The 71,903-nt window shown below is 42.2% G+C and overlaps 2 protein-coding genes across 12 annotated transcripts in view; one reads left to right on the plus strand and one right to left on the minus strand.

Annotated features, from left to right (window-relative positions):
- Window positions 1–417: 417 nt before the first annotated feature.
- LOC114061097 (short transient receptor potential channel 3-like) lies at window positions 418–18,353 on the minus strand (the record flags this gene model as incomplete). Its single annotated transcript, XM_027891134.1, has 3 exons — window positions 17,693–18,353; window positions 9,007–9,778; window positions 418–603 (listed from the first exon to the last, which is right to left on the minus strand). Coding segments are annotated over exons 1-3 (1,182 nt in total), but the record flags the coding sequence as incomplete, so codon positions are not given.
- A 28,441-nt stretch (window positions 18,354–46,794) lies between these two features.
- KIAA1109 (KIAA1109 ortholog) overlaps window positions 46,795–71,903 on the plus strand; it is an 89,943-nt gene continuing 64,834 nt past the window's right edge. For all 11 annotated transcript variants that reach the window (XM_027891137.1, XM_027891138.1, XM_027891142.1 and 8 more), the window contains exons 1-14: window positions 46,795–46,871; window positions 54,183–54,312; window positions 57,136–57,252; window positions 58,647–58,725; window positions 59,388–59,452; window positions 62,792–62,978; window positions 64,004–64,085; window positions 64,619–64,812; window positions 67,196–67,275; window positions 67,784–67,934; window positions 69,207–69,363; window positions 70,126–70,204; window positions 70,506–70,597; window positions 71,433–71,550. In XM_027891137.1, coding sequence (XP_027746938.1) covers window positions 54,216–54,312; window positions 57,136–57,252; window positions 58,647–58,725; window positions 59,388–59,452; window positions 62,792–62,978; window positions 64,004–64,085; window positions 64,619–64,812; window positions 67,196–67,275; window positions 67,784–67,934; window positions 69,207–69,363; window positions 70,126–70,204; window positions 70,506–70,597; window positions 71,433–71,550 — 1,498 coding nt within the window. In that variant the 5' untranslated portion in view covers window positions 46,795–46,871; window positions 54,183–54,215. The remainder of the gene's footprint in view (window positions 46,872–54,182; window positions 54,313–57,135; window positions 57,253–58,646; window positions 58,726–59,387; window positions 59,453–62,791; window positions 62,979–64,003; window positions 64,086–64,618; window positions 64,813–67,195; window positions 67,276–67,783; window positions 67,935–69,206; window positions 69,364–70,125; window positions 70,205–70,505; window positions 70,598–71,432; window positions 71,551–71,903) is intronic.

Genomic DNA, 71,903 nt, shown 5'->3' on the forward strand with positions numbered 1-71,903 from the left:
ATTTTCTTGCTGAATGGAGTTACTTAATGTAGGAAGTAAAAGTAATAAAACTGAATAATGAACAGAACAGGTGAACCAACAGTTTCACCTACGCAGCCTTCTCTCTGGATTAGATATCATCACAGAAACTGGCATAAAGACACGTCCTTACTTTTTCCTGAGTGAAAAATCTGGCCCCACCGAAATGCCTGCTCCCGGATTAATCGGCAGAAGGATCTGACCAACTGGCACAGCCTTGCCTGTGTCACTGAAACCTCCTGCCGCTTCTCAGCTGTGGGAAGTAGATTAAACCCAACTCCTTCATTACGGCCCCCCTTGCGAGAGCCTCGATCGCACCCGCCCTGTGCCGGCAGCAAGCCAACCAGGGGGTTGGCGGCACCCGCAGAGCGGCGAGGTGGCACCTCGCCCTCAATTTACCTTTTTGACCTCATACTTGATGGCCAGCTTGACACGGCTCAGGGAGGCTCTGTGCCGCTGCGCTTCCACCGGCTCCGAGTTGAGGTCGCCGTTCAGGATGGCCTCCACTTCCTCCGAGTCGCGGCACAGGTCGAGGACGCCGACCACGAAGTCCTTGCACTGCATGGACAGCTTGCGGTAGTCGTTCTGAAATGATAGGGGGACAGAGGATGACACGCACTTAGGAGCCAGCGGGGAGGAAAGAAGAACCCCTGCGAGTCACTAAAAACTGACAGGGTTTGACGTTGGGAGCGCCTCACAGAATTTTTATGCGGCAGAATCGATCGTCCTGTGACACGAGGCGGATGCTCGAACAGCAGATGGTGGCAGCTGTTTAACAGAGCACGGGAATGGGACACAACAGAGTAATAAAATGAGCTGGATGGGCAGCAAGGGGAAGCTGAATGGGCAAATAAGTATTACAGACAAAACCAGGACTTACTTGAAAAAGTAACCTCGAAAGTAACCTTGCAAAAATTTTGCAGACAACGAATGAAATCATTCTTGAAATGTTGCCTCCCAGGTTATGAACATGTTTCAGATCTTTCTACACTGCTGAAATGGCTGCTTACTCTTTACTCTTGTTCTGGATTCATTTCCCCTTTCCCCCTCCCCTCTCTGCTTCCCACTTACCCTTGGAATGGCTCACACCCAACAGTGTGTGCTATGGGTTACAAAGTAACTGCATGGAACAGGTTGTGGCACAAATTTGGACGCCAATATTGTGGGCAAAACACCCCAAAGTTCCTCTTTAGGCAGTACAGAAAGCAACCTTTAAACTCCTCAGTTGCTCCTGCACGTCAACATGGCAAAAATTTGCTTTTTTCTCATCCCCTCCCTCTTCTGACACAACATCTGTGGCTCCATTTCAAAATTTTGAGGTAGCTCTGTAAGGCATGTATCAATCTTTGCTTTACACTTTGGTTTGTATTTGTACATATCTCCCACCATCTCTGTGACATCACCTATAAGCTCTCATCTGATCTCTGCTTCAGCAGAAACCTTGGTCCTCGTTTTTGTGTCCAGGTCCTCTCAGGTGGATTTCCAGAGCTTCCAGATCTGAGATGCAGCCTCTGAATTCCTCACGTGAGCTGGTGAAGGAAACTTGACTGCACCTGCCAATTTTACCTTGTTGTATCAAGTGCTTCAGTGCCCAGCTGGAAACAGCACAGCCTTCTTTCTCAATGACTCCACAGCTTTTCTTCTTTCTTTTTCTTTCCCCATTAGGCCATCAAAACACCAGTTTGAGTCCTCTGTTTCTTCATTTATGTGTGTTTACTGTTCATTTCCAGACACTGCCTTTTTAAAATCACATTTTGGGGGTATAGATTTTCCCTTCGAGGTACCTGTCTTCTAAAAAATGCTTCCTTATTGCTTCCACGCTCATAATTTTCTCATTTAATCTCAATTTTTTTCCTGAAAGGCTCACTTTTTCCTCCTTTCCTAAGTAATTTTACTTCTTCCTACTGCTAGTTTTGCTAAATTCTCAACTTAGGATCTATATAATGGGACAGAGAAACTGATGTGCTCTCAGTGGTTTCAAATTATTTTGGGAAATGATGGGAAAAGAGGCTGCGTAGGATAACTGCAGGAATCAGCCATCGATCCCATAGGTCAGATTCAGGTACGAATCAAAAGGAAACACTACTGGAGACAAACAAATACTCCTAGGAGTTGTGTTATTGCATAAGACAAACATCCCAGCTACAGATTTGCAAACAACCAGTCCTAATCACAGACCTAAACAGGAGCCAGTTATTTCCTTTGGTCACAGAGGACAAATAAATTCAGTTGTCAGTGAACCAACAGGATGTAAGGTTATTTTAGATTTGTTTTTGGTAACCAAGGAGAACAGTACAGAAAAGGCAATTAGAAAAATAATACTGGGATGCATGATTAAACTCAGGGAAGGGATCCTACAAAGACAACACACGTGCAAAGGGATGGTGGCTAGAACAGCAGCAGTCATAAAAAAATGAAAGATAAAAGAGGAAGAGTCTTTCTTGACAGTCTAGTCAAGGAAGAGTTTCATCACAGAGGTCAAAAATTGTAAGTATGAACTGCTAGAATTCAGGTTAGAGAGGATATTAAGCCAAGCACAAAGAGGTAAGACAAGGTCAAAAGAAGATGGGGATTTTCTTCAGTGAAGACAAAAAAGGGACTAAAGACAATCTAGTAAATCCAAAACCAATACCAAGTCTTCAGTTTAGTGAAGTCCTGTGTTTTAAAACTCTTTATATTGTTTTTACAACAGAATTATTACGGATCTGTGAGAGCTTGAACATGCTCTTCCTTAAAACATCCAGTCTCAAGCAAGAGTTGCTCACACATTTCACTACAGCTGAAGGCATAGCATAGGAAGGTGCACTAATTTCACTGATTCCAGCAGTAGCACAATATGGCTAAAAGAGAAACTAAATTCTTTCTGCCTGACTTTGCAGGCACATGGAACTGGAAAAGAAAAAAAAGTAACTGTTTTTAGTGTTATTTCTATCTACTCTACCCTTCAAGGGGGCATCTCATTAAGGTTTAATACAGTTTAGTTTAGATGATTTTGTATTATTCAAGTGCTCTATAACCAAATTTTGTTCCTGTATGAATGAAAGTGGGCTGTCCAGTTGCAGAGAGAGGCTTCATTTACAAAGGTTTTCCTCAATCCTTTGCTAAATGGGAAGAAATAGAAATAGTGGGTTTCTGATAGTTAGGAAATTACAATAGTTGCTCTTGCTAAAGGTTCACTCCCTTTTCTTTACTATTCAACTCTTTTTCCTTAAAAAAACACAAATGTAATGCCAAAAGGTACACGATTGAGAAGTTACTTTTATCAGCACAGACCAAGCAAGAACACATTTTCACTTGCAATTACAATTGGGAAACCTTGCCTGCAAATGGCAAAAGGGGGGCAAACTGCAATTGCAGTAGTATCTCATGAAGACTGTTAATTCAATAGACTACAGATGGTTTCATTTTGCTGTTCCCTCCTGAATGGAGACTCATCCCCTCAAGTGTGTCAGAGCTCCTGACTGATCCTGGCAGAGGGTGCGAAGCGATCCCGCTCTCCCAGCTCACACTGTGTTCAACTGGCATCCTGAAAAATAGACCCATCCACTCTGGAATAGCCCTGCTGGTTCCAAAAGGACAGACTGCTTTGCATGGACTATTTGCCCACAAGTTACCCACATTTCTACTGACTAGCAGTCCTACGTGTTTCTTTGATAGGTGGATAGGCCACTTGCTTATAAAAGTTATGCTTATTGCCAGATAAGATTAAAGATATGATGGGTTAAGTTTTATTGTGTCAAATTTAAGGATTAAATACAGGCTAGGTTACTTAAAAATGCTGCTGTTATGAGAACTGAGAACCAGTTTGTGCATTCCCAATATCCAACTCCAGCTCTGAATCTTAGGCTAGGAAAACTTGTCAGGTTTCCCTCTCCAGGTCTTGACGTTTTTATGTATTAGCAAATCAAATTTATCCCAGTCTATTTGATTGCTTTCCAGAATTAAACAGACACTCCCCACACTGTGACCGTGGGATCCCGTTCTTAAACCATCTTCTACCTGCAGGGTGTTGTGGGAAGATCAGAAACCTGAATCTGTGGTCTCAGTCATTACACATCCACCTCAGTTTACTCTTGAGGACATACAAATGCAGCCACCAGATCACCCACCTCTTCCATGTCCTAAACAAGGCTACAAGAACTCCCTGTGTGGAGGTGAGGGGACCTGTGCAAGTCGACAGCTTGGTGACGTGAAGCTGATCTTCAGGAGAACACCAAACAGAGTAGGCAGTGATATTGTACAGCAGGGCTCTTGGCCTGTTTTCCATCATAATACTCTGATTCCTTAATCAATAAAGAGCTTCTCCAGTTAATTCACAGCCTAACTCAGCTGGTTTGACTAGTTATAGCACCTTAAATGTTATCTCTCAAAAAAAAATAAAAAATTATCAGTTACACAAAGGTCTTTGTCACCTCAGAAATATCAGCCTACATTCACAGACACCATGGGTGATATTGGTACATGTAAGGGACAAGTGATGATTGCAGAGCTGTGTCTCACGAGAAATTTTGGAGGACTCTGGCCCACATCAACGTCTGGATCTCAGCCTGCCCAACTCTGCCTGCTCTGTTCTCACTCCTAAAACCACCTCCCGAATTCATCCACAATTTTTGCAAAGAACACATCAATGTGTGCGAAGAACGAAGCAGACCAACAGAAAGCCTGCAGCTTTCTTAAGCTATTCCAGAGAAATTGCACAACTATATGCAATCATAAATTCATGTCATTAAATGTATTATGGCTTAAATGGCCACTCTGAGATCATGAATATACTCAGGTTGCACACACAACTGTATATGCAAATCAAGCACATAATTGCACTCCTGATGATGGAGCTGGGCCCTGGCCTTCCAAAAGCTGGACCTAAACGTAGATCAGGCTTGAACATTCTTTGTTAGTCCAGCTGAGATAACACTATGTAAATTCACTTGGAACAAGGACAGATTCCGCATTTGGACGCACGTCCACATCTTCCCTTGGTTCTAGTAGGAGCTTTTAGCAAATCTGGGAACAGGGATTTATCCTATATAGAGCAGGATTATGATCTTTTTGATCCTTGCTAGAGCAGTTCCAGCTGGGAGAATCGAGCTTGCTTACACAGGATGGTATTTAGTTGAAAGCTGGTAAAAAGAGATTATCTTGTAGCTTTTTAGCTATCTTGTCCTTTTTCTCCTATGGTGACTCCAAAGGAAAGTTCCATCAGCTGTTCTGACTGTTAGGAATTCTCCCATCCCTGTGCAGTAACAGCTCTGAAGTTCTCAGGGAGGAGGGTAAATATCAATTAACTTGAGTAACCCCCGGCAACCACAGTGGCCAGGGGCTGCTAAAAACAGAGGAACAAGAAAACATAAAAATTGGGAATACTTTGTATTGCAAAGTGCTCCTGGGACCAGCAGAAACAATCCTCCAGCTATGGTAACGAACACTTATTTACATCAAGACAAGATCCAGTTGCAGACTGAGCTTCCCTGAACAGCCTGTCAGGTACAAAGCAAGGCACCTCAGAGATCTCCAAGCACTCCTAAAGACAGATGCCATTAGAACAGCATTCTGCAACTTCCTCTGACTTCCACAGGCATTGTCCTTTGCAACAAAAGAAAGGAACTGGACCAGCAAATTTGATATCCTTGGAAAATGCTCTCTGATCAGGCACGTTGGTAATAAAAGTCCTTAAAATATCGGAATTGGTGAATGAGCGAAGCAGAAGTCTGGTTGTGCATCTCAGACAGAGAATTTCATCAACAACTTCGCTTGCTTTCTAATTATGTAGCAGAAAATCAGGTGAGCACTTAGAAGGGAGGTAAGAAAAATGAAAATGCAGAGAGGGAACAGAATAAAAGAAAGTGAGGGAAGAAGACAAATGGATGCAAAGAATGAAAGGGAGTAAAAGGCTCAAGAAGAAACTAAACAAATAAAATAGCTGGAGAGGAGCAAAAGGACCAACAGCAGCTTGGAACAAGGATTCTACAAAGGAGTAGGAAGTAGGGAAGCTTGAAGATGGAAGAAGTAGAGTGCAATGGTCTTTAGGGCTTTAGTTTCCTCATCTATTGTTACTCATTTTCAGTCCTTATTTTTGTCGTGCATCTCCCAAGAAAAATGAGAGGTCACTGGTTTCTTTGAATCCTTTCTCCTTTCTTCTGAAGGGAAAATGAAAAAAAAAATCCAAACAAAATCAGCGTAATTAATCAGGTTTTCTTCAACATTCATAGGGAGTTGACTATCATGAATGGATGTTCTAAGCCACCTTCCCACATTTCTAATACTCCTGTGCAAACCCCCAGTTTGTGCATTAGAATTTGTTAATATAAATCATAAGCGACAGAGGCAGGCTGGACCTTGCATGTGCAAAAGACACAAGGTTCAATTTAATAAGCATTTACCAGGAAACTTTGCCCTCAGGTGTTTTTAAGCAGGTTCAAACCCATATTCTTTCTCTGTGGGAAAACCACCTAGAACAGTATTTTTTGTAGGAATGCCCCGAGTCCTGGGAGTGGAGCATGCACAGAAAACTTTGTGGGCCTTAATGGCCCATAGATATTAAGAATAAATCATGAATGTTATCAAAAGTCCCTTGAAATGGGACCCCAGGAAAACAGTCAGCTCTCCTCCCAGGCTAGGTAGAAACAGAAAAAAAACGCCCTGAAATGCGTAAGAGTCAGAAGGGAAAAAAGGAGAGAGACGTGACGTCAATGAGGAGAGTAATTAATTCACTGGAATGTTTGGATGTTGATGAGAAGCTGGAATTTCCACGCTAGCAAAGAGCCAGGAACAATCTCTACTGTAGGTGCCTAAACTGAATTGCCTTATACACCTGGCAAGGTTAGCAGCCATCTAAGGGCTATCCAAAATCACTGAAAACTGTCAGAACTGTGAATTTCTTGGGGTTTTAGGCATCCCAAAATATCAGGGAATTAACATTTTAAAAAGTGAAGTAATTTTTTTAAGTTCTGATTTGAAATGAGAAGCCCAATCAAAAAATGTTGCTTTTTCTCCTCCAAAAGCTCAAGCTAATTGATTTTCTTTGACGTAACTTTTATTCACGGTATTAGTACTGATAATATGGGAGCCTCCCATCAATTTCTGTTTTTACAGAAATTTTTCTATGCAGTTCTAAACATCTGCATCCCCACCTAACAAAAGCATGAATGCAGCCTGGCTTAAATTTAGGTTTTGGTGAGCGAGATGGTATTTTGGGTTTTTGAGAAGTTGTATGACTCTTATGTTGAATCCCTAAGGGAGCACAGGTATAATAACCAAATTTGTATGCAGCAGCACAAAGATGAAGATGGATGGTTGAGTTTCTGAGGAGCCAACCCAGAAGAAAAGTTCTCTCTTACGAAAATACAGGAGAAAAAGAGGAAAAACAAACAAACAAACAAAAGGTTTGTATCCACAACCACCCAGTTTTTCAATGTTTATCCACAACCCTAATTTTTCAGAAAACCCTGTGGCTCTCAGGTTTGTTGGCCCAGTTGAAAAGGAATCAGTGATAAACAGGCTAAATTAAACACATCAGAGATTTAACCCTCTAGAACGCTCTCTAAATGAGGCACATAACTAATTCATGGTGTGCAGCACACAAGCTGACAGGCTCTGTGCACATGAGAAAATCCTCTAATTCTTCAGGTTTTTCTTCACAAAGAGCTTGCCTAGAAAAAAAAAAAAAAACCAAACCAGCATTTTTCCTATATCCCTGAATAAATACATAGAGGAAGTAATTCATGTGCCAGATTGCACAATACACAGCATGGTATGAGTGGGTTCCTTCAGCAAAGGAAGGAAAGGTTTAAGCTGCATTTTACACTTTATTAGTGCATGGTATGATAGATCAATTCTTCTCACCCCTAAAAACTTTATTTTTAAATTATATTTTAACTCACTTAGCTGTATCTGGAGCTATTCTTTCTGAGGAGTCTAAAATGGTTTCTCCCTCTTCTGGCAGAGTTCACTTGATTCATCTCTGCCTGTTTTTCTCCAGGTTGTTGTACATTCCTTCTGAGCACTCCTCAGCGATAACAGTGTTTGCTGTTGTTTGGAAAGGTTTATTGGTATTTTTGTCTCCCTCAGATTGTTCTTGAAGGTACTAAACAAACAAGTGATGCCCAACACCAGCCTTGCAGAACCCAAATAAACTCGTTATTAAAAGTAGAGGCAATGCTGTTGATATCAACAATCTGTCATCCCCTAAGCTGTGCTTTTCTTACAGAACAGTCTGCCAGGGTTGGATGTTTTGGTGGGATTTTGTTGGGGCAAGAGGAGGGCAGGTGGGTGTTACTGTGCTTTTCAGGGTACCTCAACAGAACTGCAAAAATCATTAAGAAAAGCACTGGGCAACAGTTAACTAAGGGCATTAATTGTCTGATGGAGAAGCTGAAACACATGGAAAGGTCAGGGCACTGAGAGACAAAAGCAGATACAGCTCAAAATGAGGCAACAGGACCTACCTCTGTGATCAGTCTAGCAGCTGGTTTTGAACAAGTGACATTTCTGAGAGGTGCGTCACAAAAAAATATCCACTTTCGGTATTTTAACAATTTGGAGACATGAGTCACAAATAGTACAAATTAAAAAGAAGGAATAAGGTGAATGCTGCAGATGCTCAAGAAAAGCATAATATCCCTGCTTTTTGCACTTACTTTACTCAGAATTTGTAACTAAAACCAATCCTTGTCTGCTACTGCAACCAAAATTGCTTTCCATCTGCTGCAAGGTTATCAGAACACGCACTTTTTCCAGTTCCCAATTTTCTTTGTACACAGGAGGTGCAAAAGCAATTTCGTTTCGTTAAGGATTCTTATAAAAGGCTTACATATTGAAAACTCAAAATCAAGAAAAAAAAAAGAGACAATAAATAACATGTAAGAAATCTGTAATTGAACAAGTAAAGACACGGGAAATAATATCAGCATCCAAGGACAGCATGAAGTAGCAGCAATAATAATAAACAATAATAACAACAAAGACAGAGAAACACAAGACCACCGTTACCTTGAATTCTTTTTCAATGTTGGCCAACTTGGCAAGTTCATTGCTGAGTTCTAGAGCAGTGAGTACTGGATCTTCACTGGAGAGGGACAGATAAGCCGGGCTCGCCAGTCCCTTGTATGCATTTATTCTCGACCTAGAGTGGCTGAAAGAATCGTGTTTTTGCTTCTCCGTGCAGTCATTGCACTTGCAGAAATAATCGTGAGGTCTTTCTATCCTCGCTCCTTTCATCAGCAGCATGTGCACGACTTCGTATTTTTGGCAGTGGGCAGCTAAAATGATGGGAGTGATGTCCGGAGAGAAGCGGGTCCCGTCTTCGTCGTAGGAATAAAAATCATCATCCTGGAGCTCCTGCTCGCAAGGGCTCAGAGTCAGTCGCTTGTTTACCGAAAAGCCAGGATGATTCAGGATGGCTTCCACTATCCTGATGTAGCCCTTGCTGATGGCGAGCAGCAGGGCGTCTCCAATCCGTGCCAAGTTCTCTTTTTTTAACAGCAGCTCCGTCACCTCCAAATGTTCGTTCCCCACAGCGAGCTGCAAGGCGTTTTGGCCCATGTAGTCCACGCAGTTGACGTTGAGGGTTTTGGACTCCTCCAGCATTTTGCGCACCACGGGGATGTTGCCGTACTCGGCCGCGTCCAGGAAACGCTCCTCCTCGGCCGTCAGGCTGGTGCCCCTGTTGTTGAACATGAAGGCCGGGCCTCGGATGGCCTGGCGCCTTCCCTTCTCCCTCATCATGGTCATGCGTCTCAGGGATGGGCTTTCCTCGATGTACCTAATGGAAAAAAAAAAACCAAACCAAACCAAAAAGTAGCAGAAATTCATTGTGTTGGTTTTTTGCAGCTTCCACTTCGCCTGTGGCTAAAACAGCGACAAGTTATTTTGGCCCTTGTCATTTTCCCATCTATTGACAACCGGTGTCCTGTCCTGTGATCGCTCTGCCTTCATTCTTGCTTGTCTGCAACCTGCAGGTTCAGTGCCACGGGCTATTTGTGTTTTCCCAGCATGGTCAAAATTTATTAATGTTTTTTATTTTATATAAGACATCACCTGTCTTCAGAAACCCCTCTCAGCTCACTTAGTGCTTGTATAAAATGAAAGCACATCTACTACACTACTTTCAGTAGTCATTAAAAACTATCCATCACAGGCATTCAAGCTGATGGTAAAAGGAAGGCAACATTTGTGCTTACTATATGGTAGATCACACAAAAGGGAGGTGAAAACCCATTTTCTTCACGATGTCTTGCCAAGCAACACATAATGAAGCTGATTCTCACACCTACTGTTACTCCTAGAAACATTAAACCTGGAAGCTTCTACTCACAAGTCCATTTGATCAAATCACAAGCCTTTGAAAAACAACAGTACATAAACATTCAGCAGACTTTCTAACTAGCTGCTCACAGATTCCTGACACCAGGAGTCACCCAGTATAGACTGGGAGCAGCTCTCACTCCACTTGGGACTCCTGCAAGGCCGTGCATTTTGTTCATCCTGGTTCTACATCTACCATTCCAGGAGCTGAGAGAAAGGAGATAGTCAAAATCATGTAATGAGTGTGTATTTATATTTATATTATTTACATGTATATATGTATATATAATATATATATATTTATATATGTATATATTTATGTATATATGTATTTATCTGTTAGTTATCAAAGCTCCCATGCCTTCTTGCAATATAACCAAGAAAAATGGGAAAGTCAGAGAGCTAATGAATGAAAATAAAAATTGGGACAACAGGTTGCACTGAAAAGAGAAAACCTGAGTGCAGGTAAGTCAGTTGTTTAGGAAATGACACTGAGAACCAGGGAGCCTGTGAACTCTCTGCAAAAAATGGATGCAAAGAAAAGAGAAGGGGAACAGGAGAAACTAAAGGGTGAGCAAGCTAATTTGGAAAACACAGACACTGGAACTATGAAGCAGTGAAGGTACTGGCTGAGAGCAGTGGGGAGCAAACAGGGCTGAGAGAACAGGCAGATGGGGATGCTGAGCTGGATCTGGGTAGGTAAGGAAGCTAGAGGCAGGACTGGAGGTTCAGAGCACAGGAATTCCAATAGGAATTACAAAGAAAACGGGCTTAAGGATGAGAGGTTGAGGAGCAGACGCTGCCCAACTGGAGAAAACAACAACAGGAAACAACTGCCTGGCAAGGTCTGAAACAACAGAATAGATGGGACCAGGCTGAAGAGGTCACAGCTGGGGGAAGAACAGAAGCATTTACACCTGCCAGAGCAGAGGCCAAAGGCCTGGAAAGGCGCTCAGGATACTGTAACCTCGCTTCACCACCACCTGCAAACAAATGTGAAACCCATCAGCAACTTCCCTCTGCTTTCCAGTGCAGCTCAGTACTGAGAAAGACAGTCCCCATCTGCTATCAGCTAATCCACTGACACACATCCCTATCCAGGGAGAGGGATCACCTGAGATGATTTGATGGGCACAGGGACACCAAGTGCAGCTGATAAACAATGTAAGAGTCAAAGGAGGGTGTGCTTTGAATATACATAACTATATAAATATATATATATGCTACATAGGGACAAACAGGCCTTATCATTCCAAATTTGGCCCTGAAGTCCCACGTGCCTCTGTTTTTCTAAAGATGAGAAAGAACAGTTGGCTTCTATTTTGCAGGAGCATTGTGTAAATTAATTTATTCACTTTGGTGAAAAACTCAGATACAGGAGTAAAAGGCCAGACAGCAAAACCGAAGAGGAAATTAATCCTTCTACCCTCAGTGCATGAGAAGAGATATGGGTCCGTGTAGTGAATGCTGAGGGCAAACCAAAATATTGAAGTTGCCCTTTGCAAGCAAACCCCGTCAGAACCAAGGGAAAAATGCCACGTGCCCCTCTGGGCACACAAAGATTACCCACTGAAGTGGGCAGAGCGGAACCTGCGTGGGCAGCTGCAAAAGCTAAATATCCTGATGACTTCATACCCACAGCCAGAGGAACAGCCTCCTAAATGCTGCTGGGGGTTGCCTTTTTGTGGGTGTGATCTTTCAGCAGGGAGCTTCACCCAAAATACAACCTCTCGACATCACTGCGTGCAGCAACGTCAGCCCTAAGAGTTTTCATTGGGCATAACTAATTCCATTCAGGTTGGGAGAATATCTCTGGCCTTCCAGCTATCTGCATCAGCTGCAATAAATTCAGCAAAATGTAAAACCTTAATCACTTTATCACAGCTACAAATATCCCTAAAACCTAGTTAAACAAAGGGGCAGCTCCGCTGCACACCAAGTGAAGAGACTGTGATGCTCATTATCAAGGGCAGGTCTCTCCTGAGATGAAGCATTTGATTTTTTACATTTTCAGCTGCGGTTGGTATTTCTGGACTGCCTGAAATGGCCTGAGTGGCACTGCAGTACAAGCAATGCTAACTGCTATTTTACTTTTTGAAATACGTGGCAAAACTGCTTTGGCAGATGTGACAAGATCCTTTTTTTTTTTTTTTCTCTCCCTCCTGTACCACTTTCTTTAAATCTGTCAAAAAGGCAGCATGACAGAGAGGATTTGTGACTCTTGAACACAGAACTGATTTAATGTCTTAAAGCTCAGGCGTATTTCCAGTTTAGGAGGACTCAGAGAAAGATTTGAGTGTACATGGTGAACAGCCACACTGTGCTATTACCTTATTCCACAACAAAATCTGAAGTAAAATCTCTTTTTTTTATTTTCCTCATAGTTTTCTTTTTAACAAGATCTTATTGCCTGCTATGCTGTTACATTTCTATTCTTCCTCCACATCCAAAACCATACAGGAATAGAAATGTAGTTGTTTACTGCGATGTTACGAAGAAAAAAATTAAAAATGTAAAAAAAGACAAATTGACTCATGCTCACTTCTTGATTTAAAACTCTAAACTGCCACTCTCAATCTCATTTATCTTTCATGAAATACATAACAATAGATTTCCCCCTATATATTGTGTTTAATTTTTCAGCATGTTTGGAAATAAGACATTTATTTTCATTCTATCTACCTTTCTTTCAAAACCCACTGTCAGACTGAGATGATTCATCTGCCTTCCATACAGAGAGATATATCCTTTCCAAAGTGTTCTATTAGAGTATCTTCCCAGTAAGGAAGATATCCTTAACTATCAATCTTGTGGCAGAAATGATATATTTGAAGTGACTGCAACAGCTTCTCAAAGTCAAGATGAACGTCACTTGGTATTTCAATGACTAAATATTGTCAAGACATCCCCCCCCCCCAAAAAAAAAAAAAAGGCAAAAAATCTTGTACAGCACCACACAGCCAGAAGGCTTTTGGGCTCATCCACACCTCTCTGCTCTCTTCTTCCACTTTTCCCTCAGCAAATGTATTTCATTTTAAGTGTTTAACCCTTTTCAGCGAATTTTATACGTAATATTTGCCAACTGAAATAATCAACCCGACCAAATCTCAAGTTGGGTCTCTAAATATCATTAGACCGGCTTAAAAATAAGATTAAAATAAAACTAAGTGTGCATTAATTACTTGTGTTCTATTTCCAAAGCCTTTAAAGTTCACATTCTCAACCCTGTCTTCTGTAAGGAGCTGACAAGGGACATTAAAGGAAGGAAGGAGAGATGGAAATCATGATCCTTCTCTTCCCAGCTGTTCCAAAAAGTTGAAAAAACACACAAACAAACAAAATATCTGTAGAATGCATGGCCAAAGCCCCACAAAAACTGCCCAGTTATTTTATTTTAATTATTCATTAGAGATAAAGAAGGATGGAATTGGAGTCATGTTAAGTGACATACACCTGTTTGACCACATCTGGGCATGTTTTACTTGGATTTATTTCCCCAGGTAAATAATAGGACACAAAGAACCATCCTACATTAAAACATGTTTCTGTTTACCTTAAATATTTTCATAAAAAATTACTTTAACAAATTTTCCACCAAACAAGCAGTGCCACATACAGGGCAAGATATTTGAGCAACACAGCCACTGCAAAAGGCTGGAGAAATTGTGATCTTCCATGGGCTGTTTCCATGACAGAATCCTTCTCTGTTCCCTACCTACCCCTTTTCACATTCCAACTTCTAGGACCGCAGCAGAACAGAAAAGTGGGACAAACAGATGACACAAGAATTCCTTACTCCTTATCCTGCTCATTCTCTCATCTACAGCAATCCTGAAGATTTATGACCTTGTTTCTATGTCTACTCTTTGAACGCTGCAAACCACAGGAGCAATTTTAAAAGAAAAGGAGAGTAGCTGGAGAAACAGGAGGGTTCATTCTGGGCCTTCTCAGATCCATAGAGCAATTTTCCAACATTTGTGCTGAAGAACAGGCTGTTATTCTCCCTGAACTATTAAATGCAACAAAAGGTGGCATCAACAATTTACCAGCCATTTACCCCACTGCTGAACTACAGTACATTAGTGATCCTGATTCTATTCTAGCCCTGAAAAGGAAATGCAGTCCAGTGATTACAGACAGATCAGATAAGTCCATCATGCCCACAGCGCTTAAAAGCAACACCACCAGAGTCAGCCACAAAGGAGATGAAAATTGTGCCTCTTGCTCTGCTAAAAGTAACCTCTACGGCCCCGGTTTTAAAATTAAAGATGATAATTGCCCCAAAAAGCAAGTGCTCAGACATGCACATACGGAAGAGCAGCACTGTAGGGCCTGACGCCCGAGATCTCTTAAACTCAGCGATCTCAAATGTCTTGTTGCTCTCTCAGGAAAAGACTGTGCTGTTCCATGTGAGGAAGCAGCTCCTTGCTTAGTGCAAGGCCACAGGCCGTGTTGGAGGGACAATCCCCCAGCCTTATTCCCTCTCCCAGACAAAGGCTTTCCCATCCCTTCCCAAGCTCTGCTACAGCCCTGTGCCAGAAGAGGCCGCTGGTTAAACTTGTTTTTTCCACCAGTAAAAAACGGTGTCACCTTCATATCTGTTTGCACGGAAGCTTGCACACGTTCCACACAATTTGGGAGTCCCTGCAGCAAATCCAAAATGCATTAAATGAGAGGTCCCTTCTCCCTTCTGTGAGCCACTGCCTGGGCTTGCCAGAAGAGGGAGGTGAATTGAGCTGAACGGCAGAACATAAATCAGGCCAGCTGCAAGATCTGACTGAGGTCTGTACTCTCCCACTGGTCTGAAACGACACAATCCATCATCCAAAATGCCCTCGTGTCAGCTCACAGAAGTTCTGGCTCCAAAATGGAAAGAATTAGTAAAAAAAAAAAATGGAACAAAATACAGTGAGATATCAGGAGGAGGTGTACACACACTTAGCTCGTTCCATCCCCTCCCGCCCCACAAACTACGCAGAGCTTTTTCCTACCATTACTCTTCACTAAGTCCTTAAGGGAAAATACCATCCATCTGAATTCCTGTGGGAAAACAGGACTAGATCTTGATGACAGGAGGGCATCTATATATCCACAGAGAACAAGGAAAATATCTCACCAGGAAAGAACCAAGTTAACAGGGCTGCAGCAACAAAGAACTTTGAAAGCTCCTTTGGAACTCAGTCCTTTATTTGTGTTCTGTTGTTCCAGTCACAAAACTCTGCTGTGATTTTCAGGGATACTCAGGAAAGCAGGCATCCAATGCCTATAACATTTCATTTACAGGTTTCATCCACTTTTTTTTTTTTTTCCCACTGGGACATATAGTACCTTGTGAAACAAGGAAACAAGTCTTACATCCAGTCTGCAATCTTAGTGGGAATCTCAGGTTAATTACTTTTTTCCAGCAATATTTGGCACAGGAGGGAGCCAGCTGTGCACTGGCAGGTACCATGCACAAGTTGCAGCTTCCAGAAGACATTTCAAACACCAACCAAGTCCATCCTCTTGTGCAAACTACGTCACATCTTCCTGCCTCTTTCCCCTCGCACCTTGTACTGAACATTTAGACTACAAATTCTTCCAGCCAAGGATTCTCACAGTCTCCTTGTGCACACTGAAGTCTTCCGTGTGCCAATATGAGTGCATTTTGAGCCAGCTGATACTCAGAAATAAACTCATTTTTATTTCATTAGGATACCCTCTGATTTTAGGCATTAGCACCAAACAGAAAACATTACCCCAGGAGAAAAATCCCCCTGCCATGCCGAGGATGACCACTGGCACATCACAGGGAAAATGGTAGTTCTGGGTCTCTACCTCTGTGCCCCAAGAGTTCAACACACTCCTGCTCCATAAATCAATGTCAGCCCCTCTGCCAGTCCATCTGAAGCACTGCTCTAACAGACTCCCAGCATAGGACCACAAGAGTCACACACCAGGCAGGAATTCCAAGAGATGGAGCTCACTCCAGGCTCAAATACCTACAGCTGTGTGAAGTGAATTCCAGTTTGATCCCCTGGTGGCACAACACCCATTTCTTATAGAAAAGGAGCATGCCAACCGTTCTAGAAGGACACTAGGGATCCACAAGGTTAGGAACTCATAGCTTATAATTCATCTGAGCTAGCTTCAACTGTCTAAAAATAAAGTGTCCAAGTCTAAACTAATCCTCCAGGCTCTTTTTATGGTGGATAAAGACAGGCACCTCAAGAAAGAAGATGAATGACTATGCTGCCTTTCCCACTGCTATTTCCTCTCCCATTCCATCAACTATAAGGGAGCCTAGACAAGCAACTCAAGCACAGCTAAGTTTCTGACAGGTAAAGGCACATGAAAGGGCAGTTCACTTTAAGTCCAGATTGCTGGGCACAGGGTATTTGTGAAGAATTTCCCCACTGGGATGGTAAAATTCACTTTTATTTGTGATTATCCTATTGTATGCACTACCCTAATTATTTCTGTACTTTACAGTTGTCCCTAGGGTGATTTTAATTAAGGCTTCTTCTATATAAATGCTGAATATCTTATCTTAAAACTCAGCACGTTTGCTATCTGGCAATTAAAGTATTTAATTAAAAACTAAATATTGTCCTGAAAGCATAAAACACTCAAGTAATCCTCAGATGTTAGTCTATCTAAACTGCAGCGTGTTATAAAAATAAGTGAATAATTCATGGACAACCTACATTTTGCAAGTCAAGGGAAAGAAAGTTAACATCCCTACTAGAGAAATTGAATATACTTGTCTTGCAGTAACTCTAGTCACAGTCAGGATCTTTATTTGTTTATATATATATTTACGTATATACACGACTGCATCTGTGTAAATAAACTTAAATTTTGGAAGAGCACATCAAACAGGATAAACCAGGATAAGATGCATCTCAAGAACCAAGGATTTTCTGCACAGGTGTCCTAGATTTCCGTGGGGAATCTGGCTTTACCACAGCACAGACTTACAACAAATACACAGATATAAAAGGGATGCATTAGCACTGCGAGTACCAAAGGCTGCAACGGGTTCGCTAAACCTCAGCTGAACCAATAATGAGGCATTTCTGGCGGCTACACTTGTATCCAGGGGAGGGAAGGGGGGAAAGGGGAGAAAAGAAAGAGATGGGATCTCTTGCGCCCCGACACACGGGGCAAAGGCAAAGCCGAGGGGCTGGGCAGGGGCGCCGAGGGCAGGCAGGGAGCGGGCGATGCCCTGAGGGCACTTTTCCCGGGGCGCCGGCGGTCGGACGGCGCGGTCCAGCCCCTCTCCCGGCCCCGAGCGCCGCAACTTCCCGGGAGCCGCATCCCGCTCCGGGGAAGTTGTCGGCCGGCACCCTCCGAACACTCACCCCCCACACACACCCCGGGCCCCACTTACATGGTGCTGGCAAAAGGGGGGGGCGGGTAGTAGCCGTAGGGCTCCCGGAGGGTTTTGACGGCCCTTTGGGGTGGCGGAGGGGGCTCCGGCCCCCCATTGACGCCTCTCCAGCCGCGGCGCCGGCGCTGCTGCTCCTCTTCCTCTGCCCCCTCCTCCTCCTCCTCCTGCTGCGGGGGGAAGGTCACTCTCCCCTGCTCCTTGCTCTTCCTGCTCTTGCTCGACATGGTCAGGGTCCCCTCAGGCGGCGGTGCTGGCGGCGGCTGCTCCCGCTCCCGGCCGGCCTCGTCCTGCGGCGTGTGCGAAGGGGAAGGAGGCGGGAGACAGAGGAGGAGGAGGAGGAAGAGGCAAGCCCTGCCCGGCGGGGGACAGAGCACCTGGAGAGGACAAACCCCTCGCCACAGAGCCGCGGCCGCCCCTCCGCCCCGCGTCCCCGCCGCCCGTGGGGAAGGCGGCGCGATGCGCAGCCCGGCAGCGGGAGCCGGGAAGTGCCGGGGAGGCGAGCGAGACACAGGGCTCCCGGCGGCGGCGGCAGCTCTGCCCCGCTCCTCCTCTCCCTGTCATCATCCCTCGCTAGGACAGCATCGTCACGGAGGCAGCGGGGCCGGGGACGGCACAGCCGCCTCCCGCAGCGGGCGCTCGGGAGAGGAGGGGACGCCCACAGCCCACCTCCATCACGGCTCGGGGCGGGGGGGGCGTGAGGGGGAGGCGCGTTATCCCGGGACCGCTACAAATGTGCCTCAGCCGCCCCCGCCTTCCCGCCCACCTGAGGCGCGTCCTTTTCCCGCCACGCCCGGGGCTCCAGGTGTTGGCGTTGCTGATGAGGGGAGCCCTCAGGATGTTCCCGCCCGCGGAGGGTCCCTGCAAAGCCGGCACCGAATCCCGAGGGAGCCGGGGATGCTCGGCTCCGGTAACAACGTGAGGCGATGGGCTGCCGGCAGCAAGGTAATTTTTATTAAAACGGCCCAAAAACTGTGCCCAGCCCGATCAAACCCTCACAAAGCTCGGTCGTTACTTAGAGAAATACTCAGCCCCACAGTGGAAACAGTTAAGTTGAAATTTTCAGGTAAAAAGAGACACTTTTGCCTGACTTACCGAGGGTAAAAGCGAGCCAAGGTTCCCAAGGTGTTCCAGATGTCTCTGCCTCAGACTTGACTGATTTGTGTGGTGCCAAGCTGGAAAACAGTGGGAGGATGCTGAGACACCCATGGCATGTAATCAGAGCTAATTATGCTCTATAGATACCAGTCACAAAGATTCCTGCTGTACAGAGATGTACTGCCTCTTTTTATGAGGGATTTTTGGTGTGTTATGCCATGGGAAAAATTGTTCTGTCACAAAACTGCAACCCTGTTAAAATCAAGGCAGAGCATGTGTGTTTTTATACCCAGAGCAGAACAGTAGGTACACACAGACTACATGTGTGAAGTTATATATGATAAAGATGTTTCTCTGTCTATGCACTGCTGAGAGCCCATTTTTCTCTTGCTTTAAACTTTTTTTGCAGCATTACATGTCTATCAGTATAAATTTGCATGAACCTGCACTCAAATTCTGTATTTGGGTCCTGCTGAAATTGATACCTGTCTGAGTTTTCGAATAGCTTCAGAGAAAGTGGGCTTTAAATCCACATATAGCTGATTAGATGGAATTCTCACCTGCAAGCATCACCAAGTCTCTTAGCATAATTAAATAATAACTCATTAGCTCACACTGCTATCAGTATCATCCGTGGTTTTATCTTTGTTGTTTCCCTGTGTACAAAAGTTGTCCTCATGAGACACAGGAAAAGCCGAACAAGAGTTTCACAGAGATAATTTACTCAGCTACAGCTTTGAAGAAAGAGTTGCGTTTTGTTGTTGTCAGTTTAATTAATTTGCATCTTGAACTGCTTGAGGAAGTGGCTCTTTATGTCTTTCATGCAAAAGCCCTTTGAGCTTCAGTGGAATTTTGTACATGATTGAGCAAATTTTACTCTCTAAGAAACCAGTATATTGTGTAGCTACTGTAACTTTGAAGTGCTTGGGGTTGTTCATTTAGGACAGTCTAGGTGTCTAATCTAATTATACACACTGTAGCAGTGTTACACATTTCAGAGCATAGCCATGCAGCAGTCTGCATCAAACCTTGCATTCCTGCAGGTTCCTTTGACTTAAAAAACGGTACTGCCCGTATCCTTTTTTTAAAAAAAATCTCCTGTTATTACAGTGGGCTACAGGAATGGACTTCCAATTGCCTTGAGAATTTCCCTGGAGAACAGAACATAGAAATACAGCTGAAAGCCGGTGAGAAATGCTCTTGCTTCCCAAATGCATGCTCAGAGCAGGGCTTCCACCTATCAAGGTTTATTTTCTTTCCAGAAGTAGACAGAAAAGGGGTTTAATATTGGCTCTTTGTTTTAAGAAAGTCACATTCTTACTTTTTCCATTGTGCTTCCCATCACTAATTTGAATTATGTGTTCTGTGGGCTGTGTTTTTCATAAATTGAGTGTTGTATTCTGTTATCCAAGTGTCTTGATAATACTTGACTTGGAAGTCATCCTTGCAAAAGCCTTCATGGTACATCCCTCCATTTCGAGGGGATGAAATCATAATCAAAATGATGATAACTCCCCTAGTAATTACAGTATATATTTCACGCCACAGAACTTTCACCTAAACTGTTTCTGTATTTCACTTCTGAGAATGCCCTGTGAGACAGTGGCAAAAAAACCTTATTAAAGTCATGGTATATATTCCTTTATCCTGCTCTTCCTGCTTTACTTGCAGGAAATTAGCAGAGGTCAGTTTTGGCCAGCACTTGTTTGCATTTGAACTCTACAGCAAAATAATAATAATAATAATGGAGACATTTTCCTGAGATCTGACCCGAAAAACAGCCAGGATGGCAACAAAACAATCCATTACAAATCTCAAATGAGCTTTTTATGGTTACAGCCTTAGACTTTTTCATATTTCTAGTTGAAATGGGCAGGGTAACAATCTCAGTTACTGTAAAATGGTGCCCAGAAAATTTTAGCCCAGTTTGAAGGATCGGGTTGCTACCAAAACACAGTATGGGAACAGGGCTTGGTCAATCTTTGATCAAACTTCAGCCATCACTGCCTTACCTGACAGTAAGAATTTAAAAATCATTGCTAATGCCAATTTCTAACGTGCCAGTGTTCCAAATCATTATTCTTCCCAAAAATATCTCGTGTATTGAAAGTATCAGATGTAGATGTCAACATATCCAAACTGCAGAAAAAGAGGGAGAAAGGATGAGTAGATTGGAAATACCAAGCAGAGCGATACAGGCTGTTGATTCAGGTGGTTAAAGACTCCACAGCCAAAGGCTGCCAACCTGGTACATTTTGTGAAAGCTGACTTGACTTTACAGGGTTTGGAAGTGATGTCATTTTAATTTTCAAAGCTGCTTCCTGGAAGTTGCTTGGACAGGAGTAAAAGAGTGAAAGGAATACTGCTTTGAGGACAGGGACTGAACAGAAAAGCCCAAAAGATTTACAGCAAAACAGTGAAACATAGCAGATATGGTACTGTATTACTGAAGGTGCTAGATTATTCATCCTCCTCTTTGTCTTTTAGAACATGGATTTAATGCCATAGCTGTCTTATGTTTGAGTTGGAATGGCAGTAAGATACAGTCCCTCATTTATTTTTTCACCAGACTGACTTGAACAAGACAGGGTGGAATTAGAGTGGAATAGGGTTTTGTTGACATGGATCAGCTACTCTCTGGCAGTATTTTTCTGTCCTCCTCAAAATTATGGGAATTAAGCAGTTCAGATTTTAAAATTTCTGTTGGCAGTATTCTTAAGCTGGAAGCGAGTGATCGAAAAATAGCTTTTCTAAACTGAAATAAAGTGCCTCTTCAGAAGACACAGCAACAAATTTCCTGGAAATATTGTCAAAAACATGAGTTCTATATTTCTCTCTCCCAATTTTCTCTCAGCATTTGGAATGAATGAAGTAAAGATCTGAAATATGAAAACAAATAGCACAGCTGGCATTCAGTGTAATAAAATATCAGGAAATATGTTCAGATTGTTAGATTGAACCAGCACAGCAGTAAGACCTTCCAGGTCTATGAGGCACCTAAAGGAGTGGATATGCACTTCAGGAAGGCTGGGAAAAGTGATGGGGGAAAAAGATAAGGGAATAAAATTATGCCCTGGGGTTTTCCTGCTCTGAGAGGTACATTAACAGTGTTAATTTGAAAATAAATCTAACCTGTTTGTTGGAAATTGGGTTGTCAACACTAAGACCTCCTGTTGAAACGAAGTGATTTAGAATTAAGATCCAGCAAGATCCAAGAAACTTCTAGTAACAACTTCTCTTGCAAGAGCAACTTGGTGTGTTATGTATGCCAAATTATTATTTTGCTGCTTTATTTAAAAAAAAAAATAAATAAAAAGGTAGGAGTATCTTCCCTCAAGAGACAAAACTGGTTTTTATTTGCTTGAAGTGACGGGTGACGAGAAGCAAAAAGACACTCCTGGTAATGCCAGAAATAGAATCCAGGTCGTGCAGTACATTGAACCCTTCTCGAAGTGTGTGTGCACTACTTTCATCAAAATTGGGAAGTTGGTGGGAATAGCAACAGTGTAATGAAAGCAAAATTGGCCTTCTTTGCCTCATACTGGGAATTTGCCTACTTGCCAAGAACCCAGTGTTTTCAAGGACGTTTAGCTCCTACATCAAGGACTTCTATGCAAGTCTAAACAGGTTAATCAGTGTGAAGAAAAGAGGGGTGATGTGATGTCACTGCTCTGTAAGCAGATCCCAGCCTCAGAACTAATATTATGCTTTCAAGGCTTTTCAAATGAGATGAAAAAGACACATTCCTGAGTCTCCAGCCTGTAATTCCAGGCACACTGTGCAGCCATTCAGGCCCATGTGAAGTGAGTGGGTACAAAATCACCTACTGCAAAGCAGGCCCTCGGAGCAGTGTGCTGCACTGGCATTATGTGGTCTACTTTGTGATGTTAAAAGGCTACTGCCAATGAAGCCATTAGGTAGACACTTAGCCACGTCTTCAAAGGGCTGCAAAACATCTACCAGGCAAAATGGACAAGTCCTCTTTCTTTTTGGCGTTAAGGGGCAACTATATGTGCATTTACATATTTGCATCTCTTAGTTCCTTTTTTTCCTGAGGAAACCAGGTGTGTCTTTTCACAAATCCAATGTCTCTGCAAGCGTTTGAGCTAATCCACAGGATCCTGAGCCTATTCCAATTAAGTTTTATTCCTTTCTTTTCACTCAGACCAGTGGAAATGAGAAGGTAACCAAACTGCCGCTAGGAAAGGGCCTGCAGAATCAATTCCCTTATCTCCACCTTGCCCTGGGGATTGTATGTAGCTCATAACCTTTAGAAAGTATACTTTTATAAGATTTGCTTATCACTTGGATTTTCTTCCTTCAGCTGGTTCCCATATCCCTGTATCAGTCAATACTGCCTGAAAATGTAACCGTGAACCTTCACCTATTGCTGAGTGCTGGGAACCGTGTGGTGAGTAAATTTATTGTCCCAACACACCATCTTGAACGAGTGACGTTTTCTTTTTGACAGTGGTTCAGATGTGGGTGGGTAAATGCAACGTGCCCTGCTGTCCCCTCGCTGGCTGATGGCAAAAATTATTGCATGGATACATCCAGTGCTCCAGTTAATGAGCTGGAGAGTTGCAGTGGATGTATGGAGTGCAGAGCAGCTCTTATTTTAGAAAGTTATCAATGATTTCCATCCTGTGCAAGTAATTAAGGCTGAGTATTTTTTGCACACAGTTTGATCTTTCTCTAATTGGGGGAGCAGGATTTGAGTCACTGTGGGGATCAGAATAGGGGAAGAGGAGATAATAAAAATAATAGCAAGAAGCAAACAGGTCGAGTGACGAATTAAAACAATTCACAGTGAGATTTAAACCCAGGAACAAGTGGATTTTTCATGGTTTTTTTTGGTGAATTTATACTGTAATATATTTTAATTTGTAGACACATTCTCACTTGTGGCACCTTATCAGAAAGAAATTTAAACAGCATCTTCCTGGTATTAAAAAACCAAATCTGAGTAACAAGCAGGGCTCCCTGAGGAGGACAAAATCCTTCATCCTGCTTTGCACCATTCAAAGCTCTCTTGTCCAGGATTTCTGGTGATTTTGACTGAAAGTTTGCCTGATTCTGTCACAGTACAGAGCCTACTTAAATTTTAAATCTTAAATATACATATTCTGTGTGCAATACATAGGAGGTTTTAAATTAGTATTTTAACGCTTTCCTTGCAATTTTCCTGCATTGCAGGTAAGAAAAGGAGCTTTTCAGAAAAAGGAGCGAGGAAATGCCAATATTTCTACCAACTAAGAGGTATTCAATAAGAGAAAGAAAGGAAAACCCCCAAACAAACAGGATATTTCTGTGAAAGGCACTATTTCTCTTGCACTTGCTGGTAGCAATCTTCAAAGCAACTGAGAGGCAAGATGAGAAAGTGTGGGAAAAGGGAGATGTGACAGAAGCTGTGAATTATTCCCTGAAGGCAATTTAAAATATACTGGAGATACAATGTCTTTTGCCATGAAAATCAGAATAACTCTGCTGTTGTCGGCAACAGGTAGATGTGTCACTGACTTAATGTGTGTTTTGGGGGGAGGAAGATGGTTGTAGAGGTGAAAGGGTAAAGAACCTCAGCACTCCTAACCTGTCACCACTCCCTGTGGTACCCTGGCGTGTGTGAGCAGGTGCTGACACAAAGGTATGGAGGTCACCTTTCCCACTTCACTTTCCAAATTAAGGAAAGCAAGAAACCAAAAAAAAAAAAAAAAACATTACAGTATCCTTAAAGGTTAAGTTCAGGTGAATTCCATCAACCCCCTTGCAGTCGCTTTCAGTGAAGTCTGAGGTTCGTATTTGGCTTTTAATAAAGACAGAAACTCATGAAAAGCCGGGAGAAATTTTCCCAGGGTTTCAGGGCACAGCCAAATCCAGCTGGACTGGTTCCTCAGACAAACCAAGGAGAAAAGCTAAACCTCAGGAGACCCCTCATAGGTTGCATTAATTTTTAAACCACCCATGTCCTGGTTTTTAGGAGCAACTACAGCTCCCATTAAAACTCAGAAAATGAAACCAGAGGTGCTTATTCAGCAGAAGAGCAGTAGAAGGTAAAGTGTTTTGTGATAACATGACAGACAGACACAAGGCAATGTCTTTCACGCAGAAAGCATTTCTGTGACTATAATAGAGGTATTTCCATCTCCCTCAGTATTTTTTTCATTACATTGCCACAGCTGCTGAGTGGAAACTGCCTGCAACAATGAAATCTTTGTCCAGGAATCCCACCCCCTCTGCTTTTAGGTTCAGCTAACGGGGATTTGATAGCAATAGAGAGCTCAAAGAAAATTCATCTTAATAAGAGGAGGTAGACTAAGCCCTGAGAAATTGAAATACTGAGCATCAGAATTGGTCTATGAGGGAAAAGTGATACAAATGGTCTCCTTATCAGATGAAACAGCTGTTGACAGAAATATGTGCCTGCCAAGATGAGATTGGGGAAAGTTAGGAATCTGCATGTTGTGGACTTTGATGTGGGTGTGGAATTCATTTGAAGAGATCCAAAGGTTATTCAAGGGCTTGTTAAAAACTGATGTGTAAATATACATCCTGCGTGTAAAACCAGTCTGTTAAAAGACCTACAGAGCCACTTTAAAAAGTTGCAAAAATAAAACTGTGGCCCAAATTGGGTACTCAAATTAATAAAATCCCTTTTACATATGTTATAACCAGGAAACTACTAACCTGCAGTATTAGATAAAAAAAATTGTAAGAGCCTCACACAATTAAACTTTCCATTTTTGAAATTACATCCTAAACCACCGAAGGGGAACCCTTTAACTGCTTAACTGCACATGACTGTCTGACAGAAACGGTGCCTCTGTCATACAGGAGGGACAGAAATGCAGCTTGAAAGAACTGTTCTTTCCTCTTGGCACTTTGGAAGGAAAATCCTGGGATCAGGCAAAACATGCCCAGAATTACATACGTTATGAAAAGGGGAGGGTGAAAATTATTCAGAACACAAGCAAAGTTCTAAAAAGGCCACCAGCCAGCCATACACAGAGTTGTCCCAAACCAGGGAGATAAACAGGAGAAAATAAAAAGATTTTGGAGGGTTTTTTTGGCCATCCTCAGAGATGACATCCCCAGAGAAATGAGGTGTAGATATTGAGATGGAAGGGAAGGAAGAAAGCATGAGTGTATTGGCATTTTTGTCCTTTTCTCCCTGGGCACCCCCCTCCCCTCCAATGAACACAACTCATTAGGTCCTGAAAGGACTGCCAGACACTTTCCTGAACAGTGTCTCCCTGTAGCCCTATTAGATTTGATATGCTGAGCCAATTAAATCATCGGCATCCAGTTTTGTGGAAAGCAGGAATAAAATCCAGATAAAAGGCACTGGCATGCCCTTGACTTCTGCAGGAGCTGGAAGATCCATGTGACCAACTGAGGTGTTAGATCTGACTCTGCATCCCATGAAGGAAAACAAGCAGGAAATTTTTTTGTACCAAGGCACATAAAACTTGCTTGTTCCCACATGAGTTCCTTACTTATATTCCTTGCCTTGGCCCATCTTTCCTCTCTTCCCTTTGCTGCCAGTCCTGCACAATGGAGCTCCCATGTCCCTTAGAGCTATCAGATCTCTCAAAAACTCTCTGTCGTGCAGTGCAGAAAAAACAGAAGCTCTACCCAAATGCACCTAGACAAGAAAAGAAAAATCTAATATTCTTGATGCCCAGGATACTCTTGATGTAGGAGGGTGGGCCTAACCAACAAGTCTGAGGTGGTTTGGCAAACACCTCAGAAAATAAAAGATCCTCTTGTGCAGCAACAGAGCAGGATTCAGATGAAGGAAATCCAGCGCCACTGTAATGCTCTGATGGGTGGGTGCTGTTTGTTACATCAAGGAACTGTTTAACAGAAATATCCTCTCTTTGAAATCATAACTGATTTTTTAATACTGACACAAAATTGTGGGGATTTGTGAATACTATTGATTTATTTGGCTGCTGGATTGAAGTAGAAATCGGAGACATAATGAGAATGAATGTGAGGGGCATTGTGCACAAAAACAATTGACAGCTCATGAGAAACAGACCCAAGCAGAGCATAAACACGGCCTTAAATGTTATTAAAACGGTACATTGGGTCATTCGTGCCATTTGATTACTTGAACATTTGTAACCACACGGGACAGGGACCTGACATGAAGAATGGAATGGCTCTGGCACAATGGACTATTCCAGTTGAAAAATTGGCCAAGTGCATGACGGGCAATTTGCCTTGCTTTGAAGCATCTTGCGTTTGCCAAGCAGAGGGGAGAATATTGGACTTGATGGATCATTGGCTTAATGGAGCATGGCAGATCCTATGTTCCTATTAAAACTGACTGGCAGAGGGCATCGTTCCAAACGCAAATTTGGGATTAAAAGTAAATGTATATATTCTTCTGACCTCTTCCTATGTTAAAAAAACTACAAGTTGCACGATTTCTGTTAAAACTTATTAATTTGTCGTGGCTTGATTTTTTTTTTTTTAAGTCCCGCGCTCTGATTTACAGATTTATTTATGAAACATGTAATTTATTATTATTATTACATTATAATCAGGCAAGGTGCAAAAATTTGTGTGGCTGAGAAACGTGGTGGTCTTGTGCCAGAAGTACCTCTGGGTAAAATGAAGGGAACAGGCTTGGGAAACCAGAGATCTCTGCCTTTCTTCCCTTTCAGCCACTTTGTAATGCAACAAACCCACTTAGCCCACAGCCATGAAACCTCTTATCAGAATTAAGAAATAAAAAAAAAAAAATTAAAAAACAATTTCAACCTTTTTTACAGGCAAAAGCAGGGCTGGAGTGGATAAGCATCTCAGAATTACATCATTCTCCAGTGTCTTTTACATCATTCTCCAGTCCACATCCTTTGGAAAAGGGCAAGGCAGGGCATCTGCTGTGGTTGCCTGGCTGCCCATTAGGGCTACAAAATCCTCTCCCTAAGTTTAAAGGGACTTGTCTTGAAAGTAATCAGGGATTTTACCTATTTCTTTCTTGTCCTTTGTTAGAAAGCTACTGGAGAACCTTTCCACAGGTTGATAAAGGCAAAGAGCTTCTGAAATCCATCTGACTCCAAGCCATTTATTTTGTCATTATTAAATTGCTTCGGGGTGAACGTCCTCTGGTGAGCAGTAATAGGAGCAAAGGAGGCTATCACACTATCTAACTTCAAAATTAAGTAATGAATTAAGAGTCTTCCCGGTGTCTTTATGTATCAATGGAGGGAAGGAGCAGCTCTTCCAAACAGTCATTCCAAGTGCCTGAATTAGGGAATGTAAAAAGGGCTTTCCAGTTTAAACACCTACATTTGGTCCCTAAAGTCAGGTGGTGCATTGGAGTCAGAAAGCAGACGCTCTAAAAGGAGTTGCTGTGGCAGAGGATATTTTATATCAGCAATAAAATGGAGATGGGGGAATTCCAGAATTTCGGGGAACACAGAAGCGCCAAGGTCGCTGTATTTGAACGTGGATTTTATGTGATGTCAGAACTGGACTAACAGAGATCAATCAGAACTGGTAACACTCAACTTATGATTGCAACTTGGTCCTTTTACTAGCAAATCACATTTTAAAACCTTGAAATGGAGACAGAAATAAAGCCATAAGTGAAAGACTGAGGCAAATCTTTGGGTCCAGAACTCACTTAGCAAACATTTGGCTTTTCTTCTCTTAAAACATGGTTGGCATTGCGAACATCTTTTAATTTCTGGCAAGATAAAATGAAGAAACAAATTTCAACTAAAAAATGTATATTACTCTTGAATACTTCCCATTTCCTCTCTGCTTTCCTTTTTTTCCCTCTTTAAAAAAGTGTATACATGCTTTTCTTACATATATGTATAACATATGTATAAACATATGTACAAACCTGTGCAGAGGTTTTAAAAGAACAGCCTCTGAAGTGTCTGCAAGCTTTTCAGTGTCCTTGCTGGGATGAGGAGCAATTAGATTTGGTGACTCTTGTTTGGTTTTGGTTTGTTTGTTTGTTGACAAAACGAGTTCGTGGGCGGTTTTATTTAAACTGAAGAGAAGAATTTACAAACATGGAGAGAAAGAGGTCAAAGGCTCTCGGGAGTGAATTTAAAACAGCTACTGACAGTGAACTTGAACTTGATAAGTCCTATAGAACCTAAGAATAGAGGATTTGCTTTACCAGCTTTATCTTTTTCTATATTATCACAGGCACTTGGAAGCACCAGCTCCACTAGAATCCATTGCTGGAAATGGGGATTTAAATGCCAAATGGGTTACTGCAAAATTCGTTCCACCTCCTGTCAGGTTTGGACACTTCCTTGGGAGAAGGACACAAGGAAAACATCAGGGGAGGACATGAGGAAGAAGGTGAGAAGGTCCCAGGTACAAAAGCTACTTTGGCTTTCTGTTCCAAGCTTGCAGGGTTCAGCTTCCTCTGTTCGTGTAATCCCACACTCGGCCAGAGAGCTTCACTCGTGGGGAGTGACATGAACGTGACGACTGGGCATTGCTTTGCACGACCACGAGCAAAGCTCAAAAAGAAGACCTGATTTTACCTCAATCTTGTGCTCCTTAAAAGTGTTTTCATTTCAGACCTTTCAGCACTGTGCAAGTGCTCGCTTGGGAATGGTCATGTTGCCGTATGGACAGATGTTTAATGCTCACAGAGTGCTTTATTTGTTTCCGAAGAGCTTAAAGAACATAAATAATTGCTGTGGCGTACCCACTACTCGAAAGGTTAAGCAGAATCTCAGTTCATAACAAGTTTAGGGCCGGATCGTCTGCCTCCACCTCAGGAAAGGCTTGCAAGTGCTTTTCAAAGCAGTCATAGCTGGCAGCTGGAAAGAGATGATGGTAATTTCTTCTCTTTGCAGCAGCCAGAAAAGACACTGAAAAGGCGTAAGCTGTCACAAATAACAGCCTCCCTGTCACAGGACACGCAAGCTTTTGGGAGAGCCGGAAAGTGATGTGCAAAGCAGTAGCTTTTCACACCCATGACAGCTTGGGCACAAACTGAAGTTGTTTCTGAGCAGCCTGAAAGGGGAGATAACAAGGAAGATTGTGGGTAATAACCCGAGACAAGACAGTTACATGAAGAGGTTCCTGGTGTGACGATTCCTGCTGCTTTCTGAAGGTGTCCCTTTGGAGCACGTAGGCAAACAGTTATGTCCCTGGATGCTGAGGATGCCTGCAAATGCCTCCTGGCTTCCAGAACACAGTGAAACCTGAGTTTTACTCCATCTTTCAGGTTGAGGGCATTTATGAGAAGCTTGCCCTCATCTGTGCAGCCAGGGAATAGGAGGTCTCAAGGGCTTTCCTTTTTATTAGAACAAAGCCATTAGTTTTATGAGCTTTTAAGTAAAGCACTGGCAAACAGCAAAAAATAGTAGTTGATATAAAACATGCATACGTCCTTATCTGTGCATGAGAAATTAAATAATTTTCATTAATTGTCAAGGATAAAAAGTAACTTTGACATACATTTGAAATCGGGACAGGCTGGAGATAAGGAAAATAAAACATTCTGGGTGAGAGCTGCTCTCAAACAACCAAAACGTTCATTTCTCATTCACCAAGTCACAGCTCAGGCAAATAATTTTTGGGTCATTGCCCAGCTCCTTTGCCCTGAATTTGGATTGGCCATTCTGCTGCTGTATTAGCAGTCACTGTGCTCTATTCCAGAGAATGCTTCTGGGAATACATTTTTGTGTTGTGATTGCAATAACAGTAAATACAACTGGTCTTTCAGATTATGAAATACCGAATGTGTACAGGTCACTCCACTTAGCCTGGCTGCTTTTTAAGTGCATTTTCTCTCCTGCCTTTTTAGACAGTGAGGTCAATAGGTTGGCCAAATGTGATGAGAGTTTCTTAGTCAGGCTGGGGAAAAATGTTTATTAATATATTTCCGTTAGAAGCGTACAAAACAACTTATAAATTATGCATTGAGCTTTCTTACCCAAAAAACTGTTCAGTGACCAATTAAAGGCATTGTTGTGTAGCAGGGGTTGATTATAGGTAATTATAGGGTACCACATTGAAATGAAGATCTACTTTGCTATAACAGAGGTCTCAGAAACCACAGATATGTAGAACTGGGTATAATCCCAGCCATTAATGCCATTCCTTGGGATCAAGTGTAGTGACTGTCACAGATACTTGTACAGCCTGTCCTGAGGCGTGCCCAGCAATGCAGATTCCAACAAATTATCTCCTGATTGCTAAAATGTTGTTAGAAAGTTGTTCCTAATATTTAAAACTATTTTTCCCTCACCGTGAAAAAGTAAATTTAGTTTACAAAACGAGCACTCCGTAATTTATCTTGGTGCACTCAGGGCCCTGACAATGACTGGCTCTCGCTAACTTGTTTCCCTCCTCTTCTTTCCCCTTACTAGTTTAATTTTTAATTTCATTGCACAATGTATAGCTTGAAAATGGATGCTTTCACTGAAACCATTCTAACCTAATTTGACTTAATCTGAGTGCAGCCTTAATATCACGTGAAGTCCCAGGCTTCAAGGACAACTTCCTTACAAAGAGCTCCCACTGCTAGTGCTTATCCACTTATTTCCATGGGCTGGTATGTACATAATTACATTCACCCTGGATGGACTATTATACTTTTATTATCCAGCTACAGTGATACAGCTTTTACATGTTAAAAGAAAAAGAAAAAAAGTATTTTTCGTAGTGTCAGAGAATGGTTTGGGTTGGAAGGGACCTCTCAGATTATCTTGTTCCAACTCCCTGCCATGGGCAGGGGACACCTTCCACTAGACCAGGTTGCTCAGAGCCCCATCCAGCCTGGCCTTGGACACTGCCAAGGATGTGACATCCATTTTTAAGTCGCCTTTTTTTTTTTTTCCCCAGTTACCCCTTGCCTGCAACTCATCTCTTAAGGAAAGGAAGCATCAGGCTGCTTCAGTACAGATAATGTAAACAGAGATGTTGTACGTGTTCTTAAGAACCATGAAACAATTTTTGTAGCCATTAATAATAATAATAATGTTGATTGGGTAAAAATAGAAGATCTAGCCTATTCAAGCACTATTTTTAAGTGATGACAGTTCTAACAGCGTGGTACTGGACTGCTTTGCTTTTGTATATGGATTTATCAACAGCTTTGGAGGTAATATCACTGTTATAGCAAGAAAAATATTGTGAGTTTTCGCTGGCAGGCATGCAGCATTTTTTCACTGAAGATGTAAGGACCACATTACCAGGCATGGGGTTCAGTGTAGAAACTAAGATTAACAGTACAGCTTTACCACCTAATAAAACTTCACATCCTAACCAGCCAGCTGAAGGAGATGCAAAACACTTGGCCAGATAAATGTGTGCACACCCTTTATAGAAACACAGAAGAGAAACTTTTATTAAAACAACATTTCCTCAGAATCTGGTGTGGAAGATGAGACTGCCTCGACAGGCTGACAGATAGAAAAGGGGGAGCCATGTGAAGTGCTGTCACCTGCTCCAAACTGGCTGAAGTCATTAGTGCCGAAAAGTTTTGAATGGTTGTTTAATCCTCCGTGCAAAACTACCCTGACTTGGGACATCCACTTCTTCTTCCCACGCCTGAGAGAAAGGGCTTGCTGGGGAATTGCAGCTTCGCCTCCTTCTTTCTCCCTGTTGTGCCACAAGTCTTAGGGACGGGCTGGAATGATGGCAGTTGTCCTGATAATGAGAAATGCTTATTTCCTTGCTGCTGTGAAGTAAAACAATAAGTTGCTTTACGATAATATTTGCCTCTAACCACACTTAGACAGCGCTCTGAATTTCCACTGAGAGGCTAAACCAATGCTTTAAACTCAGCTCCCTGGGTTATTTATAGATCTCTGCTGGCTGGTGATAATGATCCTCCTCAGGCTTAAGGCACAGGCAGAATAATCCCCTGAATTGGAGACCTTTTATTAATTGTTCTTGTATTTTTGCTTTGTGGGAGGAAAGCTCCATCCCACCTGTGTGCTGCTTGGATGCTGTTAACAAAACACCTCACACAGTGCAATGTTCTTTTCCAAAGGAGTTTTACCTCAGAGAACAGGGACCTGCAGTACCTTGGCTCCCACAAACATAATCCCAAATTACTGCACGGGCAATGGGGTTTTATCCTGAAAATAGGCTTGCTGAGAAGCACCATTGCTGCCCTCCACATGCCCACAGCTGCCACAGCCAAGAGGAGCTGTCCCAAACCATACAGTCAAGCAGCTGTGTTGTCCATCAACACCGTGGAATACTAAAATAATGTTTTTCCTCCTTTTCTTTTTTCTTTTTTTTTTTTTTTAATTTTTTAATTAATTTGGACTGTAGCAAGCCCTAATCAGATAATAGAAAGGATCGCTCATTATTCAGAAAGAAACAGACACAGAACAAATGCTCCCTCTCCTCTAATATGCCTCTGGGAACAAAGAAGCAGAAAAATTAGAGTCTCCACAAGGGAGGAATGCTGAAGCCTTCCTATACAATTTCTTTTGCCAGCCTCACTCATGGAATCATAGCAATGTTTGGGTTGGAAGAGACTTTAAAGATCATCTTGTCCCGTGGGCAGGGACACTTTATACTATCCCAGGTTGCTCAGAGCCCCATCCAACCTGGCCTTGGACACTTCCAGGGATGGAGCATCCACAGCTTCTCTGGGCAACCTGTGTCAGTGTCTCACCACCCTCACAGCAAAGAACTTCCTCCTAATATTTAGTCCAAAGCCACTCTCTGTCAGTTTGAAGCCATTCCCCCTTGTCCTGTCACTGTGTGCCCTTGTAAAGAGTCCCTCTCCCTGTTTCCTGTAGGCAGTCTCTTCCACGATATCCCACTAACAATGCAGGAACCTTAGAGCAGGAGTGGGTAATAAAGTCATTCTCTCTGTTATTCATTCCCCTAAGGCATGTGTAAATCCTAGGAGATAAAAGAGTATTCCTTGTGCTGATGTATGGAAAGAGGATGCCTCCTTTGGGGTTTGTCATGATGCTTTGCGAGGTTTTATTTCCGTGGGAATTCCAGCCCGCGGGCAAACAGGTATTTTCCCGAGTGTTAATTTTTTTTAAAATCATAATTTTATTTCCTTCACCAGGTTTTTACCCAGTTTCCTGCGTATGAATGTGTGGGAAAAGAAAATTCGTTCCATGACAATTTCGAAAAAGATGGGAGCACTTGAAAAATCGTTGGCATTAGAGATTTCCTACCAGCAATTCCACTGAAGAGTGCAATGAGAAAGCAAAGGGCAGATTATTTCTCCTCCCTTTTTAAGCTTTCAAACCCCGCTGAGAGTTACAGGTGAGAAGTGATATCATTATAAAGTCAGTAAAGACAATTCTTATACTGCCCCACAAATTAAGAAGGGTCAAAACTTTGTTAGAGGATCAAGTCCTACAGGTAGTAAAACACTACAGGAAGGAAAAAAAATATGTTTAATTTAAGGATTTTCTCCACTTGTGAACATCCCAAATGCTGTAATCAGACGATTGGTGGCACGTTGGAGTATTCCTTGCACCAATAATTGCTGCTAGAATGCAGCTCCATTCAGGAAAATATGTTTTAAATTAATTTCTAATGGACCTTCCCCTGCAATACGAGAACAGGCAAAAAGTTCTCATGAAGTTCCTTTAGAGAAACATCTTACTAAGGGACCTGAGGAGAAATCTCTCTGGGAAAACTCTTTAAAATTGCTTTTTAAATTAGAATGTCACATTACCAAGTTTAATAGAATTATACACAGTTGAAAATGGAATTTTCCGATAAGAACCGATGGATATTCTTTATAAAAGTGCTGCTGTTGGTCTTCCAAGTTGCACTGACCTGTCCCGGTGTGTGCACAAATGTTGTACGTGTGTGTGTTTGCCTAAACTAAAAAAACACTTTCTCTTGTTTCAATTCTGCTTCCTGCACAATGGGAGATGGTGATTTCCAAAGGGAATAACTTTTAAGTACAGAGAACAGGAAGAATATTTAGAATAACTCAACCGGTAGTGTGTGAGTAGGGAATCCATTCCAAATATTTTGTATAGACCACACAGGGCAGCAACTGCCCAGGAATGTGCATCAGTTGACCAGACACTTTGCTTGGCAATGAATGTAATAAAAGATAATTTTAAAAAAATCATACTTTAAAGCGCATTTGCTGTATCCATGTTAGTTTGCTGAGGTTCTGTTGGTAAATATGAAAAGGAATCACATAACCAGCCATCTCATTCAGAGAATTAAGCCAGGAGCAATATAGTGAACACAAAATGTATTATTTAGCACAGTTTTGCATGGCATCTGCAAAAGAAGTAAATAAATAAAACCTCAGAGACTTTTAAAAAATTCTTCAAATGAGCCTACAAAACAACACTTAGCACAGAACTTCATTAAAGAGAACTAATGACATAATCTCTCTGTGTGTTTACTTCTTCAGAACAATTACTTGAGGCAGGAAATCTTTAGATAAAAACCTCTAATGATGCTCAGTCTCCTATCTAACCTCCTTCCCGAAAACATTACAGTTAATGATGACAAATTCTTTCCTTTTGTATCATAATAAAATTCAGTCTTTGTGTGTTGTTCAATAAGAAGAGACAATTTGCCCTCCTCCTTTCTGATTATAGATTTAAACTGGTAATTAACTTCCGAGAAGTTTAAAAAGGTGGAAAAATGTTTTTCTTCTCCTGTCGCTGGAGTTTTTATTTGTTCTGAACTTGCAATAAATGACAGATCAACTTTAAAAAAAGGCCAGCAAAACCGGGGTGGAGTAAATGAGGGACTCTGCATTGTGCTTTTCTCTTTCCTAGGCTGCAGAGAAAATAAGATGAACCTGCAAGACACAGTCAGAACAGGTTAGAAGGACAAAAGTGCAGCTACAGATGGAAGAAGAACTATAAACCTCTGAGAGTCAGGAGCTACAAGAACATTTTACAAACCAGTAAAATGGAAGGGGAAGGCAAAGACTGCAAGTCTAGACTGTGGTATGTAAGTACTCAGGGAGGGGAGAGCTCATTTCCAGATAATAATATCTGAGGGCCACATGCTGCTTGGAAGCACAACAGTGCCAGCTGACCTGCTTACCTACTGATACTGCCAAATATTGTGTGAGTTTTCAGTTACCATGCAAAAAAATTAAAATTTGGCCAGTTCTGCTTATATTTACTGAGAAAAGGGATTTGCAGGAGAAATCCTGGTGAGGAGGATTTTGCACACAAGTAAGGATTGCAGCGTTGTTCTTCAGTTTAATTGTGACTTTGCATGAGTCTACAATAGGAACTACCAATGGTGTTGATGGCAACGAGTCCTCCACCACTTACAGTAACCTTTTGCCCTTTGAAGTCCCCACTCTTGGTACGTGAATGTAGAGCAGGCTCTGGAAAATGCTGGTGCAGTACAGTGATTTGAAGTACTCCTGAGAAGGTGCTCCTGCTGACAAATAGGAGAGACTTTCTGCATAGATCACATGAAGGTCGCCTGCCAGTGCTACCTTTGGCAGGCTGGAATCAATACCAGTTGCTGCAAAGGCTCCTTATCAGTCTGGATAGAGGCAGAGACTCTGCAGAAGCAGCATCTTAAATGCTTGAAAAGCATAAAGCTGATGTTGGAGGCGATGTAGGTGCACTGATACTGGGATTTATTACAAAAGCTCTTACTGAAACGGTCAATGAAATTGTCTGAGAATGCCCCTTAGCGCTGCACATGCAAAGGAAAAAGCAGCACGTTTAATTCAATCTCTCATGTTCTTTTACGGGAACTGGTAACAGCAGGGCGCTGACAAAGTTGCAATAAGGTCATCGGGAAGTTGTTATCTGAACAGAAGGTTGTGGTAGTCACTTTGTTACCGGGGCTGAGCCAGAGGGGCTGAGGAAGGACCTTCACAGCTCAGAGAATTGCTGATACTTTAAGTCCAGCATAGAACACAAAAGAATACACGATAAATGTAAAAGAACACGTGATGATCTTTTGAATTACTTGCTGGAGCTTTCTTTTATTTCTGAAGTTAAAACACACAGCACTGCAATTCAGGCAAGAACAAACCAGCACACACAAGAATGGACTCTCTTGCTTGAGTCTAAAATGTAAACAAAGCACACCCCTCCAAACAAATACCCCCCATACCCGACCCCACACAGCACCCCTTCTGTTCTCTGCAGATATTATCAGCTTTAATTACCTCTTTCTCACACTCAAAAGTAAAGATGGGGCTTAATTTCATCTCTCAGATCACTGTCTTTCCCAGGCAGAAGGAAAACACCTTTCCCAGAGAGAAACACCCACAGAACTAATTATTGCTCTAAACCACAGGAGCTCTGTTTTAAAGCAGTTTCCCATCTTCATGTGTTTTTTTTTTACCCTGTTTGAAAGTGTGGGTGCCAGGGCTGGCCTGAGGTAGAGATGGCCATCAGAGGTGTCTGAGGAAGTGGGAAAGAAGTTGGATGCTCATCTGTACCCGGTCTCAACTACAGGATCAAGGGCTCATGGTGATACCCTCAGTTGGGACTGGCAGATCAGAGCTGGAAGTTTTCCCCACATGCACCTGCTGAGCAGGTATCACCTCTAAATCCCAGGCACACCCAGACTGAGGCAAGTGTGTCCTGAGAGCTGGAGAACTGTTGGTAGCACCGAAAGGCCGTGTCAAGGTCCCAGGCTGGGATTGTTTGTTCAGAAGACAGACTGACAACACAGCTGGAAAACGTCCAGGATGCAGCTTCCAAGCCCTTTACGAGCTCCCTGCCCCCATCATAACCCTTCTCATCCTCTCTCTTGGTTTTGCAGAAGGTGTATTCACTTAGCAGTGCTTGGAAGGGGAGCAGGAGCTGCCAGGTCACCCCATCAGAAGGATTTAATGTTTGCAGATAGTTACACAAATCCATCACTTCTGTCATCGTCCTCAGAACCCTGACAGAGCCTGTCCTCACTGGCTGTAGTGGGCTTTGGATTAGATCTAGAATCAATATAAAGTATTAAAAGAGTTGATTAAAAAGCAGTGACAAGTCCAGGAAGTTAGCCAGTCAAAAGCCATCTCGGTGCCTGAATGAAGCACCTGCTCAGCAGTCAGCTGCATCCCCCTCGGGCCCTTTGCTTTCAGAGGGTGTGTCTGTGGTGACAGTGACAAAGAGTAACACACCTAGGGGACACCACCTAACCCAGGGCTGCTCCCTGCCAGCAGGAGCTGACCCTGGCCTGACAAAGATGCTGGTTCTTAGATTGAAATACTACATTGCAGTAGGCCAAAAGAGAGAAACCTTGCTTTTTTTTGTGCAAGTGCTGGTGCTAAAGTAAGCAGTTTTCCTTTTTGCCAAGTCTGCAAAAGCCGTAACTATTGTGGCCAAAGTCAAAGGAATACTGCCAGTTTAGCAGAAGCCGTGTTTCTAAAGGTTTTCAAGTCACACTTGCAAAATCTGGGAAGAGCAGAGTCGCTTGCATCGCACAGTTAATGCTGAAAACAGTTTGATTTTCAGTTTCCTTCCCCGTCCCTTGCGAAGGTAAATTGAGTAATAATAAAATGTAAATACCGTGAACATGTATCAAAGCAAAAAAAAGTAAAATCCCCCAGTATTCCCTAAAAACTCACAGCAAGTCTTTTCCTCTGGTAGCATCTCTAAGGGAAGCTTGCTTTAGTGACTCATCAAACGTACAGTGATTAGGAAATAAATCTACAGACTTTTGAACAGTTTTCTACCATTTTTTGACTCATGGAAAATACAGTGTTTGTTGGCACTTGCCTGAAAAGCCAAAGTTTTCCCTTTTTTTGCCTCACAAATTAGTAAACTCTTCTTCTTTAGCCAACTATTGGGCATCTTGGGGAAGATGTGTTGATGTTTGCCATGTGCCTGTCACGTTTGGCACAATGCCGTGGTGGCTACAGCTCAAAGAAAATCTCTCTGGAAAGAATATTCTGATTTACTGGTGTGCACGGCCAGGTAGATCTGCTCATGAGAACTCACAGATGTTTCTGAGGAATTCTTGGGAAAGAAGAATGCCTAAACACAGGGGAAAGAAAACAACTCACAGACCCCTCTCCTTTTACAAACTCCCTGGGCTGATGCTGTGCCAGGTGCACAAAACGTTCTGTGTATTGCTTGGGGAAAAAAAAAAAAAAAAAAAAGAAGCAGCAATATTTCCTGAAAAGCCACTTATAACAACACTTCCCAAAGTGTTACTGACTCTTTCCTTGTTTAAAAGAAAGCTTCCTAATCACCGCGAGCAGGAGGGAAGGGAGTAAGTCTGTCGACAAAGCCTTTCCTGAGCACGTGGTGAGCCTGGGGAGCAGACTAACCACAGGCTGAAAGGGAAACTGTGCAGCGCCTTCTGCCACAAGATAAACAGTGCTTCCCTTTCTCTCCCCCATTCCCCCCACTGCCAAAGGAAGCATCCAGCATTTCAGATACCAGCTGATGAAACGGCACGGGAGTGGCGGCCGGTTTTCTGTTTTTACCGCCGACACTTGCAATAACTTTGACCCTCAGCCCAAGGATGCTCGCTGGTGTTCACTGTTCTCAAGGATGGTTCAGGTAGAGGGAGAGGACACGCTGTGCAAACAGAAAATGTCGAGCTATCGTTTGCCAGCTACCCATGAGACAGGAAAAATGAAGAGCTGATTTTTTTAAAGGCAAACCCCACCTCAGCCTTGCAGAGTGGGCAAACAGCAGAATAGAATGGCCGGAGTACAGTCAGGGAAGCTGCGTGGTTTAACAAATGCAAAATTGCTTGTTTATAACTTACTTAGTGCTTGTAAACATAATTTGTGAAGTGTTTAGCAGCTGAAAGCATCAGGATCGTGTGTCTCCTGGGTTGTGATCTGTGTATCAGCAATGACACACAGATTATTCCCAAGTATTTCCCCCAGCCAGCTTTCATCATATTTTATTGCCACTAACAATGTACTGCTTTGTGCACTAAGTGTGAGCTGCAATGGTGACACTGTGAAAGTGTCAGCAGCATTTCCTCTGGGTCTCTGGGGAATATTGAGGCCATGCACCCATGGATATCACGGTCCAAACTTTCAGTACTTTCACTGAGAACAGGACCAAGCCTTGCACATGCTGCTCTCCTCTCTCCTGGCATGATCCTGCTGCATCAGCCTCCCAGGTGAGGGCTTGAGAGCTTTCCATGGGTCAGAACTCCATGTTTAGTCTTGACTCCTCACTGATTAATTCCCTGAACACTGTAGATCTTGAAGTGGTTCCTCTTCTATTTTTACTGCTGTTTGTTTACTTTAAGTAACATTTTTAAAGTCACCTTGCTCATCCTTAAGTGTCATAAGGCTGGAAGGTAAGGTGCAGTATCTTTGCAATTTGACACTCTGGCCTTTAGATGTGAGGTATCCAGGGTGAATTAAGACACTGTCCTTACAGCTTTGTCAATGCTTCACCCATATTTTTCTTATTTATCCTGGAAGCCTTTCAGGAGACCTGGAAAACACGAATAAAGCCGTCGCTTCATGCGCTCGTGGGAGCAATCACTGCTCTCTCACTGAGTGTGGTCACCTGTGTCGTAATCTGCCAAGATTGGATGACATCATCCACAAGATTGGATGACACTATAGACGTGCATAATGTGTCAGAGGATCTCCTAGACAACTTCCACAGCCCCTGGTCACGTAGGGCACAAGCCTTTCAAGTGCTGAACACAGGTAAGTTGCTCTGCACAGTAATTTGTTGCACAGCTGACTATCACTGTTTCCTCTGTTAAATGGTTCTCCACCAGCACAATTTTAACAGCCTTTGGTCTTGTTTTCTGTGCCACAATTATTACCTTCAGATCTCTTCTTTCACCTCAAAGTCATTTTCCTAAAAAAAACTGCACTTAAGTGGCATTATTCCCTCAGTTGCACAATTACATCACTCCCTTAAAATCCGTGTTATATTTGTGCATGAGGAGTTCACTGTTGGATTCCTCCACCCTTTTTTTCGGTTTTAAACCAAAAAAAATGAACAAGTAATGAAAGGAATAAGCCCCCACAACGTCTCAGTATTGTCCTGCTACACAGCAGTCATTGAGACCCTGAGTAAAAAGTAGCTTCTCCAACAAAAACGCTGGAGGAGGTTAAAAGAAATGTAGGTGGGTATTTGGTATCACAAAAAGGGCTGCAGAGAGCTGGTATTAAACATGGGGTGACATCCTGTGTCTGTCTTTGTATACCCAAACTTCAAGACTGTGGGAATTTCCAGAGTTGCAAGGAACAGAGAGTATAAGCCAGAATTATTTGTAAACATGGGATAGATGGGATTTATATAACAGGCTGCTGCAGATTTATGAATCCAGGAAAGGAAATAATTACAAAGGAAATTAAAGTTAAAAATAGTCATGAACCACGAAAAAAGACTGTGCTTTCACCTCTTTCTCTGGCAACAGAGTGTTACACCCACTTGCTGTGTGCCAGTTTATTCTTCTAGATAATTAGTAGGGCCGGGAATGGGGTCTCCAGTTTAAAAAAGAAACTTTACTTGGTAAATACTTCTCATTGTATGTTCAGAATAGGTTTTAGATTGCCTAGACAAAAGGCTTCTACAATTTTCCTATACATCTAGCACAAAAATTCTTCTAATAGTGTGTTTCTGTACAATGCACTCCTTTTGAGAGCCGGAATAACTAAAAATAAGAGAAATGTTAAAACCTAAAGCTAACCTACCATCTGATGGCATTTTATATCAGCAGCAGAACACCACAAAATGCAGTGTGTGAAACAGGAGATGTGAACACCGAAGGAAGGGGAAAACTGCTTCTGGTTGCTCTACAGATAGTTATTTATAGGGCCATAGGCACGCAATAAAATCCAACAGAAATCAAAATTGCAACGAGATAGAAAAAAAAATGGAGAGAAAGAGTCAAGATGGAGCTCTACAATGCTGGATCTTACTGTTACCTGTGGTACACACATGTCAGGGAGCAGAGAGGATGTCCAGGATCTTTAGGGGCTTCCAAATACTCACCTGAAGCCAGGCACGGGTTTTTAATGGTGAACAGATCATAGGAAAACACAAGAGCAACCATTTTCTTAATAGTAAGGGAGTTATAATCCACACCAAAAAAATCCATACTGGAAAAAGAAGTTTCATGGGTGCCTATCCAGCAAGTGATGTGGGGGACAGGTGAGAAAAGTGTGGGTTTTAAATAAAAGTTAAGGATTTTGTGAAAAAAAAACAACACATGCAGTGCAAGACAAGGACACTCAATTGTGTTTTAGTGATTGCCAAAGATAGAGTGGTGGGGTCTCACAAAATCCCTACCTGTTTGCTTGTTTTCACCTGTCATTTTCTGAACTGAAAAGTACCCATTTTTCACAGCAATAGGATTTTTCGTGCTGTCTGAAAACATCTTTAATAGAAGAATTTTAACAAGTTGCCAGTAAAAGCTTTTGGCTTCTACCAGCTAAACCCTGGGCTTGCTGAAATCAGCATTCATTTTATGTGGTTTGATTCCTGTTTCCTCACAGGATCATCTGTATGCAGGAGCTCTGAATGAGATGCACAAGAATGTGAATTTGGCTAAACAGCACCTGTTTATAAAATGCAGTTTTATTTTTTCCTTTACGTTTTTTTTTGTAGAGATTTAATGAAAATTGAATACTTCTGCATTTTTCCTGTATTCACATGAGATCTGGGTGTACAGATCCAGACATCAGTAAACTACTCTCAGGGCAAGGAGGATTTCTTCCAGCTCAGAGGGAACCTGTTGGGGAATCAGTTTTTGGGTACAACTTGCTTTGAAAGACAGTGTTCAGTGAAACTCTTTGGAGAAATATGCTTTGGAAGGGAAAAAAAAAAGACACTCTGAGAACTGAAAGGTCAAGTATGGAATAAATTAATTCTGTAATTGATAACAAGTGACTTCCAGCTCTGGCAAATTATGTACTTAATACAAGTTATTAATATTTGTTTGTTTTCTAAACTGAGTGTCTGTGATTTTTTTTTTCCCCAGATGAAAAGAACCAAAGAATTTAAGATTTTGCCCCTCAGCTAAAGCATGTGGGTGTTTCGACCCAGCAGCTTCTGGCTTATTGCAGTGAGTTTTTGCAGTGCTGTGAATATTTTGCACAAGGATTATTTGTATTTATTTAGGTCTCAGCTCAGTGTTTGTTTGTTTTTAATGTAATCTAGAATGAACCCTTATAGTAAACGTTGATGTTATTTAGAGAAGGAGTAAACCAAGCAGTACTTTCATTGATACACTCACAGCTCCAGCAGCTTCAAACCCCTCACTCAAGCACAGCTGAAGGCAGGATTTGGTAGTTTGATACACAGAACGGCAGTAATGTGGGGTTTCCTATTTATTTGTGATTGTTTCCTCTGAGAGGGGAGAAAGAGGGAAATATTTCAAATCCTGAGATGATTACCATGCTGCTCTTGGTCCATCCAAAGCCAGAGCTCAGCCCAAGGTTTGAGACACTCTGCAGCCTCCTGGGATAGCCAATGCAGCACCGGGAAAACAATTCCCCAGCAGCATTGTTAGAGAACTCCCTGCAAGAGGATTGCCTGACAAGGGCTTTTCAATCTGATAAGGGCTATGAAAGGGCTCCTTACAGTTTCCTGATTAAATGAATTGTCTGATAAAGTAACTGATGCCGATGAATCAGCTTCCAGCTCCACCACGGTGAATGCTTGATTCTGCTTGCTGGGCTGTTGCAGGATTTTTAGAGGAGTTATGCCCATGAGGATCAGGAATGTCAGTGGGGGCAGTGACTGCTCTGTTCCCCTGGAGAAGTAAATTTTTGAAGGCCAAGAAATGAGTATGAATATCCACAATCGCATTTTTGCTTCTATCCTAAACAGTGTCCCGTACCCAGCAGCTTCTGGTTCTGTATAAATAAATTCTGGCAGCCTCAACATCAGCTTAACTTTGACCCTTGGATGGCACCAACCAGAGATAAAGCCTATGATCTAAAGGACTTGGGAGCTTTCGGTGTTCAGAGAAGTGCCTTCCAGTGCAAAGCAGAAAAGGGGATAAATAATTTAAAGACGCTGCTTTTACTCAACTGCTCCACTTTGCTTACAAGGAAAGTCTGGGTGTTTTAGGCATAAATATATATATATATATATATATATATCATGGTCATGTTACTCTGCTTTTAATCTTATTGCAGTGGGTTATATTTCACCTGTTAATCTCAAGCTGCCTCGAGAATGGCTCGATGTGTTGGGAGAAGCTTTCTTGGTACTTCAAATCTGAATCATCAGCTGGATTACAGAGGACAAAGGTAATCATCAACTCATTTGTCTTATTACCTGAGCTTTTAGGTTTGTGAGGGTAACATATCTTGAAGCTTTGATTATTAGTTTACCCTTCTAAAAGTAACTTCTACAAACCAATTTCAAATGTCAAAGATATTTTATTGTCTGGAATCGGTGTGTTCAGAAGGAAAGGCTGAGGACAGCAATCCAGCGTCATTCCTTCTTGGTAAGAAAATGAGGGAAAAACTTCTTTAAAAAGAGAGAGAGGGAAAAGCAAGCAGGGGGAAAATATCAGGAGCTGATGTGTAGACACTCCCCCAAAAGGTCACGGGAGGCAATGGAAGGAATGAAACTGGTGATGGAAATCAGCAACACAGGCAAACATCCCAAAAATGCGATCTTCAAAAAAAGCAGCAGGCAATCAGGCAGGGCTGCTGTGAGAGTCCACAAACCTCACGTCAGCACTAACCTACAACAACCAGCAGCTCCAGTCCCCGGCACACCCATGCAACACCCCTGCCTTCCAGGGGCTGCACTCACGGGGTCAGAAACTGTGACAGAACACCGAGGGTGGTGCTGCTCTTCCACCTCCCAGGGAACGGCACCCAAGGCAAAGTCTGTCCCAAGGCAAAGGGAAACTGTTGGACTGCAGGCTACAAATACACACAGGTACTAATATTTTATATAAACACAGCGGCATGTTGGACTTAAGCTGACCTTTACTTGAAAACACTGCATGGGATAACATCAGTGCTTGATTTTATCTGTTGCACAAGTAGACTTGCAGTCTCTGCATTTCCTGCCCACCACTGGTATTGGGTTAAGACCCAGAATTTCAGCTAACCCAGCTTTTCTATTTCAATCCTGGTAACTTTAAATAGTGGTATTAGACTAAGATTCTCCCTCTGCCTTATTTTGGTTGTTCTGGGACACATTCTGCCCTGTATTGATAAGAGTTTAAAAATAAATCTAGTTTGGCCTTTGCAAACAGAGAAATATTTTTGTGAGAAGAGAGCACACGTTTCTTTTACAGAGTAGGTAAATATTGATGCCCTTTACGAAACAAATAAGTTCAAAGTGGTAGAGGGGTAAATATTTTTCCTTGTGTTAACTCCGTATTTCAATTTTCTAGCCAGGCCTGCATCAGCATTAAAGCTTTCCTTTCCATCTCTTACACCAGGCAAAGGCCCACCTTCCCCAAGCTCCAGTGATGGCTTTGAGCTAAAATTTCTTCATGTGGCTTAGCTGAGTAGACCTCATTAAAGCCTTCAGGCACCATGGGGATAAAAACATTTGGAAGAGCTTCCCGAGAGCCTGAGCATCCATCTCTTGGGCACAGCAGGTCAGAGCATCGCTGGAGTGCACAGCTCCAGCACCAGGGGGCAAGGAGGTGGGAAGGGGGACTTCAATCCGAAACCCAGGGATACTTAAACAATATTTTTCTTACTATGTTTAGTGTGATGGGAATGTAATAAGAAAACACGAAGGATAAACCTTTTTTAGATGACACTTGCTTTGATGGTGGTTCATGTGCTGGGTGGAGGGTGCCTGGAGCTGCTCTGAGCGCAGCATTGTCCAGCCCAGCTGCTCAGGACACCCGGGGGGCAGCCGCGGTGAGGGGTCACCTCTGGTTTACGGTGCTGCTCAAGGGATAATCCTGCCTTCCTGTGCCAGGTTAAGAGCCCCTGCCAGGCCCCCAGGGGCATCCCTGCCCTTGTGCAGCGAGCGGGATCGCACTTCGCTGTTTGCTGATCCAGCGGAAAGTTGGATCTGCAGGGAAAACCACGCGGTGTTCCTGAGGCAAAGTGAGGCAAGAGGCAAGAACTTGTGGACCACAGAGAGGAGCCACGAGCCCTCCGCTCAGCTGGGCTCAGCTTCACTTTGGCTCAAGCACATCCAGGCAGCCCCCAGTTAGTTCTGACTGTCAGGACCCTGGCTTCGGGAATCGGTGTTTCTCATCCACGGCATTGATTTTGTAGGTACAAAGTGGCACAACCAGCCTTCTAATCCAGGCGCCCAAGGCTGGGTACCCCTCGCCCTGCTGCTGGCTGAGAGCCCAGGGAGACATGGAACGCTGCAGCTTCTGGGAGCCTTGGGGGCATCGAGGAGCTCAGCACACCAGTCTTGTGCAAGGACCGAATGGAAAGAGGTACAGACACACACAGACACTCCCGGTTTTGGTTTCCCCTGATGCTTTGCTGAAGCCTGTAGGATTCACGCCTGGGTGGCTTCAGAGCCATAAAGAAATCTATGTGTTTATCGTGCCTGGCTACACCTGCCAGTCCAACCACGGCCACACGCGTCCAGAAAAACATCTGACAATTCACTTTTTATCTGATTTTTGGGGGCGGGTGTTTCTCCACCTGCTGGGGGTGTGGGGGGGTGTTGGGTGGGGAGGAGGCGAGGAGGGATGCACAAACAGGGCGGGCACACGAGCGAGCCAGAGAGCAGCGGTTCGGCCGACTGATCTCCCGGTTAAGAGCTGCGAGGGCACGGGAGCGCGGCAGCCGCTCGGCCTGCCCATCTCCGCGGGCGCAACGCCCCGAACGGCCGCGGTCACCGGGGCCGAGCCCGGTGCGGGGTGGGTGTGTGTGTGTGTGTGGGGGGGGTGTCCACTATACAAGACCACGATTCGGACTACACGCCCCGCTCCCGGCACCGGGGGCCGCGCCCGCCGTGCCCGCGCCTGCGCGCGCCGCCGACGGGAGGGGCGGGAGCGCGCACACACACAGACACACACACACACACACATACACGGCAGGCTCCACCCGCCGCCATTGGCCGAGCGGCCCCTCCGTCCCGCCCCCGCCGGGGGGCGGACGGCCCCGCCATTGGCCGCGCGGGCGGGAGGCGCGGCGCGATTGGCTGCGGGCGGCGCGCGGGGCGGGGCCGCGCCGTGGCCGTGCGGTGCTGTGCGGGAGGGCCCCGGTCGCCGCCGCCGCCGCCGGTTCCGGGTGCGCGGGGGAGCAGCCGCCGAGGGCGATGGCGTAAGTGCTGGCGGGGGGGACACCGCGGGACGGGGCTCCGCGGCTGCGTTCCCCTGTCGGCGGGCAGCGGCCCGCAGCGGAGGGCTCGGCCCCCGCCGCGCTGCCGGGGCCTTGCCGGCGACAGGGCGCACGCAGCCGCCCCCGCGCCGGGAGGAGCCGGGGAAGGGGCCGGGGGCCGCGCCCGGGGACCCCCTGGCGCCTGTCCCGCCGCGCTTCCCGTGGGAGCGGGGCCAGAGGCCGGGGGCAGCCCCCCACTTCCCCCTTCCCGGTGCCAGGGGTTCCCTGTTTTCCTCCTTGGTGCGGGAAGGGTGTGAGCCCGCGGGACGGGAGCTCCGGAGCCTCCCGTGCTGTTCGGCCTGCCGGGGAAGTTTGCCCGTGCTGTTCCCTGGGAGGGGGAAGGCGTTCGGTGCCCGGGGCCCCGAGAGGGTTTAACACACGATACGGGGGCTTAACACACGATGCGGGGGTTTAAGGCCAGGTGCACCTGCCTTTTAGCGTGTCCAAAGCTGTAATGGTAATGCTACATACCGCTGTGTAATGATAACGCGCTTGCACTGTGCATTACCAATAAAAAAACAGGTGTGCTTTACCTATATAACATGCATGTAACATATATAATATATAACATAACACTGGCATGGTGGAGGTGTGTTTTGGAGATTAGATGTAGCCAATATCCCAGCCATAACCTGTACCTGGGTGGGTTTCCCACCTTCAGACACATCTCCACAGCAGCCTTGGCTCAACTTTGTGAGGACTTCCAAAGTTGGGAGTTTGCCGCAACGTATTATCAGGTTTAGTACTGAAAAGGCCACAGTTGTTGTTGTCATATGAGTCCTTCTATTGTGTCATTTAATCCATTAATTCTCCTTTTCTGTTTTGCTTTGGTTTTTTTTCCCCTATATATATAGTATTGCAGCCGTGCGGGGATTTTGTTTTTACTTTTTTATGTCTCAGAATTGGGCCAGAAATGGTGGCAACTGAGAAGAAAAATTGGAGTGTGGGAGGGAGGAGTACTGCTCTTGTTTGTGAAAGTATGTCAATAGGTTATTCACACAGTCATTGATAAAACCGGTATTGAGGGAATGGATGTTCAGGGATGTTTCTTTAGGATCGTGGCCTGCACTGGCACCATTTAGCAGTGGTCAGGAGTGGATATTGCCCGTGGTGGATTGGGTGGAGGTATGGTCATGTTCAGGGCGAGCTCTCATCCTCGTGTTTGGCATGCTGGAGTCACTCCCCCTTTTTGGGAGTGCTGTTAGAAAACTTTGGCAAGTGAAACGTGCATCAGCTGCTCTTTGGTAATTGCTCCTTTGCATAACTTTATCCTGGGGGAAATAGGCAAGAGTTTAGTGCTCTTAGTTGGCAGTGTGGAGAATTATCCTGTGTTTACTGTGTAATGTAATTACCTACTCCTGGAAACTCCTTATCTCCTTATATAACTGATTATAGCACTTGTTGCAGTGCCAAAAATCTCTGTGTTTGACTTCAGGCCGGGCTGGACACTGATGATGATCATCCCTTAAGGATGATGGCATATGTAGCCACAAGACTGATTTTTTTTTTTTTTATTTTTTTTTTTTTTTAGTTTGATTTATGGCAAACTTCCCCTTTCCTCACACTGTGGTGATGTGTCAGAGGAGAAATTTAAAGGAAATACAGCTCTGGAAAAATTCCTAGGTAAGGAGCAGATGACTGAGTTTCATGGAGTATTTCAGCAGCACAGAGCTGTACTTCAAATCACCCAGTGGGAGGGAAAAGAAGGCATTAATTACCTTGATGGTGAGACCAGCCCTAAAAAGGAGTATTTTTATTTTTTTTCTCTAAGTAGAGGAGTCTGCATAAGGGAAGTTCTGAATTATTTCTACTGTTGTGAGCCTTTAGGTTGTGTTGTCTGTGGAGTTTGTTTGTTTGTTTTGTCCTTTTTCCCTCTGCAGTATCAAAAGCTGGCAATGTAAGCAGGAAAAGAACCCTCTCCCCTGAGCAAACCTGGGAGGTGAAGATAAACGATATATTTTTAGGTTTTGAAAATTAAAATCAAGTGAAAAATCATCCAAAGTTGGATTAGGCGCTCCTAGGCTCACAGTGGAGTGGTGCAGGGAGTACTGTGTGTTCGTTGCCATAGCAGGAGTTTGTTTTTTAATGAAAACTCATGTCCTGTACTACTAAAAAAAGATAAAAGATATCACTTGTGCTGGCAAGTTCAGCCTCATTGGGTAGGCTACTGTGAGAATGGCTTTTATCTTTTATCTCACAGCTCCTCTGGATGTACTTTCATTTTGATTATTTTGGAGCAAAGGTGTTATTTACCAAGTCACTGTAGTGCAAATTTAGTTGCACTCGGGCTGCCCAAGCACCGGTTCAACCAGGTGTGGCTCTGCTGGGCTCTGTTTCCAGCTCAGCTGTTTCCTCTGGAGGTTGTAGCAAGATTTCATCAGTGTAATTAAAGCATTAGTTTCGTTTGTTTACAGTTTAATGCTGGTGTGACTTCAGGCACCAGAAGACAGGGAGGAAAACAGGCCTGAATCTTAGTTTTTTTTTTTTTTTTCTTTAAAAGAAGAACTGCTAATCTTTAGTTTGGTGTCAGGTGTGAAGGCAGTGCAAGGTGTCACGTGGCCGAATCGCCGTGCGGGTGCTGGCACTTCACTTGGGTTCGTGTGCACGTGTTTTTTGAGAAAGCCCTTCCTTCTCTTCCTTCCTCTTTCCCTTGCTTGTTGACTGAAGAGCAGCTGAGCTTCCCAAGGGGTGCTGGGATGGGTTTGAAGTCTTAGGACCTGTGTGGAGTGTTTCAGGAGAGGTGCCCGAGGTGTGTCTGGGTGCTGACAGTGTAAGGACACCCTTCGAGGAAAATTCAGTCCAGTTGTGATACGTTTGGGAGGCTCCTTTAAAGTATAATTTAAATCAAAGCTAAAACTTTCACTTCTGGGCAGCTGTTGCTGGGGGCACTTTGAAAGACAGTGATGGAGTGGGTAAAATGCAAATATGCCATTTATTTTTCCTTTTCTTTAAGGAACCACCTTGGATATGGCTTCTTTACTGGGGATGTGAAGTATCCAGGCCATGTTTGTTTATTTAGACCAGAGGGATTTGCCTCCTGTTGTTTAATGTGTCATTTTGGGTGTAATTGTTACTCCTTGACTTGCAATGGCTGTGAAAGTTTATAGTTGGGTGTCCTTGGAGTGGTAGTTAACCTCTAATAATGTCAATTAACATTTATCCAATAAGCACTTGATTTCTGTGAAGACCTGAGGACTATGTCTGACAAAGTTAAGCTCTTGTTTTATTCCCCCCATGAATTCTAGCAGTAATAAGGGATTTGTTTGTTTCCATTATGTCCCCCCCTGCTTCATAACCATATACAAGTATTTCTTCTCCACATGAAATGCTTGTTTTTTCCCCACCTTTGGACACCCGTTTTATTCAGCTGTTGAGCGTGCCAGGAAAACAGTGTTACAAAGGATGTGATAAACAAACATTTCTTTTTCTTTCTGCTTTTGTTATGCAGCTCGAGACCCACATTAGTAATGCTCCCAGGCACTGAGTAAAACATTTGCTGCCTTTGTCCTGAGCTGTAGGTGCAGGACAGGCCTTTTCCAGGTGGGCTGTTCCTCCCTAGGCTGCAGCTGCCTCTCTGGTGACCGAGAGCCCGGTGACCCAGCCTCTGGTTTCTTTCCTGCCAGCTCTTACATATATTCATGCCTTCTGTGAATTTTTAATGGCTCGGTTCAAGGAGAGGTTTGTTCTTGGTGTTGTGTTAATTTGCCAGGCTGAGGTTAAAGCTAGTTTGCCTGCTCGATGCGATTGGAATGGGTTTATCAAGACTTGGAGCAGCTGCTTGCGAGTATTTGGCTTTCTCGGGATGGAACAGTGGCGGTGAAAATTGGATCGAGTTTGTAAGAGTGGAAGCAGGCTGGAACCGAAGTGCATCCCCCTCCCAGGATTATAACTTCCCTTGCATCTTTTTAGTACTGTGGAGAATGGATTAATGTGTGACACAAGGCATTAAAATTCATTCTAAAAGTTTGTAATGTGTGTCTCTGCTGTCAAGGCAGCCTGGCTGACCAGGAGCTGCAACTCTACAGCACTATCGAACCCTCACATCTTCAATCATCCAATCCAGTGTCTGCTTTGTGCTCTCTGACTGCTCCAAACATGCACAACCTGAAAAGCAGGCCCCGAGTATTTCAGTCTGGGCATCAAAAATAAAGGATTTGGCCTTTGTCCCTCCTTGCTTCAGAGATTCCCTTGCAGCAAAGCGACTACATGACGCCCTGCGAAGATAAATACCAACCATTGGGATTCTGTCACCTCAGTGCCACACAATCTGCCTGTTCTCTGTCCCTTTCCCTGGAGAAAGCTAATACATGTTGTCTGTATTAATGTGATATGTGGTAAATGAGAGCCACAAGTGAATAGTCAAGATGTGCTTAAATAGTCAATACTGAATAGTCAAGATGTGCTTAAAAAATAAGGCCGGAGGGCAAGGCAAGGCAAATCAAACACTTGTCATGGTTTTGGACTGTATTTCAGCATGTTGATGGAGCTCTTCATCACAAAACAGCAGAGACCTCGGGAAAAGATTTTAAATAAATGCAGAGATGTAAATGGGAGGTTCTGGGTTTCTCTTTCTCTTGGTTGCATTTTCTTTTTTACCAACCAGCATGGTTGGTAAGACTCAGTTTCGCACCTGGACTTGGCTCTCATCCTCCTAAAAGTAGTTTCCAAAGTAAACTGTTACTTCAGTAGTAGCATGAAAGAAAATTACAGGCTCAGCAACCTATTGGGTCAGTGTTCCTGTTGGGTCTGATTGCAAAGTAAGTTTACATGCAGGAATAAATGTAGCAGAGCGCGGGCAGTGAGAGGTTACAGTATATGGGGTGTGGAAGATGAAGGCTGGAAAGTGCTGCAGTTACTGAAAGTAGCAAATAACCCGTCCTGATAAGGCTACATCTCTTCCTCTTAACCCTCATAATGATCTGGATCCTGCCTCTCCATCCTCCAGGCCGTGTAAATGCACAGAGTTATCAGCATTGTGTAGTCCTGCAGTCTCTGCTTGCATCCCCTTTCTGTTACACCAGCTCATGTGGCCAAAATTACCTCATAATTTGAGTGGAGTAAGCACCTGCTTCCTCTGAGATGCCTGTTGGGAGCTCACATCTGGTGCAGGTGTTGCTGCTGCCTGCTTTTGGGTGCTTACACTTTCATTGCCAGCATCATCTACCTCAGGTGACTTGATCAAGGGCAAAGATTACCCAAACAAAAAATCGGGGGGGTGGGGTGTTAAAGGATCAGCTGTCAAGCTCTAATATGATGTATTGATACATGATGACTGATGGAGGAATCCTGAGTTTATTTGCATGCAGAGAGCAAACGTATTCCTGAAAAAAGAAGTGCAAAGGATGTCTGGGTTCTGGATGGTGATGACAGAACACTGTGAACGCTGTCCTTGTTTAAGTAGCCAAGTATCAGGATCCAATACTTGCAGCCTCTGACTTGTCTTGCCGCAGACCTATTTAGTGATTTTTAAAATCCTGTCTCAGTGTCATGTAACTTGGGGCGATAATTTCTTAGGAAACAGCCCCAGGTTGCTTCCTGAAGGAATTAAATAATAAGTAGGCAGTATTTTCCTACTTATTATTTACACAGCAGTCCTCACCTATTGAAAGCAATGCCATGATGGTCTTGATGACAACAGTGACCCTGTTGTCCCTTAGTAAGAAAGGGAGAAAACAAGTTCTTCCTTCTTTCCTTGATGCTGGAAGTGTTGGTTTGGGTTTCTCCCGTTACCCCGTGATTCACGGGTTAAAGGCTCCCACAGGCTGCCCACAGAGGCATCATCTGCTTCCTAACACAAGTTGACGTGTGGCTTTTTTATGAAGGTGCTGTGGATGTCTTAAAGCAAATCACAGTGCCATTATGTGATTTAATTTGCTGTTGTAACATCCCTTCTAAAACAACAGCCTCTTTTTTTCAAGTCTTTGTACGTGTGTGTGATGCTTATTATCCTTCTTTGTAGGGGAGTAAGTAACTTCTTTATCATCACTACTGGAAACTGGGGTTGCTTGGGTTTTTGTTGTTGATTCTTTGCCCTTGTTGACTGCTTTCATATTCTTTTCTCCCCGTTCTACTGCTTCTTACAGAAGGGGTAGTGGACTAATTATTAGCACTTACTCTTGAGACTTGTATTTTCGTTCAAAACACACGCTCTTGGTTCAAGGTACAACAAGAGAAACAAGTGCATTAAAGGCTTCTTTTTTTTTTTTCTTCTTCTTCCACATGTTGTTTTCCAATAATAAGAGTAGTATGGATATTCCAGGAAAAACTGGATGAGTTGTCACTTTTATTGCTAACAGTTCTAAGTACTGACTATTCCAAAGCTGTTATGCTGCTGAAAAACTAAGGATGTTACTTAGTTTTACATCCTGGAGCCCTTGATGGAGAGCATCAGAGACTTGGTGAAGAAGGGGAATAAAATCTACTCATATTCTTTGAGGGTGGAGTACTGACAGGAACACAGGCTGCCAGGAGCTGGAAGGTGTTAAAAAACCATAACAAAAAAGATAAAGCAGAATTAATGCTTTTCTTCCTGTGGGAAAGCTTGACGAGGGAAAAGAATTGCAATGAAACTAATGCAAGGAAAATACTGCTGTGTAATTATAGATGTTGCTGGGTTGAGCAACACCCTGTTAATCACATTTAATTAATATAACCCAGTTGGAAGGTGATTTACCGGTGGTTTGAGTAAGTGTGTAAGATCAGAAGGACTGGTTTGCTGCTCTCTGTAACACAGACACCATGTAGTCACTTTGTATAACAATTCCATCCTAAAGCAGAAGAATTAATGGACACAGGAGATTAGAGGGTTATGGGAATTTTCCATAACTCCTGAAAATGTCTGCTTTGGTGTTTCTTGGCAGGGGTTTAGTCTCATATTACCTTTTTGCATGTTAGAAGGCTTAACAGAGACTAATTTTCACTTGTGTGTTCAGTTATCTTTTGACTTACTGCTCTGGCACAACAGTTGGATACATTTATTTGCTTTTATATGCAGCACAGGACATTCATGGTGCTAAATTTGAAGAGCATATTTCTTGCATTCTCTTGACCTGTGATTTGTTTTGGGGAGGCATGTGCCTGGAAACTGTTCCAGCAGAGGTGAATGGAGGTGTTTCTGGAGCTCTAGAGCAGAACAAGAGGCAGCTGAGAAACTTGAAGTTGTTAGCAAAGGAATAAAAGAAGTTCATTCATAATTCTGTTCTGTGCTTGTTACTCGTTTTGGTTTTGACATGTGGGTTTTTTTTTCTCCTTCAGTTCTATAGGTGCTGGTGCAAAAACAGTGTAGCAATGGATCAAAGAAAAAATGATAGTTTTGTCCCAAGTATCACGCAGCTGGAAGACTTCCTAACAGAACATGACTCCAACGTGGTTTGGCTGTTAGTAGGTAAGATTAATCCATCCTCTTCTGGTTAAATGCCTTTTGTAATACCATAGCAAAGGATTAGCATGACAGGCAGATACAACAACAACAACAGTATACCAGTCTGTACATACTTGCCATTTAATATGATAGAGTTTGAAAAGTGATCTTAGGACTATTGTGTGTAGTGACACAAGTTCAAGACTAAATTGTGGGCCACAGTAAGCCTTTAAGCCAAACTCTTGTGTCATCAGTTATGAGCTGGGTTTGTAAACATGCCTGATGTGGGTATGCTAATTTATTTTACAGCACTGGTGCTATTGCCTGTTTTTGTGTAGGTACTTTTATTTTCTGAATCTATGGATAGGTGGATGAAGGACAGCAAAATAAGTATTAAGTTGTATTCATGTCCAGGTGAGAGTCCTAAGGTGTAGAGTGAATTCAGACTTTTCCAAAGGTAAATAATGCCTGCTTTTCAGCCTTGACTCTTGGACTTGGAGTGAGGGGCAGCACAGGGAAAATACCTTTATTTTTTCACTTCTAGCAAGTTAAAGCACTCTGTTGACTATTGACATACTGGCATTATTTTTCAGTAGGCCACACTGAATGAAAAAGACATAGACCAAGTAAAAGAGAGTGCTTTCTGAATACTATTTATTTCGCTTTTAATAAGTTAACATGAAAATTTTGAAATCAACACAAAATTCTCATTGTAATCAAGATGATGAAAATAAGGGAATTCACTGATAGTAGCTCATGGTAAAACATGGAACAAATGTGATCAGATCTGAAAAATTTGTCTCCAGAAGCTTTGACTTTCCTCCTTTTATTATAAGGCTTGGATAGAAACATTTTTGAGTGATGTTTATTAACTGACCCAATTTCAACCAGCCATTCCTCCTTTGCTTTCATCTGCTGACCTGTGGCATCCTGTTGTAAGAGAGCATAAAAAGACACGAGTAATTTCTTCTCCTGAATGCTGGACCAGCTCTTGATCCACAGTAAAAGTGGTGATGAATTCCAGAAATGACCGTGCCCCTCCGAGAGCCGTTGTTCAATTCTAAAATAATTTCTGAAAATCTGGCGCAGTAAAACTTTCCAAATGTGATTTCCCAAACGTGGTTTCAGTGAAGAGGCTTTTACAATCAAGAATAAAAGCGTGAAATGAATAGAGTTTGGGGAATTTGTCACTTGAGGGTGGAGACTGAATTTGGTGAGGGGAAGAGAAAAGGTCTGGTGGTCAAGGCAGTGGGTCAGAACTGCAGTGCCTGGAAACTGCCCTAGTTTGCTGATTTTCCTCAGTATATGTCACCTCAAGAGGACACCTTGTTGACCCCAGGTGTCTGGTTGAACTTTAACCTGAAATGAAACTTGACTGCTGGAATGGACCCTCTGAGTGTGAGTCATTCCACCTCTCTCCCTGCACCGATGGAAGCCCTGCAGTGAGTTACTCATCTGAAAGTGAGGGAGGCAAACGCTGTCCTTGGAGTGTGCCTTTCCCGAGTTCCAAGAGCACTATCTCTCCTGGGATGGAGCTTTAACCCTCCCTGCTTTGTTCCTGCCTAATCACCCCCACAGATTAGTTTTTGTTTGACGTGTCAAGCAGTTGAACTGCCCGAGGGTGTGAGCTACTCGAATTTTGGTCGCACACTGGGCCCATTTTCCAGTGAGGAAAAGACAAAGTTATTGTGCAAAGCTTTCTCTTCTCCCTTCATCTCATCTTTCAACAAGGCACAAGGCATTGTTACGGAGCACTGCAAAGAATTAAGGGGCACTAAAAGGACAGGTTGCTTTTCTAAATTTGCTTGGGGGGTTTTTTAGAGTGATCATCTGAACCCTCTGCGGAGTGAAGGCATCATACCCGTGTGCCTTTCTGCACTTCATATTTCCCATAAAAGGCACAATATATCCGAGTTTTTCAGCATGCAGCATACACAGAAATGAAAAATTTCTATTACAAAGTTCAGCTGCTTTTCCTGCTCTGCCTTGGATGAAATGGAATGGTAATTATCAGTAAAGTGAATTAGGACTAGTCCATTCCCTGGCAGTGCCACTCCTTTTGGGTTTGTCCTTCTGGAAGCTTTGAGAACCCTCGTAGTTAGAAATAGGTTACTAGCTCTTAATCAACTAAAGTAAAAATTACTTTAGGGATTAGCAGACCTAATTTTTTTTTTTTTTTTTACATTTTTCTCATTGGATTGCTGTTTCCTTTTTTTCCTATCAAATTCCATGCTTGAGCTAACCCAAGGACTGGTATGTTTGTCTCAGGATGCAGCAGCTCAGAAAACAATTTCAGATGTGATAACGTTGTTTCCTGTGATAAGATATGAAAGGCTAGAAATTTAAGTTAGAGTTCACAGTACACAGAAGAGTAGAGGAGGAGTGTAGTATGACTTTTGTGGTGTTGGGTTTCCTTTTAAGGTGTTTTGAAATCAATGACCACATAGAATAATGAATGTTACAATTCAATCTGTAAAATTTAACTTCTTAGGTAACAAGTGATGTACTGAAATACATGGTATGTAATGCTATAATGAAATCATGATATAATGAAATGAAATATAATGAATCTCTGGGAGGACAGGTTTTTTTTTTATGTTGGGGAATAGAAGAGCAGTGAAAAATCTATATTTTTCTGGACTTCTAGTTTATGTTTCCCCCCACCCCCATCTCTTCACACCCTTCTTACACTATCCCTCTGAAAACACTCCTTAAAGTGTCCCATCATTTTTTGTTTTGGAGATTAGGAAGAACACTGTTATGCCTGATAGTCTGAATAGGTAAGGTTTTTATCTAGGTCAGCATTTAAAAAAAAAAACGCTTTAATTAATTGTAATCTTTCAACAGCAACAATATTGTCCTGTGGATGGATTATCTACCTAACTTATTATAATTCCCGGAACATTGGACTCATTCTAACGCTGGTTCTTAACAGATTATATAAACATGGCTACATCCATATTGGTAAGTTGTGATTAATGTAGTGCCACTTCTTCCATTATCACTGTTTATTACTTTTTTCTTATACCTCAACTTGCTAAAAACTGGAGGGAAAATCAGTGTTCCTTTGTTATAGTCAGTTGAAAATGTCCAGTATGGAGTGAAGTGTCAAGCCCTGAGTCCCTGTTCCAGCCCTGTCCTTGCTTTCTAAATAAGCTGCCAGAACAACTAACCACCTTCATCCATACTGGGACTGTGACATGTGGAATTGATACTGGCTAGAACATTTGCATCCAAACCCATTAACGTTTTATTAAAGTATTTCCAACAGTTCGGGTGTAAAACGGGTCAGTACGAATCCCTCGGGCGCTCACCCACATTACGAAAATATCTGCTGCTGAGTCACAGAGGGCTGAACCCACAGCCTCACTCCAACCACACTTGGAATTTTCTTTCGTTTACTCCTCTGCCTTCCTCTGTCTGCTTCACAGAACAGCAGTGATTTTAGTTCTGGACTTCACCTGCGAGGATTGATCAGAAATGTAGTGAAAACTTAAAACCAAAAAATCCCACCCACACTTGCCTGCCCAAGACACCCCTGCAGTTCATTTGCTTGTATCCTCAAGAATCTAAGAGCTGTATTCCAAACCATCCTCAAATCCAGCTTTTTGAAGAGCAATATAGATGAAATGCTTATTGGCTGCTGCACTTGATCAATAGGCTTTTATTAAAATTTCTCTGTGAAGCTGCCATTAAGTAAAGACAGCTGGTATAGCTGGCCAAAGATACGGTGTTCTTTATAAACTTAATCAGTAAGTAGAACATAACATTAATTAAATCCCATGATTTACAGCTTGGTTTTAGTCGATTAATGTTGATTTTTAATTTTATTTTTTTTTTAAGTCATGGTTTGCCTAATTTTCTGTGGGTGAGGTGAAAAGCCTTAGGAAAAATATGGGCTATTGCATTACCTGCTGGTCTTTTCATGCTTATTAATCCTTCCTGCTGTAAACACAATTTCTCAAAGTAATTGGACAGAAATCCTTATAGCCATTTAAAATTTAAAAGATTAGTCTCTCAGGAATCTTTATTTCTCCAATTACAGTCTTGCAAACAATGGCTTGAAACTATAAATGTCGAAAATAGCTTTTGTAACTCCCTTCACAAGCTTTGCAAGGCACCTGGGTGTTTGTGGGTGACTAATGTGTCTCAGGGGAGCTGGTTGTGTTCTTGGGTAGCGCCAAACCCACCGGCTTTTAGTTGTGTACTTTTTGTTCTGAATTTCTGACTTCCCTTCGAAGGGAAAACTCAAAACCACTCAGTTAAACCATTTCAGGTATTGAATACTAACCTCTTGTTCAGAATATAAAGCATCAGCAGCTTCAGGCTAAAGTCTGATAACCTTTTTTCCACGTTAGGTTCCTTTTCGTTCTCTGTGCTCTCTGGAAAAGTCATGGTGCGTGAAATCTATTTCATCACAGAAGACATGTCCATCAGGTACGGATTGCCAAGGCAGTCCCTCTTCCAAATAACGATTTTAAATACAATAAACGTATACATATCAATAACACATCTCAAAATACAGCCTTACAAATGAGCAGTATATTTGTAAATGTTAAACTGCCTCGTTTGATTATGGTGTTTACTGTTCTTGTGCACTTGTTACTCATCTGCTGCCTCAGCATTATCATTTGGAAGTAAGCGCTGGATAAGACTGTAGTTGTGCTTAATAGTTGCAAAAGAAAACACTTTGGAGTATGAAAGAGAACTGTTTTCTCGTTAATGTCTCTGACTCCCCCGTGCTCCTGCTCCTCAGTCTGGAAGATTCATCTTGGCCAAGTAGTTTGCATTTATTTACTGGAATTCAGAACGATGTGTTTCATGAACTGCACCCTAGCAAACAGCTTGTCATTTTGATTCTTGCTGTCGAATTTGGAAAGCCTGGAGAAGGCAGTGGAGTTTTATACAGATCTCAGCTAATGCAGTAGCTGTATAATATTCCACTGTATGCTTTATGCTGTAACCCTTCATGCTTTAATATTGCTTATACACTTAATATTGCAGATCTCTGCATAGGGTAGCGTGTCATGCAGCTGCACAGAGGATGGTGGATTATTGCTCTCTGAACCTCTGTTTTTTTTCTCATTTGTTTGATTTAGGATTCAGGATGGATTTATCATATTTCGCTGGTGGAAGATGTACAACCCTAAGCAGAAGCAGCACGGTAGGTTTCCCAAAAAGGGTTTCAAGGTTTAAATTTACAGGTAGCCAACAGAAAAATGCTTTCTTTACTCAGTCACAAATATGTAATTGAGTTGTTAATATGTGCCTAAAGTACATTGAATCATCAGAAGGTTCTTTGAACTGGTTGCAGGCTAGAACACCACGGTGAAATAAATACAGGATTCATTACCAGGGACATGAACCGTTCTTAAGACAAGCCATTAATCTTAATGGTAGCCTTCATTAGCTGCAGTCCAAGCATAATTGCCTCTGTATTGGAAGTTTATAACTATGATGAATAGAGACATCTTATGTTCTGGAAGTGATTTTAATTTCTCAGTTTTAATGTTGTGCTTTCAGTATTTCAGCAAAAGTATTCTGTAGTATTTGATAAGCTCGTGTCTCGATGACATCTGTGGGTGCAGAAGTGGGGAAGTGTGAAAAATTGATTTATTTTTCTACCTTATCTCTGGCTGAAGAAGGATGATTAACACCAGATGCAAGAGATTAAGTGTATCTGCAGAAAACACTGTAAGAAAGCATAAGTAGCCTAGGGATGTGTACTAAATCATTTATAGGATTAGAATCTTGTTGAATGAGTCTCAGGTCCTGCCTCTCTTGACTTCTGGAGCCATCACAGCTCCGTTGCTAATTCAAGGAGGTCCAGAAATGGCAGCTATCTACAGCTGAGAGCACTAGTTGAGAGGGTCATTGAACTTTGGAGGGCTTTTTTTCGGTGCTATCTTGCCTTTGGAAGTGGCTGCTGATGGTGTGAAGCCTCTCAGACTTGTCAGCAAGCTTGTACAGCTGTTGTGTGTCAGTACCAACTCAGCAGTGCTGCAGTTAGTCAGGTGAATGTGAGACACCACTCTTACAGTGATAGGAGTCAGGAAGAACTGCTCACTCCTGTTTACTGAGGCACTACCAACCCTCTGAGGTGAGAGGGGCACAATCCAAGTACCTCGTACCATAAGAGAAATAATTCAAGAAATGGAACCTGGTCGTAGAGTTAATTAGATTTTTTCCAACCACAGGTTATTGTCCAACGGGTTTTCATAGAATTGCCTTCGTCTGCTAGTTAAAACAGATTTCTCTAGTGGCTCCCAGAATCAAGAAATGAATTGAATTTAATGCAGTCAAGGTAGTTGTGTCTGTCTTCTCTGCTGTTATTTTTGCTTGGCAGCGTTGCAAGGCTTCAGGGTTTCCTGCTGGTATTTAAGACCACATCCAAGTAAGCAAGGGAGGCAGAGGTGTACAGGTCTGACAACAAAGTAACGTGACTAAAATACTCTTCAGTGTTCAGTTAAATCACGCTGGGACTGGAGAGTTGGTTTTGTGCATAGCTGAGAAATAAAAGTGGCTTAGGGACAAAAGCTGGAGGATCATGTGAATAGGGCACACCCAGGTGTCTTGGCCTAGGTGCCACAGCACATTATCCATTTTCACACTGTGAGACCCTGGAGTGTAGTTGATGCTTTGAAAGGGAAATACTGTTTTTTGAGGAGCAATTGCTCTACTTTTTATTTTGAGGAGTGGCTTTTGTCGTCTTCCCATCAAGGTTGATTTAGTGGGTGCATTTATACTGAGTTGTTTAAATGGGCGTGATACAAACATTTGAATAAAGAATAAATAAATAATGCATCTTGATTAAGCTCTGTAGGAGGCAAATTTCAAACCCTTAGTTATATATTAGTCACCTGGATTCCAACAACTGTTGATAAAACTTCAGTGTTTTGCTATCAGTCTGGTAAGGTACTTGTACATAACCTACACATATGCTTCTTTGAATCATTCAATAGTACAACATTTAGATTTGCTTGTCTCTTTTTCCTTGCCTTCTTTCTGTTTTTCTTTCCCAAAAGTGTTTTCGGCAACCAAATAGATGTGTGGAGGTCAAATCTTGTTCTTGTTATTAAGAGAAGGAGATATTTGTCTCTTTAAATCCCCTTTAAAGAAATGGATTACTACGTATGATTTCATTTAGTTAATGAAGTCTAATGCTTGTCTCCAGGAATTGAAAAATCACATTTATTTGTGTTCTTGATGATAGTTAGATCTCCCTGGTGAGCAGCTGTGTATCCCAGTCCTTGTCCATGTCATTCTTTGCCTGCGTTTTATTGATGCAAGTTAACGTTGGGAACAAACGGATTTGATGGTGCTCTGATGAAAACAGGAAGGAACTGAAACTGCCTCATTAACTTTTCCCTGTCTCCTGTGCAGGAAAACTGTGATGTCACTGCTTTCTGGAGATTTATTATACATCTACTTTTTTTTTTTTTTTTTTTTAATATAATGATATGGAAATTTCTGGTACTTTGGGTGTGAGGGGTCAAAGGTGGGTTGCTGTTGTTGGGACAGGGTTTTGTGTCGATATATCATTTGGAGGACAAATGAGTTTGTTAGCAAAGAAGGGTGCATTTTATCAAGCACTGACTTCTTCATTTATGTTGTCTTTGGGAAGTGTTGCCTTCACTTTGTACCCCCTGAGTTGCAGATTGCTGTAATCACATAACCACTCTGATGCCTCAGTTTTCCTAAAGTCTGTTTGACTTAGAAAGACCAGATGAGGTTTTTAGAGCAGCTCAGGTCTCTGGAGTGAACGTGTAATGGGCATTCTTTCAACTGGGTAATTAGGGGGAAATGGTGCGAGCTTTTCCCTCACATTAACTCCATAATTAGGTCATACTATCTGAGGCAAAAGTATGTCAAAGTATGTCCCAACCAGCTCTGTATATGATCAGCAGATGTTAAACTAGGTTTTAAGTATCAGAGAGTCAGGCTGGTATTACAGTTAGAATTTTAAATTTGTGAAAATGCGGACTGATTGTGCAGAAATGAGTATGATCTTGTTAGGTCTGCATATGAATATTTCCTGTTTCTCTGGAAAAAAAAGCTTTTTCCCAGTTCAGGCATGCTGTACCAGAGAGCTTGGCTAGAGATCCACATGGTTTTTTTAGATGGAATTGATCTCAAGTACTGATATCTGTGCTAAAAAGAAGTTTGCACTGAGGCTTCTGTGCATCAAAAGGGATTTTTGTTTGTTTTCATAGACTTTGTTTACCATTTTGTGCAGTTCTTGCCTGGATTTATTTTGGTTTGTGACCTAAGAGTGAAATGCTTTTCAGGTTTTATATTTTGTATGCAACTGCCGTATTTGCCAAGTTTTACTGATTTGCTTGGGATGGTGTAATTATTTTGTGGAGCTTTTTACTGCTTTTTAATATTACTTCAGCAGCTTGCTCAGTACCGTGTGGATTGTTTTTGCAAAATGTGCATATATGAGAAATTGTCAATATTCCAAGGGAATGCTGAAAAAGAACTTTTCCTGCTCTTTGTTTAGATCCAAAGGCAGAAACACGACTGTATATTATGGTGAATGACTTTGAATTTCACGTGTACAACCGTTCTGAGCTCTACGGACAACTTCAGGAACTGTTTGGCTTGGACCCCACAATAATTCCAGCCAAGAAAGATGATGAAAGAGCACAAGTAAACGGGAGGCAGAGAACACATACTAATCTTGAAAGGTAGATTATTATTCATTTTGCTGTTCTGTTGATGCTTTGTTCTGCAAAGGCCTGAACTAATTGGGTAATGTTTTGTGTAACGTGTGCTCTGGAGGCCAAATGATGGAAGCACAGCGGAGAGAAATTGCACTGACAAGCCTGACAGTCAAAATCTCTTCCCTTTCCTCAGACTTTCTGCCACAATAATTAAAGACCACAACCAAACAAGCCAAACACTCTTGTTTAATGATCAGAGGCAGGTTGAGAAATCTGTTTGGAATACAGTGTGGAAAGGGAGCGTGTGTGCTGGCAGAATAATGATTTGCTCAGTAGAAGTAACAGCTGCTCAAGGCATTGCACAGGCAAAACGTGAGGATCTCTGTGGTATTGTGGGGAGCTGCACAAACTTTCTTCTGTTAATTCCTCTTTCTGGGGCACTCCAGAAAACATGCTGTGGGTATATAAGGAGTTTTTCCCACGTGGCTTATGTGTAATGGAGTCAGATGTTCGATAACAAGTCTCTCTCTGAGCAGAATCACACCAGACTGATTTATTGTCAGGAGCAGAGCAGATCGAATGAGACTTGGGTCCTTCCACTGCTGCTGGCCAGCTACTAAATAATTACACAGTGGGCAGCTGCAGGATGCTGTGGCAGTCCTGAGTTTGAGTAAGGACTGTGCCTCTGAGCCAGTCCCTTTGTGTTTCCATCTTAAGCTGACAGGCACAGGAGGGAAATGTCTTGGGAAGTGAAAAATCCCGAGCCTCAGTAGGGGTATTTAGAACAGAGCAGGTTCCCCTGAGGAAGATTTATTTAACTGTTGCTCTGAGGTAAACATGGCAGCTTGTTTTCTACCTGTGTCAGCACCCAGGGTGTAGCTCTGGGTACCTCCTGCTGTTCTTCCAGGCTTGGCAAGTAATCTGCCAGGGAAAGAGTGTTCCCCAAGATCTGTGCACTGCAGATCCCTAGAAAAATGATTTGGTTAGTTCTTCTGAAGAAAAGACAAAATAATACCCCTCCTGTTTTTTTTTTTTTTTTCTTTCTTTAGTGTTAAAGTAAAAACAGAATCTCAAGACCCTTCTTCTTCCTGGAGATCACTTATTCCAGTCATTAAAGTCAATGTGAGCACGGTAAGCACCAAGATCCTTAAGAATTAAGCTTGCCATTTGTTTTCCTTACCCATTCTATTTGAGGTTTTTGTTCTCCTTCGTGCTTTAATGAAGTTTTAAAATGACACCACCAGCACTCTCCTGACAGAGTCACAAATCCTGCTGGTGCTGGTGGAAACGTGGTTATGTTCTCAATATTTTGGGAAATACTGGTGTCTCAGACTTGTAAGGATTTTAAGAATATCACCAAGTAATTAAGTTAGGTAATGAATGTTGTATTATGTGTGGGGTGTTGGGGTTTTGGGAGGTGCTTGAAATTGTTTTTTTTTTTCTTCTCTTTTCTATCTTTATGTTTTAATAGGGATATTTGGAGAGAATATTGAGAGTTTAATGTACAAGACAGTACTTTTAGATATGCACAGATTATGATCACCATTTTTGTCCGTGGTCTTTATTTGCATATAGCTGATCAGACTTCAATATTCTAGGTAAATAGATACATGTGCATAAAAGAGAAGTGCATAATGAGAAATTGGCTTTGCTTTTTGCTTCAGGGTCGCTTGGCATTTGGGAATCATTATCAGCCACAAACACTTTGCATTAACTTTGATGATGCCTTTCTGACGTACACCACGAAACCACCTTCGAGCCACCTCGATCAGTTCATGCACATTGTGAAAGGAAAACTGGAAAATGTTAGAGTCATGCTGGTTCCAAGTCCAAGATATGTGGGGCTGCAAAATGATGAGTAAGTTTTGGGGTATTTTTTATACCCATGTTATTCTTTTCATTTATTTCATTAAAAAGAAGAACAGAAACCGAAAGACAACCAACTTTCTCTATTTTACTGAACGTATTTAGACAGTTGGCATTTTTACCACGCTGAAGGTTTTAAATTTTGCATCTTTGAAACAATTTTACGTATGGAGAAAAGTTCTGCTTTTCTGTCTTTATCTAGGTTTTTATTTGAGGGTGTGTGTTCTGCTCTATAATTAAACAAACAATCACGGAATAGTTTGGGCTGGGAAGGATCTTTAAAGGTCAGCGAGTTCAGCCCTCTGCAATGAGTAGGGACATCATCAACTAGATTAGCTTGCTCAGAGCCCCCTCCAACCTGGCCCTGGATGTTCCCAGGGGTGTGGCATCCTGCATTCAACTTGTATTTTCCTTCTTTCAGATGCTACAGCTGTTGACAGGCTTTGCCAGCGCTAAATTATCTAGTTACGGGGTAAATGCATGGTTTAAGGTCTTGACTTCTGTAAGGCTGATTCACATATGGTTTGGAAAATACTGAAAAAAAATCTGGGCAAAAGCTGCATAATACTTGGTGGAGTGGAAATCATGTTATCTGCTGAAGGCAGATGGCTGATCCTTTTACCTCTGTGTATTCTGCATAAGTGGGGCTATGCAGCTTGAACAAGCTGAAGTAAGTCAAACACAAGCAAAGAGGGCTTGCATGAAGTACTAAAATAAACTGTACATCATTTGACTGTACCTTAATTGGCTTTTTATCAGCCAAATACTGCTGTCTATAATATGCCGTGATGTATTTTCCAAAGGGCACTTTGTGGATGTGCCCAGAATCTTTCTCTTCCAACATGACGACAAAGGAAATTTCTCCAACTAATATTGAAAACAAACAAGATTAAAACGAAATAGGATTAAGATACTCAAACTATTAGCTTTTTCTCCTGCTTCCTCTAAGTATTTTCATTTTTATGCTCCTGCCATCCCCGCAGCTCCTGATGGCTGAAGGATGCACAAGATGTGCTCTAATTTACTGGGCAGATTCAACAAATTACCCAGTTCACTGGAAATGGAGAACGTTTGACTCTTTAGAGCCTGCCCTCTTCTGCTTCTTTGGCTTCAAATTTCAGCTGGGTGTTCTAAATTTCAGGAATTCCTGCAGGCAATGCAGGTGTAACAAACAGCTGAGTGACTTGGTGAAATTTGTAATACAAACATCAAAACCTCACCTTGAAAGCTGTCAGTTTATATTACAAACGCCCACCTCGACGTCTCCGTCGCCCTTTAATCGCAAACAAATCCTCCAAAATCCAAGGGGAAAAAATGAAACTGTGCTAGGAAAAGCAGGTCAAAGCAGAGCAAGTTTGGAGAGCAGCAACTGAGCCAGCAGGCTTGGAGTGGAAGTTCAGGATAGATATTAGGAACTACTTGAAAATGATGATGATAATCTCATTATCGTCCATTGCCATTATCTAATTGCTATTAAAGTATTTAGTCTTTTGCTGCTGTTTTTGCTCTCAGAGTAAAATTGATTTCAGGGTTCCTGCTCTGTTGCTTTTGAGGAACTTGTGGCAGTGCATGGGCTCTGCATCTGCTGCCTTCCAAGCTTTCCTGCCACTGGAATGAGCTGTGGTGTGATGGGCAATGGGCTTCTAACAGGGCTCGCTGTTTCTGGCATTGGAATTGGCTTTTTTTTTTATTAAGTGGCAACTTGTGAAGGGGCTGAAAAGCTGCAAAAACGTGTTTTGCAGTAAAACCAGAATTTTCACATTATAATAGTATTGCTACTATAGAATATATTAATATGTAAATTAACATGTAACTAGAAAAAAGATTGTAATATATCAACTTAATAGTGTTAGGAGAAGTGTTTTGTCTGTTGGTTTTATCACATCCTTTTATATTGAGAGAAGTGTTATTGAAGCAGAACAGCTTTTTTTCTTTTTCTTTTTTTTACTTTTTTTATTAACTAATGGTCTAATTACTGAATGTCTTGTCCCTTTGGTTCAGAGTGCTATTTTAGTAAGAAAACAATTAGCAGGTGAAAGAACAATATAGGACAAGGAGAAAGGAGCTCTTGACAGAAAGAAAGAATGAAAGTAAAACTTTGGTAGTTACTTGTGGTTTATAATATCTGAGAAACATCTTTGTGGAGAAGAACATGGTATCCTCATGCTTAAAATAACGAAATTTTAAGTTATTTGATGTTATAATTATAATAATAATAACAGCAACATAATGAACAAGGCTTTTTTTTTTTTTTTGGCAAATCATTATGCAAATCCATTATGCTTAATATGTTCTGTTTGAAATGACTTGAATTCGTGAAGCTTAATTTGAGCACAGGGATTTTTAATCTGCGTCTTTGCACTTGCTCTTTACAGACCACCGAGGCTGATGGGTGAAGGTTTTGTTGTGATGCAATCCAATGATGTTGACATCTATTACTATATGGATGAACCAGGTACCTCCTGTTAAATACAAACTGAACATTTTAAGGGGTTTTTGGAGGCTGCTGGACTTGCTAGACAACTTCTTCTTTGAATGACTTCTTGAATTTTTATGATTAACTCTGGGTCTACTGTATTTAAGTCTTCCTTTTCATTTGCTTGCATTGTCTGTAGAAATCATTTTAAGCTCACCTTTCTTTCAAGTCTTGGTTTGTAAGTAGGATTTGGAACTAAATGTGGGTGATGGAAAGCCTGTGTTGGTAAAAAGCATCCTTAAAAACTGCTGTGTGTATCACTGACATTGGTGAGCAGTGTTTAAGAAAATCCCAAGGGTTTTTGGTCATGTTTCTTGGCTTTCCACTGGGAATCTATTTGAATTATGTCTCGATGTTTACATACTACAGTGATCTCAAATAAAACTGACATCAGGGCACTTTAATTGTCCTGGGCTTAGCAAACATTTTTCATGCTAATTTGAAGCAGTTTCCTTTAATAATCTGTTTATTGTATTATGGGATATAGGTCTTGTACCAGAGGAGACAGAGGAAAGCAATGATGGAGAAGCCAGCAACGAAGACAGCAAACTGCAGGATCTGCCACCCTGTTGGGGTCTGGACATTGTGTGTGGAAAAGGAACAGACTTCAACTATGGTCCTTGGGCTGATAGGCAGAGGTATTGCCATGATTTACAGCTTCAGTTTTCATCTTTGATATCCCATATTATTGAGAAAACCTTAATTTCCCATCGTGGGGTTGCTCAGATTTCTGATTTGTGTGGGTTAGGGTAGTCTGAGCAGTCTGAAAGAGGAGTCCTGCCCCAGTGCTTTAAGATGTGGAAATTCCTTGCTGTTTATCTTGTTGACCTTCCCAAGTCAGGATCACTCTGTGAATTTTTGTTATTAAATTGATAAATTATGGGTCCTCTTTTTGGTGAGCAAAGTAGTTTCATTATTTATCAAGTGTTACATATTAAGGGTTTAACTTTTTAATTGGTGATCTTTGGATTTATCAAGCTCCTCTTAGCTCATGGGTGGGAATACACTACATATTGGCGAGGAAATTGTAGAGAACTAGAAATCTGACTGTGAAAATAATGAGGGGGCAATAACTCACCCCTGCTTAGGGTAATCAATTCCTCGATGTGATCTGCAAAGTATTTATTATCTAGTTATTTTAGTGACAAAATATCAGGCCAGAGCTCTACTACTCTTCTTATGCACAGGAGTATTTGTGGTGAGGACAACAGAACTGCTGAGAGGGTAAAGGACTATTAAGTAAAAGTGACATCATCAGTGCTTTCCCTCTTTTCCCTTATTAATTACAGGCTGATAGTTCTCCTTGACCTTCGCTAATTCTCCTGTGAAACTATTATGATTAACTGTCCCTTAGGAGTGTGAGGATGGCAGACCAAAGAGTAGTCATTTTATTTATATATATATAAATAATCCTAGAGGATTTAAGAGAAAATGTCAATTTCTAGAATTTTTTTACTAGAAACATGAGGGCAGTCAATTATTAATGACAGGTGTTTTGTTTATTTCTGGGCGTTGCTTCAATTATTTATGCACAGACTGAAGCAAAATAGATTACTTCCTACTACGTTTTTGTAGCAGATTTGTAAACCGAGGATTAGAAATAGGAAGAAAAACACAGCTTGTTTGCCTGCTGAATTAAAATATTTCTGTCCTAATCCATTCATGGCTTTTGTCCAAAAGTAACTTCTTGTCATTGAAACTTTTGGAAATTTCAGTCATGAATTGGAAGGTTCCCATGATGAAGATTTTAAACAAACATCCTTTCTTATCACACCCATTGGCTTTCTAAAAATTCAGCTAAAAGGAAAATAATGAAATTCACCAAATAGATGCATAAATATACATATATTTTCTTCCATGAATAAAAGACAACTTTTTTTTTTTCCTTTTCTTTTCTTCTTCCCCACTAGGGATTGCTTGTGGAAGTTTTTCTTCCCACCAGACTACCAAGTTATGAAGGTCTCAGAAATTGCTCAACCTGGGAAGCCGAGACAGATCCTCGCTTTTGAACTGCGGATGAATATTATTGCAGATGCCACCATTGACCTGCTTTTTACCAAAAACAGGGTAAATGATGTAAACCTTATCAAGAAATAACCTTGGCTTCCGTGGTTCCACTCTGCTTTCTGGCTGTGCACAGTTTTACTTGTCCTCAGGTGTTTATTGCAGTTAAAAGCTGGGTGATTTTTGCCTTAGTCCTCCATAACGATGAGGAAACCATTCAGAGAGAAACATTTTCTGAGAGGCATTAATTTGTTGGCTTATTTAAAATTCCCTTTGAGCCTTCAAGTTACCACACTGGCTCCTACAGTCTTGGGAACGTCATCATCTGGACATTTCTTGTGCAATCTTCAGAAGCTACCATGACGAAAAGATAATAACTTCTGATGTTGAGTTTATATCTAATAGTACTGGAGAGATGATATTGAGGGAGGCAAAACATGCATGTGTAGAGTTTTGGATTTTCTTTCTCCTGTTGCTTCTCTTGTAGATGGGGTATAGCAGAACTTCATTGTACACCTGTTTTGTTCTTTTTTGGGGGGGACTGAAAGAGTTAAAAATGTAGTGTTAGAAATGGATATTCATCTGCCCTGCCAGGCCTTGGGTCAGAGTACCTTATGCTGTTTCTATTAGTGGACCTCAGCATTTGTTAAGCCTAAAAATGGTGTTATTTGGTGTCAGTGCACACAGGAATTTCTATGAAGGCAGGAAATCATCAGGTGCCTTAATGTAGGTGTGGGTAAATGGCAGCCAGAGGTCTGAAGTACACTGGTTGATGCAGCAAACCTAGAAATAACGTTTGGACTGTTTTCCTTTCTTGCAATGCAGGAAACTAATGCTGTACATGTAAATGTCGGTGCAGGATCGTATTTGGAAATAAACATTCCCATGACAGTGGGTGAAAATGGTGAGTTAAGGCTAAGCCTGATTTTTTTTTTTTTTTCCTAATCTTTTTACCTGAGCAGTTATCTTAATTCCCAAGTGTGTGGATGTCTTGTAGTGTTCTTCCTTTGTGACTTTGAGATGTACATTCTTATGCAAAGGTATTAAAGTACTGCTTTGCACAGTTCACTGCAAGATATTAAGGTGTGCATCCATCAGGATACTCCTTGTTTGTTAGTGGACTGCTGACATCACTGGTGAAAAACGTTTCAGTATTGGTGTAACTCTTGTGTCTGAATGATCCTGTGATCACTTCTGTTTGCCAGGCTATTCCCCCACAATTAAAGGGCAGCTTCTGCACGTGGATGCCACCAGCAGTATGCAGTACAGGACTCTCCTGGAAGCAGAAATGCTGGCTGTAAGTTGGCATTAATAAACTTCAGTCTCTAGAGGATTTTTAATGAAGAATATATTTATTTTTCTATGCAGCAGTCTTTAGGTTCTTAAACAAGAGAGGAAAAAAATGCCTTTTGAATGTGTTTTGCAAGACTAATATGTAAGAATTTAAATATATACATACATAACTGTGCCTGTGTGTAACTGTCAGTGACTTCCATAATTTATCTACCAAGTTAGTGTTTTTTTTATTTACAGATCTTGCCTCACTTACTGTGTAGCCACATGTTCGTCCAGGCTTGACCTTAATAAATGATTACACCCACTAGCTCTGCTGTAGAATATGTGTGCACATAAATACTTTAAAAGTACTTACATGTGCCTGAACTGCTTGAGACAGGTCTGATACTGCCTCATTCTTTTATTTGCCTAATATTTCACTTGTACAATACTGTCATTCTGTAATTACGCTTCTTATTGTTTTTTAGATGACCTCATTAGAGTCGTGTTTATTAATGTTTGAATTTGAGAGTCGTATCAATGGTTGAAAAATATTCTATTCTGAGGCATTTTCTTTGGTGTATTTGATGAAAACGTCTGTTTATAAATTGCTTGGTTACATCTACTAGAGCAGGTTCATAACATGCCTTTCCAAATAAATTAATATACTTACACTTGACCTTCAAACACAGAAAGAGAGATTAAATTATTAAGGAACTGGAGAGGCCTTCTGTTCATCCCAGCAGGGGAAGAGTTTTAATTATTCAGCAGGGTACATATGTGAAAACTGCTGAGCTCCAGGGTCAAGCCTTGTCATCTTTTGTGGTAATTCTGGTGCTTTCCTATCTCGTTCCCAGTTCCATATTAATGCCAGCTATCCCCGGATCTGGAACATGCCCCAGACATGGCAGTGTGAGCTCGAGGTTTATAAAGCCACCTACCATTTCATCTTTGCTCAGAAAAGCTTCTTTACAGGTAACCTCGTTACTAAATAAGTTACATATCAAATTAAATATTCTTTCTTGGAGATTTCTTTTCAAATTTTACCAAGTTGTGCAAGGTCAGGTTGTCTCATTTCACATATTTAGGGCAACAAATTGTTTTCTAAGGACCAAGTTCCTGCTGCTTCTGTGTGTCTGAGTACATGATATTCTTATTTTTCAGTAGAGATACACATAATTTTTTGATATCTAAACTTGATCTGTAGTTAAGTGATTTTAAATTTATTTCTTATCAGAACTCCTGTCACAGTTATTGATTTGTTTAATGTTGTCTGCTGATGAGTTCAGAGCAATCATGAACTCCTGCAACACTAAAATCTTAAAAGA

This window comes from Empidonax traillii, unplaced genomic scaffold, assembly GCF_003031625.1.
Source record: "Empidonax traillii isolate 1590-97213 ecotype Southwest subspecies unplaced genomic scaffold, ASM303162v1 scaffold310:size1162954, whole genome shotgun sequence".
NCBI classification, from domain to species: domain Eukaryota; kingdom Metazoa; phylum Chordata; class Aves; order Passeriformes; family Tyrannidae; genus Empidonax; species Empidonax traillii.